Raw genomic sequence first — 61,439 nt, forward strand, 5'->3', positions numbered from 1 at the left:
AGAGTCGGCATGCCGTGAGCCCAGAGATTTTTGCTTCTCATTGATTCTTATTTATTTATTTGCTTGTATTTTTGTTGAGAAAGATAGATGATAAAGTGAATTTCTTAATACTCCCTCAGAAGCTTGAGCTTTGAATGTGAAAGAAAAGCACTGTGGAAAAACCTTGTTCAATAACCTTTACATTTGTGGTGCGACTTTCTACTGTGATCTTGCCTTCCGAAGATTACATATTGATTTTTCATCATTAAAAAATTGATTCACAATCAGTTCCGAATCGACTGGGAATGCCTCGGATTGAATAGAGCTGGCTTGATGTTGCCCTGTACGAGACTCATTATCATAAATGCAATCTGTTTTACAGGCAACATGCGTCAACTGGCGTCAACCGGTCACCTTGAGGATGGAAAGAAAGAGCGAAAGAACGGAGGTGGATTAATTGATGGAACTGGAGAAATAGGCGGGTGATGATGGTGTCGATACTCCTCTGCTTGAATGTTAAATCTAGAAATATAAGCAGCCTGGGGCATAAAGCTCTCTATTAGTTCTCGGTGATAGCTGCCTTACAAAGTCACGCAGTGAAAAACCTGCGGGTTAAGCAGATCTGTCCGATAACGGTTATCGTCTCCCATCGTTTTCATTCCAAGGTTGAAAACTTCATGCAGAACCCTTGGGGCCAAGTAAGCTGGATGTGATAAACCACAATGATAAATAAGTCTCCAACAAATTATTTTAGAAACAGCTTATCGTTTATCTAGAAATTTATGCAGCCCATAAATTTAATCTCTATAGGGCTATGATAACAAGGCGAGCTCGGATTGTGAAACTTAAACCAATTTTTTTTCCTAAAAACGTATCACCCAAATATGATAATTTTGTCCTTACCAACCAGTTTCAAACCTGTATGCTGCTTTTTCCCTGTAAACACAAAAGAAGAATTTTTACAGCTCTTTTTAAGACAACTATGAAGGATTTTTTTCACAGCTTCTGCAGAGCTATCAAATCACTTTAGCATTGATGGGAAAGTTCACTTTCTACATGAACTAGTTCAGTTCATAGTTCATATTTCAAAATTTTGAACTAGTTAGTTCATAGTTCCAAAAATAAACGAATTTATAGTTATTTTTTCCCATATTATTAAAAAAAAAAGATTTTGCCATTATAAAGACAGAGCGCAGCGCGTCATAACCTGAAAACCAAAGCAATCCAACCGTCTCCATTGACTTTGTATTGCGAGAAGCCGCCTCCTTGTCATTTCTGGCTTATAACAAAAAACTGAATAATGCCTAAAAGCTGCTGTGTGACATACAGCTAACAAGCCAAAGAACCCAGAAATACGTTTTTATAAGCTGTCGAGCCGTAAACCCAGTCTTTAAGGATAATAAAGTGGATCGCCGACTACGTTTCCCCCTAGTGGACGCAGTTTTGCTAATAGTAGTACTATGAAAAGTTGCCTGTTTCCATTTCTGTGTCTTTAAACGCTCGTTTTTTGAAGTCGACAGCTTATAAAAACATATTTTATTTTATTTTGGCGTGTTAGATGTAGACATTGTCACACAGCAGCTTTTAGGTATTAATCTGATTTTAAGTTTAATCTGTAAATAAGTTTTTATAAGCTGTCGACCTCAAAAAACGAGCGTTTAAAGACACAAAAATGGATACAGGCAACCCCTCACAGCACTTCCACTAGCAGAACCGCGTCCACTAGGGGGAAACGCAGTCGGCGATCTACTTCTCCTTAAAGACTGGGTTTTATGGCTCGACAGCTTATAAAAACTTATTTCTGGGTTCTTTGGCTTGTTAGCTGTACATATTGTAACACAGCACCTTTTAGGCATTATTCAGTTTTTTGTTATAAGCCAGAAATGACAAGGAGGCGGCTTCTCGCAATACAAAGTCAATGGAGACGGTTGGATTGCGTTCCCCCCCGGTGGGCGTGGTTTTCAAATTTGCATAACTGCGCTCTGTCTCTATAGCCCATATAGAACCACAGACAGCAATTATTTTAAGTTTTAACTCTGAAGCTAAATGCTTCAGATTTCATCTTCATATCCAACTTTAAATCTTATCCAACCAGGGTTTACATTAGCATTGACTGTCTTTTAATTTTTATTTTTGCTTGCATATACCTTGAAAAGCTAGCCGGGTGCTTCAAGGGGTCGCACACCGGACGAGAAGCCCTGCTAGGCATTGTGTGTAGGAGGACAACTCACAGGTATTGCACACCGCACGTGCACGTTAAATAGCGTGAGCTTAGTCAGAGTATATTTCAAGATCCAGAATATGCGTTAGCAGCCTATGTTAATCGTTAATTATTAAGGACAAATATGATGTTATTTAATGTTAAACTATGTGAGTGGCGCGGCAGGGATTTCAGCAGCAGTGTTGTTTTGATGACGCATGCAGCCGTAAAACACTGACTATGGCGGTGTTGCCAGATTGGGTGTTTTTTCCGCTACACATTAAGGCCTGTTTACAGTGTGTTTTAGCCGGGTTTTCATCTGGAAGACTCTATAGAAATCTGGCACCCTATTGAACGACATTAAACTGAGAGAGCGTGCCGTTCACAAGCCCCAGAATGAAAGAGTTCACACAATAACGTTCATCAGGCAGTAATACAGTACGTTCAGATCACGTTCGCCAAAAATATGAATGAGTTCATGAACTTTCGTTCAATGAACTCGTTCAGGCACAACACTGCACTTTAGTCCTTGTAATTAAAGAATTCAAATCATAAATACTACATTTATGGTGTTTTTGTCATCTTTTGCTAACTATAATCTGTCCTCGTTTCCAAAAATTGATTTTACAAATATTCCCTCTGTGTGTTTCACTGATTGACAGCATACAAGTCTAAACTGACATGTGAATAATGAAAATTAATTTTGGTGATTTATTTCTTAAGTGCACATTGCCTTGTCTTGCTACGTCTCACTTGTTTTCTATGTGTGTGTGTGTGTGTGTGCATGTGCGCGCGCGCGTGTGTGTGTGTGTGTGTTTGTTCTTTTCCCTGCCTGACTCATTTAGGATTGTAATGTTTTTCTCTCTAATAGACTGTACCATTGTTCAGCCAAGTCAAAGCCACCTTTTAGGTAAAGTGTGTAATTTCTGTGCCACTAAGGTAACCAGACAAAACTGCGGTCTGTTTTAGCATGCAGACCCAAAATTTTTTCAAAACCAGTGTTGTGAGGCTGGAGTAGGACTATCTGTTTTTCTAACCAATGGCAGTTGGAGGGAGTCTTCTGTTTTTAAAGTCCAAAATCAGTGTCTCTATGGAGAAAGAAAAATCGATATGTTCCTTATATCGTAACTGTTGCACACTATTGAGTGTATTGCACAGGTTTTGTCTATATAGCAATCTGTCATGTTTGAAGTTTTATGAAGCAGAAGATGTATGTGGTCAGGTTAAAGTCTTTCAATCCAGTTTCCTTTAAAAAATAAGTCATGATCATAAGATCATTATTTTGATGTATTCCTGTTTAGTTAATGCTCTGTAAATAAACTGCTGATGGGCTCTCATTTACATAATGTCCTCCGAGCTGTGCTATGTTACACAAACACTTTGTTTTTTTATACCTTACCATCTTTCTGAGTAGAGTTCATTCATTCAATTATTCTCATTTACTGTACTATTCTGTTTGTTGCGTTCTCTTATCCACTTAGGTAAGTGCATGCAGGACAGAGAGCCAATACAAGGTAAGTGCTTTACTCTGGGTTCGGTCATTATTGTTCCTTTGGTCCTTTAGCTGCCTGTCATATGGGGCTGTTGATGGATGGAGGTTGGGGCTCCTATTCTTGACAGTTATTGATGATCCAGTCTCTAACTAAGCTGCTCTCGTTTTTGAATGTCCCACATTTGAAAGTACCCTGAATGAACATTAGAGGGAGATCAAAGAAAATTCAGTTTTCCCCAATGGCGCCATTAAACGAAGGCTTTTCAGATGGACCAGTCCAAATTAATCTGCCGGTTCTGTTCTGAGGAGGGCAAGCTTCATGCAACATCATCACTTGTGTCTATATTTTATGAGTTGAGCCTACTGTCTGTTCAATAATGTAAATGCTTATTTTTAATTATATTCATGATAGCATCAAATTAAACTTTTTTCCAAATTATTATTTATAGAATTAGACATTAGGGTAAAGGTGCAATAATAATGTTTGAAATATCATGTATAAAAAATGTCCTTACTGCCTGACAGATATCACTAAAATTGGAGTCATGACAGCGTCTACTAACAGCGGCCTACGCTTTTTAACCAATCAGAAATCTTAACAGAGGCGGACTAATCCAGATCCTGAATTTGGCAGAAACTTTAAGCACTATGGGCCCTATTTTAACAATCTGAAACGCAAGTGCAAAGCGCAAGTGACTTTGTGGGCAGATCTTGGGCGCTGTTGCTATTTTCCCGGCGGGAAAAATAATTCTTGCGCCAGGCGCAAATCAATAAGGGGTTGGTTTGAAGTAGGTTCATTATTCATAGGTGTGGTTTGGGCGTAACGTCAAATAAACCAATCAGAACGTCATCCAACATTCCCTTTAAACGCAAGTGCGCAAGTTCCATGGCGGGTTGCTATTATTATGACGGATTTACCAGGCGTACGCCAGGAGCGGTTCACAGCCGAGGAGACCCACGTTCTTGTAAGAGCAGTCAAAGACAGAGAAGTTGTTTTTTATGGGGATATGAGAAACCCGCCCAAATCAGCGTCGGTTAAACAGGCGTGAGAGGCCACAATTGTCTCATCAGCTGGCATCCCCATCGTTGCGCCAAGCGCTACAATGATGTCAGGAGACGGGGGAATCCCAAGCTTGCCAGCATAAATCGGGCATGCCGTGTAACGGGAGTTGGATCTGCCTCTACACAGGACCTGACGCCAGCAGAGGACATCGCTGCGTCCACCCTCACCGCTGAAAGGGTTTGGGGGCTTTGAAATCGGACCCAAGAAACGCAAGCAAGGTCCAACCCCAAAGTACACTTACAAATCAAGTTCATATAAATTAAGGTTTCTTATGAAAACATTTTAATTATTATTTACATAAAATAAACGTAATACAGCCACACAACAAACTAATGAAAATACTTTAATCGTTATTTGCATGAGAAATTTTTAACGCAGCCACACAATAAATAAAAACTATCACCACAATGCTCACCACTATGATTTCCCTTATCTCATGTGTTAATATTTTTTATTGTAACAATTTATGATTTGCAAAAAAAACTGTTGCATCTGTGTAGATTAGATAAGCAAAGTGTGTGCGTGTTGTGCTCGCTATACATTATGGTCAAGCATGCGCCCTTAAAATAGCATAATGAACCATGCGCAATGCGCCACTGACTTTAGACTATTTTTTTCTGGTCAGTGGCGCAATTGTTTTTTGAAACTGCAAAATAGCATAAGGGATGGTTTGCGCCGGAACACGCCTCCATTTTTGCGCTGAACCGCCCAGGGAGCGCAAGTTCATTCCCTAGTTTGCCGACGTGCGTCTGTGGAGAGAAAAACCCGCTGTGCGCCGGTGCAAAATACGAATGATACATGCGTCACTGACAAAGTCAATTGCGCTGGGTGCAAGATAGGGCCCTATATGTTTAAACAGTGGCGGCCGGTGACTTATTTTTTCGAGGGCGCTCGATGCGAAGTTCGTCACAACATGTATGTAGCCCGTCATGTGTGTGGTTCCTTATTTCAAAATATGTGTTCTGCGGTTTGAGAGATCCTGTGTGCATTTCGTGTTTTGTCAAAATAAGTGCCTGCTGCAGATGCGTCTAAAGGGTTTATGATAAAAGAGACGCTCGCATTTGCCAGATACTCGCAAATATAATCAATGTTTACTGTTAAGGGAGTGTCTTGCGTGTATTTTGTGAATGTGAGCGCCTCTTTTATCATAAACGGTTTTGATGTGTGCAACAGACACTTATTTTGACAAAACATGTGATGCACCCATGTATTTTCACATACTTAATACGTTTTTATACAGGTGTTTTTTAGTTATTTTACAAAGATAAGCTGTATTTTTAAAATAATATTACTGTATAAATACAGAGCAATTTAATAAAATAACTAATAAAAGCCGTATATTTACAGGGATTGACCTGAAAAGTAGTTGTATTTCATGTATTTTCACATAATTTATCTGATTTACCTTTTTTACTGATTTTTTTTACAGTGCAGGATCTCTCGACACGCACAACACATATTTTGAAAAAGGGAACCACAAACATGACACTACACTTGAATTAGTGCCCCTTTGGATGAGCAGTCACGAGCCGCCACTGTGTTTAAATAAATAAATAAAAAAATCAAATAAAGCACTTGATTTGAACTAAATGTATTTCCCCTGTTCCATCAAATATATGTTTTTAAAGTTATCAATCTATTCATAAATACAGAACAATATTATTTCATGTCAAACACTTTTGTAGATTGATCAAAATCCTGTGTCACTGTGGCTTGTTTGTTTCTAAGCAAATTACAGCGTAAAAACTAAGGGACCTTAGTTAAGCATTTCATTTATTTGTTATTTTCATAGCAAGCAAGTGATGAAGTGTGTCGGTGAGGAAATGTGCTGTATAATTTATTTATTTCTCTCCAGACAGCAAAATAAAATTGGCATAACATGTTCCCTACAACCCGTTCAATTTGCCACAAAACTGCATTACAGTTTCAACACGAGGAGAACAGAATTGGTGCCCGTTCACCCAAATGGAACTTATTACTCACTACCCATAACAGACAATTATGTACAAACATAGTGCATGCTGTGATGAAAATGCTAGGACTTTTAATCGTGACTTTTATCTTTGAAAAATACATTTAACGTTTCAAATATAGAACAAGTTCTAGGTCTGGATAAAGAAAAGACTTTTGTTGTGCTATAGCTTTATAATGTAAGTCAAATAAAGTCGTTTTGGTTACTTACAGTATATTGTTTTTGATATTATTTACACACATGGTGCCACAGAGGTTAAAATGTCAAGTAAATCACATTTACTGTATCTGCCCTCTATGATTTGTTGCGCAACACGTTTTAAATCACCTTTGTGACTGCGTAGGAGAAAAGAAATGCATTTAATTTTATTATTCAACATCATTATTCAGATTTATCTGAAGTCAACTGCTTTCTGAAGTATTAAGGTGACAAAATGAAATGCAAAACACACATTTGCATTAGCATTTGTTAGGAAAAGAATGTTAATGTGGCAAGGTTTAAGAGCTTGTGCAGTTACTTAATTTGGATTTCTTGCCCAGACATTAAAAAATGTTAGAGAAGGGGAAAGTGAAGAGCTTTTACCACTCTGTACCCTCTGAAAAGATGACAAAACAAATACAAGATGAGAGACAGTGCTTAGAATAAGAGTAGTGTTTCAACATGTAGTGTATACTCTAAATCTGGCTGGGTTATTTTTTATCCATAATGGGTAAATATTCGACAAGAGCACATGCCGGGTTAAAAATTACCCAATGTTGGGTTGTTGTTGTGCAACCATGGGGTATAATAACCCAGCAGTTGGGATAAAAGAACCCAGCATTGGGTCTATTCGAACCCAGCATGTGTTTTTGTCCAATATTTATCCATTATGGGTCAAAAATAACCCAGGCGTTTTAGTGGAGTTTAGAATAGGGTTCTGTGTCTGTTCAAAGGAACGGTTTATCTGAAATTTATAATTCAGTCATTATTCATTCACTCTGTGACTATTTAGGACACCATTTTTTTTCTGTATAATTAAAGTGAATAGGGACTTGAATTGACAGGCTGAAAAATGACACAATATTGTACTACAGTATATATTATAAGTCTTCTAAAGCCATAGTAATGTGTGAGGCTTTGTATAGCTATTGTAAAGCTGTTGTGATTATGATTTCACTTTTTTAACTTCAGAAAGCATATAAGGTTGCTGTTTAATCATAATCAACTGCAAGTTACAATGCTCAAATCCAAAGGGAGATATTTTCTTTAAAGGAATAGTCCATTTTCTTAGAAGAAAAATCCAGATAATTTACTCACCACCATGTTATCCAAAATGTTGATGTCTTTCTTTGTTCAGTCGAGAAGAAATTATGTTTTTTGAGGAAAACATTTCAGGATGTTTCTCATTTTAATGGACTTTAATGGACACCAACACTTAACACTTAATTCAACACGTAACAGTTTTTTTCAACAACAGTTTCAAAGGACTTTAAACGATCCCAAACGAGGCATAAGGGTCTTATCTAGTGAAACGATTGTCATTTTTGTCAAGAAAAATTAAAAATATGCACTTTTAAACCACAACTTTTTGTCTAGGTCCGGTCCAGCGCGTCCTAACGTAAATGCGTAGTGACGTAGGGAGGTCACGTGTTACATATATAAACTGCACATTTGCGGACCATTGTAAACAATAAACTGACACAAAGATCATTCCACATACAACAACGTTGGAACGGTCCTCTTTCAACACACTTGTAAACACTGGGGTGGAGTTTCGTGTTCAACCTCTGTGACCTCTTGATGTCATGACGTATTGTGTGAGGTCACGCTGACGCTTTCAGGACCGGATCTAGACGAGAAATTGTGGTTTAAAAGTGTATATTTGTTATTTTTCTTGTCAAAAATGACAATCGTTTCGCTAGATAAGACCCTTATGCCTCATTTGGGATCGTTTATAGTCCTTTGAAACTCCATTGAAAAAAACTGTTACGTGTTGAGTTAAGTGTTAAGTGTTAAATTCCATTAAAATGAGAAAAATCCTGCAATGTTTTCCTCAAAAAACATAATTTCTTCTGGACTGAACAAAGAAAGACATCAACATTTTGGATGAGATGGTGGTGAGTAAATTATCTGGATTTTTCTTTTAAGAAAATTGACTATTCCTTTAACAGAAATCGTTTTCAAAAAGTACTACAGTGAGTTTCTTTTTGGGTTGGTGACATCATAAACCCCAAAATTACACAAACCCTGCCCCTGGGAAACACAAGCCAAGGGGCGAAGCCATGTTGGGCTGCATTTTATGTTGTAGCAAAGATGTAAGCAAAAAACAAAGCTGCTATACACGAATATCAGTCATGTGACCTTTTACATCATCGTTTTTTTTCCAGCTTACCACCGCCATCTTGAGTACCTATTGAGTACCAGTTTACGGATACAGGAATTGGCTACGAAAGACAACATTTCGCACCCCGACTGTCATGAAAAGAAACACTATTTTCAAAAAATATAGTTAGGGTGTGATCCCTACGTGATCCCTGATGCGTTCTTCCAGCCGGTGTCCACTGCTACCGAACTACCACTATTTTTACAACACTAAGAAGGCGCGACACAACATGAAACTTTGCTAAGTATCACCTGGATCTCTACACATGAACATGAGCATTAAGAACATTGTTTGTGTACACAGAGTTTACTAAAAAGAAAGGTTTTGAACAGCTGACTTTGGCTGTTTTGGTGTCCTCTCGCCATCTTTGCCAGACATAAATAATCGATCTCTGAATGCGAATGAATGAATCTTATATGAGCCTCCTTTACCAACTAGAAGATCAATATTATTTTTCACTTGCGACAAAACAACAAATTATCCATGCATTTATATGGAACTACTGTATGCTTTAGGAGCTATCCATCTTTACTCTCCTCCCTCCTTACATCGCATTCGGAGATCGATACATCTTGACTAGCAAGATGGCAGCGAGCAGACAACAAAACAGCCAAAATCAGTTGTTCAAAACCTTTCTTTTTAGTAAACTCTGTGTACATAAACAATGTTCTCAATGCTCAAATTCACGTGTAGAGACCCAGGTGGTACTTCGAGCAAAGTATCATGTTGTGTCTAGCCTTCTTAGTGTTGTAAAAATAGCGATTTTAATGCTCACAACATATTGAAGGCATAGCTTCTAGTTCTTTTGCAACCACTCAAAATGCGGAAGACAAGTTTGAGATATAAGTGACGTCAGCTGATATTCACATAGATATGTTTAATAAAGGCTAGATGTGTTACGGCAGAGTCTCTAACATCATCACCTGGTGGCCATCTTACCACAGACAGCTCGCTCACTCGTAGCATTGTGTTTATTGGTGTAGGTACATTTAAATGACCCTAACTTGCTCAACTTTCTACCGATTTTCAGACGGTTGGTCTTTTTCCAAACGTTATTAATGTGGCTATAATTCTGGATGCTTTAACATGATTCATGAAAATTATTAATTAAGTATGCAGTGTCATAGGTACATCTCTGATGTTTATAACAAACCAAACGTTTGAAAATCGGTAGAAAATGTATCAAGTTATGGTCATTTAAAAGTACAAGCTCCATTAAACGCAATGCTACGAGTGAGCGAGCGCGCTGTGGTAAGAATGCGGACGTTTCACTCAATTGACCAGCAGCGTGGGAGAGATCTAGCCTTTATTATACATATCTATGGATATTCATGAATAGGCTTTGCTAGCCAGTTAGCAAAATGCTAGTTCATACTTAACTGACAAACGCCTACAAACACCTGCAAACTCCTTTCTAATTCCACCAGCAAACGTCGAATGTTGGTTTGGAAAAATAATGTTGTTGTTTTTTAAACGACACATGAACAAATGTTAACAAATTTCATAACTTATTTCAAGTTTATTTTCCTTACTTCACATTCAGATATTTTTTCTTGTTTTATGTCTAAACATTATTTTTTTCAGTAAACAAGACTTAATACTTTAGGTCCTTTGGCTTCTTATATAAATGCATTTTGAGAATTTTTTGATATTTGTATGCATTCAATGCATACAAGTCTTAACAACATGAGGATAATTAAATGATAACTAATCATTAAAAATATATAAGCATTTTACATGACGACTTTTTGTGTGAACTACTACTCACAACTGTTTTTCAAGGCTATTGTTTCTTACCTGAATCTGAACACATTTCTATAACAAACCCAATATCCCGAGTATCATCCTGGTCAGTTAAAGGTTAAAGAGAGGGAACATGAATTTAGCCGCTTGGGATTCTCTGCACGTTTTGTGTAGGTGGAGGGGCCAAAAAACACATTATGCCGGTGTTGTGAAATTGTGCTGACTCCTGTTCTAAGTGATGTTCACTTCTTCAAAGTCTCAGACACAAAGGAATGGCATTTTAGAGAAATGACGTTTATTTTTTAGACTAAGCAGCCTGGTTCCAAACAATAAGATAAATATGTCTGATAAAGATACAAAGTAAAAGCGTTTACCTATCGACATCAGCGTTTTGTGGTAACCCATTCAAACCGTGCCGAATGCCAACGCCAAACGCAATCAGATTAAACAATCTTGCTGCGTGCGGCATTCATCTCCATCCATACCGGGCTTTAAAGACTATTTTCCATTAACTCTAATTACATCTTGCTATTTTCCTGATTGTATGCCACCGCTTTAACCCGAGAAAAACTGCTGTTGAGTTAACTTCAGTTGAAGCTCTTTTGTGGTGTGGTCTCTATAGACACTCAGATAATTGAGGTGAGTTATTAACACTGCATATCACAGGCCAGCATCAGAACACATTGTATTTATGCTTGTGCTTGTCGTATCACAAACCTCTTTGGTGAGGATTGCAAAACTGTCACTGAACTGCATAAAGCTCCACTTCAGCATCTTTGTTTAAATACATGCACAGTAATGACTTACAACAAAGAAACACAGAGAAGTGTGTTGTTGCTGTAGTGTTATGAGTGGCTCCCAGATTTTATTTAGTTAGCTTTGTATCTTTATACTGGGCCCCTGGGATACATGGCCTCTGATTTGCTGCTTTCATGGCTTTTGGCTGCCTCAAAGAACGCGGCGCAGTCTTGCAAGGCATATTTAAAGATCCCCGTCTTCAAAAAGTGCTATCCTCAGCCCTTCAGCCTACTGTGTGTGTGTTGTTTCCAGCATTCAAGGGTTTTGATCATGCCTCGCCATTATGGGAGAATGTGACAGGTATGGGCCCACAAGCTTTCAAAAAATAAAAAAAATAAAAATCATCGCATAGCATAGAGCACAACCTACAATTTTATCTTTTAGATCGGGAAGTAAATACGGATTTTCCTTGGTACATGAAATAAGAATAAATGTAATTATTGACGTGCAAAGACAGTTTGTAAATATGCATATGTCTTGTATTGTATTGTATTGTTGTTGCACTCTTTTGTCGCCTTTTTGCATCTTTTATCTGGCACTGTAAGGTTGCACACATACAGTACACTTTATGTAACTATAGGTTAAAATTGACTTTATAAGTCCTCTGTGTTGTTTTACGTAGTTTAGTCTGTATGCAGCATGGTCCTGGAGAATCGTTGTCCCATTTCACTACTACACTGTTGTATATAGATGAAATATAGTTGAAAAAAAAGCTTTAAGTGTCTTGACTTGTAAATATTAAGGCAGAAATTGTATAATACTGAACAAAAATGATATGCTCTTTTAAGAAAAACCTATGCATGAATGTTTAGAGATAATCTGCTGTGTCACTAACAGAATGATTTTTCAAGAAATACATCTAAAACTGATATTCCTAATTTTCTCTCAGCCTCGGATGTTTTCCTCTATTAAAATCCCTGTCATACTGATCTATTCGAAACCGTCATGCTCTGTAATAGCAATGATAATCTTACATAAAGCAAGGTTGCGTGTCCGCCCACTACCTCCCGAGACGATTTTCCATTGCCCGCTTGCAATGAATAAATAAAAAGTGAAGGAGATGAAATTGCTGATTAAATTTTTGGTGTGTCCAAACAGTACAATAGATGTGACAAGTCTGAAAAAAACAAAAGATTTCCTTCGACTAAATTTATATAATTACAAACAAAAGTATAACTACCTTATATTGTTCAATGTTTGTTTTGTATTTATTAAAACCTATAAATACAGGGCTTATCCTAGTCCCAGACTAAAATGCATGTTTAATCTGACTTCATTGAAAAACATCTAGTACTGACATATCTTGAAGGGACATTCCACTTTTTTGAAAAAATAATTATCCAGCTCCTCTAGAGTTAAACATTTGATTCTTACCGTTTTGAAATCCATTCAGCTGATCTCCAGGTCTGGCGCTAGCACTTTTAGCATAGCTTAGCACAAATTTATTGAATCTGATTAGACCATGAGCATCGCGCTCAAAAAAAAAACAAGAGTTTCAATATTTTTCCTATTTAAAACTTGACTCTTCTGTAGTTACATCGTGTACTAAGACCGACGGAAATTAAAAGTTGTGATTTTCTATGCCAATATGACTAAGAACTATACTGTCATTCTGGCGTAATAATCAAGGACTTGGCTGCAGCAGGCGTAGTGATATTACCCACTACCCGAAAATAGTACCCTGCCATTGAAAGTAACCAAGGGGACTATTTTCGGGCAGTGCGTAACTACAGAAAAGTCACGTTTTAAATATGAAAAATATCGAAGCTTTTTGGTTATTTTTTAGCGCGATGCTAATGGTCTAATCAGATTCAATGGATTCTGCAAAGCTATGCTAAAAGTGCTAGCGCCAGACCCGGAGATCAGCTGAATGGTTTAAAAACGGTAAGAATCGAATGTTAAACTCTAGGGGAGCTGGAAAATGAGCATATTTTCAAAAAAAAGTGGAATGTCCATTTAACATATATCAGTGTCATTGTTTTGTCTCAAGGTGCACACCAAAATTTTTTATTTTTTGTAAGGTTTGTTTGTAAAAACGAATTAAATGTCCTAATATATTCTAAACCCTGTCTAGGAAACCGCCCCATAGTGCTGCTTTCACCAACCCAACAAGCAATTTTGCATTTAAAAGATATCTAGCCATCCAAACACAGTTCATATGTCTACACTGTCAAAACATGGTCAAAATATGTACCTTAGTTGTCAATGGGTACATACTGGTCACCCAGGGATACATATTGGTCTACATAGGCCTACCTGTACCTAATACCTATTAGTACCTTTTTTAAGGGGTTTGCCCTAAAGCAACAGCTGGGGTACATATATTGACCATTTCTTCTAACATTGTAAGCCTAAACAAAGCTAAATTTGGGCTGTCTGTGAAAATGTAATAAATGTCTAACATAGCCCAAAAATAATGACACAATTAAATGAGACCAAACACCAATCACTGTTGACTTCACTAACATGATGCAGTATCATACATCTCGCAAGTTATTTTGGCACAATATCATGTAACCAAATTCAAGTTTATTTTGGCTAGTGGGTTACTCATATCGGGTCTATAGTTAAAATATCACTCTCAGAAATAAAGGTACAAAAGTTGTCACTGGGACAGTACTCTTTCAAAAAGGAACACATTTGTACCCAAAAAGTGCATATTAGTACTTTAAAGGTACATATTGGTAGTTAAAAGATACATATTTGTACCTAAATGGTACACATTAGGACCTTTTTAAAGGTTACTTCCCCAGTGACAGCTTTTGTACCTTTATTTTTGATAGGGTAGACAGTAAAATAAAGGATATTGCTTGCTGGGTACATGACCCAAATCACATCACTAATGTCCAATAATTACAGGTAAAACAGATCTTAACTAGAAATCAGCACTACACAATTCATTTTCTTGAATTGTGCTTTCATTCTTTTGGCAACCCTCTGTGAAAAGGGAAAAGGTCCTTTCCTGTTTCGGCATAACAATACTCCTGTACACAGGGGGAATTGTGCAAGGTCCATAAAGAAATGATTTACTGGATGAACTAGAAGCGTGGTGTGCATAAAGACGATTGGAAGCTGTTATAGCAGCAAATGGAGGGATTCATGCCTATTTCTTAGAAATTAAATGTTCAACAAGCACTTACATCCATATGCTTTTAGCAATATAAAGTAATTTAACCTAGTAGGGTTCTGCTCTATGAATGGTGGCTGTCTGTGGTTCACTGTGAATAATGATACTTATACAGTATCAGCTCCAAGTCTTTCTTGCTCAAATCCATGTGGTGCACCTAAACCCATATCTCATTCATCTGTATGCACCTCCAACATGCAGCCAATTCTTATGTTTCATGTATGACTAAACTTGACATTTCTACACTAATAAGGAAAACTGCATAAAGAGACAGTGATAGAAAAGGTTTCGGTATCGACGGCGCCAGTATCCGTAAGAGCTTTGGCTTCTTGCTGGCTCTGAATCTTTCTTGTTCTCACTGATCAATATTACCAAATTAACATTTCCAACCCCCATTTCAAAACCACAAACCCTTTAAATTAGTCATTAGAAACTTGTCTCAGCTGCAAACACAAACTGTGAGTAAAACCTGCACTCATTCGATATCGGTTAAAGCAATTTCACCCTTACATTCACCTCAGACACACACACAGCCATTTCTCCGTTATGCATTACATGGAAAAGAATAAGGCCAGATCAACAGAAATTTGATATTTCAGTTCCTCATGATGATCTAATGTACAGTAGCCTACTGGAGATATAGTACAACTGCTACAGTTACATTTTAACCTCTTAAATAAAAGTATATTTTGCAACAGACTGTTAAATATTGATTTCCATCCTCAGATCTTTAGAAACTCAGATTTAAGCAAACAGAAGATTGTAGATCAGAGATGTCGTATGTAGGTAGCAGGGGATTTCAGCTTCTAGCGTGCAGCATTAGTGTAATTGCTTCTCGGATCTATTGATCTTTGAGAGCATTAGCTTGAATTAGGTCACTCTTTCTCAAACCTGGAACGCTGTCTTTAAAGACGAAGCTTCGATCGGAACCAAATCTCTGATCGTTGTGTTAACATCTAAATGTAAGATCTTCAAACGCGATTCTTCGACTGATTGTTTTCATTCATCGTGAGTTAGTCAATAAGAGACTTTCTCAGGGTATGCTGATAGCTGGCTAATGCACTTGCTGGGAAATAAGATATGTGATAAAGAGAGATAAGGTGATTTTTATTTCCGCCGCTGAGGAGATTAACACTTTGATGTGCATGAGCAAAAGGATAAACAGGATTTTTTTTCTCCTCAGGTTCATGTGTTTGAATTTTTGTTTAGATAAAGGTATGATGGAGATGATGGAGATTATGTGCAGATTTAACATCTTTTCAAGGGGACATTTCACAAGACTTTTTAAAGATGTAAAATAAATCTTTGGTGTCCTGAGAGTACGTATGTGAAATTCTAGCTCAAAATACCACATAAATAATTTATTATAACATGTTAAAATTGCCACTTGGCCGTGTTGGGGAAAGTTACTTTTAAAAGTAATGCATTACAATAGTAAGTTGCTCCACAAAAAAGTAACTAATTGCATTAATTAGTTACTTTTCATGGAAAGTAATACTTACATTACTTTTAAGTTACTTTTGCGTTACTTTTTCGTACTTGGCTGAGGTTTGATCTTTTTCAGGCCTTGCTTAGCCATGCACGCATAGACTGCGTAATTCTACATGACTATGTTTATTTTAATTCAGTACATTATTATTTTTTAATTCGAATTAGTTAAACTGAAAAGTAACTGGCATTACTTTTTCAAAAAAGTAACTCAAATATTAATGTGTACATTTATAAAGTAATGGGTTCCTTTACTCGTTACTTTAGAAAAGTAATATTATTACGCAATGCACGTTACTTGTAATGCGTTACCCAACACTGTTTGTAGGTGTGAGCAAAAATGTGCAGTTTTTGGGTGTGTCCTTTTAAATGCAAATGAGCTGATCTCTACACTAAATTACAGTGCCGTGATTGGATAGTGCAGATTAAGGGTCGGTATTATCCCCTTCTGACATCACAAGGGGAGCCATATTTCAATGACCTATTTTTTCACATGCTGGCATAGAATGGTTTACCAAAACTTAGTTACTGGATTGATCTTTTACACATTGTCTAGGTTAATAGAAGCACTGGGACCCAATTATAGCACTTAAACATGGAAAAAAATCTGATTTTCATGATATGTCCCCTTTAATAAATCTTTTAGAAGATGCTTTTAAGAACAGCACTTTTCACTATGGGTTTACTGTTGGATTCATTATTTTTTTAATTGCACTATCTTATTCAGTAGCGAATTCCGAGGGGCACAAATTCAAAATATTGGAGTGTCGTGTGGCTCGTCATGTCAAAATATGTGTTTGGTGCGTCATGTTAACCTATTTGAATCATGTGTCATGTCAAAATACATGCCTGCTGCACACGCGTCGAAAAGGTTAATAAAAGAGGCGCTTAAGTATGTGGCAAACATAAGCTTCTCTTTTATCATAAACTCCTTCAAAGCGTCTGCAGCAGGCACGTATTTTGCTCCGTATGATGTGTGATGCACACAGGTTGAAATGACACACTGAACACATATTGTGACATGACAAGCCATACACATGACTGGATTATATGAACCTATGTGCATCTTGTGTCATGTCAAAATACACACCTGGTGCAAACAAGTCAAAAGGGTTTATAATAAAAGAGATGCTCAAGTATGTGGCAAACGTAAATGTTCATTTAATCATAAACCCATTCAAAGCATCTGCAGCAGGCACATATGTTGACATGATGCACTAGGTTGACATGATGCGCTAAACACATATTTGGACAAGACAAGCCACACACATGATGGGCTAAACACATGTTATGAAGAGCTTCGTACCATGTGCCCTTGAAAAAGAAGTGACCGGCCGCCACTGGTCTTATTCCTTTTTGCAAAGAAACATGCCATTAAGCAATTTTTTCTAGCATTAGGATAATTTAAAAGGACATGCAGAGAAGCAGGTGAGGACTTAAGCCCCGTTCAGACCTCTAGCGACTTTTTTTGTTGTGTGACGCTGGTCTCTTTAAATGAGGTCAGCATGCTTGATTCATTTCCAAAAGTGGCTCATCATTTGCATAAAGTTTAACTTTACCTTAACAATGCAATTTGTATAATCTGCGCCGCTAGAGGGCGCACAATCAAAACAATAACAATGACGTAGATTAATGACGCTCTGAAGCAGGGTGGAATGTTGGGATTTGTTGTCTTCAACTCAACCCCCATCAATCAAATCATGTTAACGGATGAGATAAAGTAATCAAGTTGTATAAATGTTGAGTTTGATGACATCACTTTATTTCATTATGTAAGGTTTCATGTAATGTTCAAAACGCAATTGTTAGTCATAGATGTTACAGTATTAGTCCAATTCGATGGTGTGTTTCCAGAATTAAGTGTTTAGATTAACAAATTTACATGAACAAGCGAGTGGCCCGACAGACACTATTACTTCCGCATTTATCCATGACACTGTTGTCATGTTGTTTCTACTTCAGTAAAGGCGGTAACAAAGGGTGTATTAACGTCATTGACAGGTGACTGCACTGCCCCGTGTCACTGTTTAGAATGGCAATTTTTTCATGATTTACAAGTAGTTAAAAACATTAGAGATGTTGTTAGTAATCAGCTGGAACAAATTTATAACACTGGACTAGTGTTTTTTTGGATATTTTACTGCAAATATCGGTAACGCTTTAGATTACAGCCCGGAAAGTACTTGGTAAGTACAGCGAATTTACAGCGTATGTTTCTGTAATTATAGTTTACTTTTGAAGTACATACGTGTAATTATAAGGGAACAATTTATAATATTTGGGGAATAAAGGGGTAACAACCAGGAAAAATACAAATAATATATGTAGTAAAGTACTGCGTAAATACAGCAAATTTACGGCATACATTTCTGTAACTATAGTGTACTTATAAAGTACATACGTGTAATTTTAAGGGAACAATTTATAATATTTTGGGAACAAAGGGGTAACAAGTGCCACTTTAATTTACAGCCCACATATGTTGTATTTACTCTTTAACTACGTGAAACAAGGGGGTAACAAGTGCCACTTTAATTTACAGCCCGCAGATGTTGTATTTACTCTGTAACTACCTGAAACAAGGGGGTAACAAGTGCCACTTTAATTTACAGCCCGCAGATGCTGTACTTACTCTTTAACTACGTGAAACAAGGTGGTAAAATTTTTTACTTAGACTGTAAATAAATGGTAATTTATATATTATATATTACTAATAAATATTATAAACACATTAACTGAATTTCAAGTTTTGTTGTTTAGTAATCTCCATCATCATGCATCATGAAATGATAAAATATGTACCCCACGTGGTAAAAAAAATACTTAGCCTATGCCTAAATATATTTTAATAGCCTACCTATATTATTCCAAAAATATATGTGGTGTATGACTATGATTGACTGAAGACCCACAGTTTGTAGAATCAATGTGAAAGCAGCCATGGTATGACACCAGTGCGATCACCACGAACCAGCTATATGTGGAGAGGAGTGTGATCGAGTCAATTCAGTGAATGTGTGTGTTCTAGCTAAATTACTCTCAAACATAAGATTGTTTTGCATGTAGCATACGCCATATCACGTAGGCCTAATATTTGAATCGTTAGTCCGAAGTTATGAATTACTTACTGTATAAATAATTTGTAATTTCCCCCGTTTTTAGCATATAAGTCATACTGTGTAATATTAAAATAGTTAGCCTTTAGTTATAAAATACTTACTACATATATTATTTGTATTTTTCCTGGTTGTAACCCCTTTGTTCCCCAAATATTATAAATTGTTCCCTTATAATTACACGTACGTACTGCATAAGTATACTATAATTACAGAAACATACACTGTAAATTCGCTGTACTTACGCAGGACTCTCCGGGCTGTAATCTAAAGCGTTATCTTACATTTAAGTACCTTTAAGTTTGTTGCATCACTGGACACACCCACTTCCTGGCGGTGTGCATGCAGTTGTGAAGCTAGAAACACAAAATTCAGCTTCTGTCATTTGTTCAGATGGTGTTAAAGTTTATAGTATCTATCCTGATTTCTCCTTACTACCTCACCGAGTCAGTCAAGTTTTTGTAATGTTTTGCAACTTTCAGTGCTGTTTTTGGACTAAGAAGTCTAAGTTACAATACGTGTTAATAATACAATAACCACGTTTAACTTAGCTTCATAGGAAAATTTTAATTCCTTTATCATGATATGACCTTGAGGTTTGAGGGTTATACCATTATTTCTTAATCTGCAGAAAATGCCCTGAAATGTGAGGCTTCAAGTGCTATTTCAGACGGATGGATGTTAAAGACGGCATGTTACCTATTTTATATTCAAATGAACTGCACCTCTATGACGGTGAGCAGCATGTTTCAGAATGAGAACAAAAAACGATGACAAAGTCAATCTGCTTCCTGCAGTTACACCACCAGCGTGCAAGAAAAATTACCTTGACTGACAGATTGCAATCCAATGACTTCCAAGATTCAAGGACCACATCTCTCATACGTTTTTCATGTCTGTTTTTGGCATGTGTCCAAAACTGGCTGTAAAAGAAAAATGTTTTTCCATTACTGCATGTGTACTAACAAGTGTATGTTCTTGTAATTGAGAACATGAAACATTTATCTTGTCAGCACCTACGGTGTTGCAAGAGATTTGCCCTTTAGTTTGGTCTTTTACCGGCGCTAACAAGAAGGGAAAGAAATACTGGATTCTAAATTTATCCCAAAATAAGACCTGTCTGGTGGTCTCACCTGCACTCCTGAATAGAAAAGTACTTCTTTACATACACTACTGACACTTACTGCAAGGAAAGTGGCCGTATCTAAGCAAAAAAGCATCGGCCACCTTCAGATGAATCATCGTATTGAAGCAAGGTCACCATTTCTGTGATACTTCAGATCTCATAGGTTGTGTGTTGGAGTGGCATGGAAATGGCAATAGTTGCATAGTCACATCTCTTGTATAAGAGTGCCTGGAATGTACTTGAATAAAAAACGGTGTAAAATTGGTACTATGTAATAGAGGAGGATTTTATAAAGGGCACCTTCAACATGTTGTCTGGGATTTCAAAATATCTGAGTTGCTTGAAGCGGATGCTCAAGAGGTTTTAACTGTGTCTACATTATGTATTGTAAAGGTCAATCCACACAGTATTGCTTTTGCTGGACTGCTAGAGATTTTGTACTGACAAAATACAGTCCAGTGTGCGCTTGCCAGGGATTCCTCAAAGGAAAGCAGTCTGTAGTGAAAAAGAAACTGCTGTCATAGATATTAACACTTCTATTGGAATTTGGATCAAATAAATGTTCACTAACTTAAGTCCAAATACATTGTCAAGTTTAATAAAAATCATCAATGCTGTTCACAGAAGCCATAAGATAATTTTTTAAGATGCTCTTTGAAATATAAGGTTCTATAAAGAGCAAACAATCTAGTCTAAATTGAGTAGCCTTTTTCACACAGTAATTCCGGTAAATTACCATGAATTTACCAGAATGAATTTACCAGTAAATACAAACATGTGCTGTTCACACACAGTGATGACGTTGATTCTTTTTACCAGTAAGACATCATTGACTCATCAGTATCAAAATACTGGTAAATTTGGTGAAAAAAGTGAAAGTTACCTGTGGCGTGCAGTGAGCTCAGTGTTGTATTTGTAAACTATCCACGTCTTTTTTTATATCCATATCCAGGGGTACATTTACCCAGTTGTGCACCAAACTAATGTTGAGTGTTTGCTGTTAAAAAAGCTTTTTTTTTGCTTCATCTGACCATAGAACATAGGAAAAGTAACTGACACTACTGGAACATCAAATTGGATGGGTTCTATGGTCAGATGAAAAAAAAAAAACTTTTTAGCAGCAAACACTCAAAATTAGTTTGGTGCACACAGGGTAAAATGTACCCCATGTGTACTGAAATATACTGCTGTATCTTTAATGTTGTGGGCCTATTCTTCTGCTGGAGGTCCTGGACATCTTCATCAGATACATGGCATCATGGATTCTATGAAATGCCAACAGGTAAAAAATCAAAACCTGACTGTCCCTGTTAGAAATCATATAATGGGCCATAATCTTCCTTCAGGGCAATGATCCAAAACAAACATCAAAACAAAAAATGAGTCACTGAGCAAAAACGAAGCTTCTGCCATGACAATCCCAGTCCCCTTACCTGAACCCTAAAGAAAATGAGTGGGATGAACTGAAGAAGAGAAGCACCAACATGGAGCTGGAATCTGAAGGATCTGGAGAGATTCTGCATGAAGGAATGGTCTCTAAACTCTTGTCAGGTGTTCTTCAAACTCATCAGGCATTATAGGTGAAGACTCAGAGCTGTTCTCTTGGGAAAAGGAGGTTACAAAAAGTATTGAATAAAAGGGTATGATTAATTGTGAGCAGTGTGTATTAGAGAAAAATATTTCTCTCATTATTACTCTCCAATGAAAGGTTGGATTTTTGTAGATTTGTTTTTTAATTAAAGATCAAAAGTATTAACGATGCAGATTTATTTTCACAGCCTTTTTTGGTAATATTTACAAAGGGTATGAATAATTTTGAGCTCGACTGTATAAGTTGCATTCCTCTTGAACATTTCTACAAGGCTCATTATGTGGCTAATTATGCAACTCTTTTGTTTCCTTAGCTGTCAATCACTGATTGTTCAGGAGCTTTCCCGCCTCCACGCATATGGCCTTTCCCAAGCAAAAGTGTCTTAGAAATTGTAAATCAATATATTGTTTTATGTGAATGAGTAGGCCGAATGATTTTCAGATTATTATGAAGAAAAAACTCTAGACTACTAAATCCTGTTTTGAAAAGTCGTGGGAAAACATGTTTAGTATGGGTTTTTTGGACTTATATCAGTGACTTAAATTTTTTTCTTTTTCAAAAACCATGCATAAACATTTTTCTTTAAAAAATACAAACATGTACATACATGTTGCTCATATAATATTGTAGCCCAGTTTGTGCTGAACACAGTGTTATGAGAGTTTTGCCATTAATATGTTTTTAAGCAACTGAAATAATCAGTGCATGTCAAAACTTCCCCAGGGCCCTAAAAACCCCTTAGACCCCAGGAGGTTAAAATGGTCTCCTACTGTATCTAAACTGTATGCTGGAGGCCTGGGGGCCTCAGATTGCCATAGGGAGGACCCCAAGGAAAAAAGGGAACCACTGTATTATGGCAGCGTGCACTTACATTTACATGTATGCACTTGACAGATGGTTTATATCCAAAGTGATTACAGCACATTTAAGCAAGCTATGCATTTTTTGGTGTGTGTGTGTGTGTGTGTGTGTGTGTGTGTGTGTGTGTGTGTGTGTGTGTGTGTGTGTGTGTGTGTGTGTGTGTGTGTGTGTGTGTGTGTGTGTGTGTGTGTGTGTGTGTGTGATCCCTGGTATTTGAACCGATGATCTTTGTTCTGCTAATGCAATGCTCTACCAATTGAGCAAACTATAGCACCTTATTAAGAGTGTACTGTTTTCATAATTTGTAAGAGGCATGCTGAAAATATCCATCGTAAGAACACATTGCTCTATGAACTGCCCAAACTCACATTATATATTCAGACCCAAGCTTGGTTTAGCCCTTAGCACTTAAACACTTTTTATAACCAAGCCTGCCAAAGTTAACACCAAGAATGAGATCTTGAGACCGATTTTAGATGAAAGCCTGCTGATTGACATGACAGGCTATTGATCTGCTTATACCGGGTCGTTTAGCAACCCTGCACACATCTAGGAATCTATTCAGAGGTAAACAAAAATTCCATGTAGCCTACAACCAAAGCACACAAAATTACTCACTCTATTTTTTCGCTTCACCAAGGCTGCTTACTGTCCTTCTGAGAGTTCTTACCAAAAATCTACAAACACAATATTGATCTCTGGTGGTGGGGGGTAAATGGAGGCTTTGACAAGATGCTTCTATACACATCTTCATGTTGAAGGACTGCCCTGGGAAATGTCTTTCTATTAAACTCTACTCTTTATAGACAAAACCACAATATGAGCTTACGGTAAGTTTGTTTTTTAAGATGATGCAGTTGGATAAAAGCAACACTAGAAAAGCCAGTCACGGATGATCAGAACAGAACTGCGTGTTTATTTCCATGTTCAACTACCATACACATTCATAAGTCTCTCTGCACTGTAACACATAAACAAATGCATTATACACATTCACAGTAAGCTCCATCAATGACCTCTTCATAGTAGTGCACAAAGATTAAAGTAGCTCATGTGATGGATAATTTCACAAAAAACAAATACATCAAAATTCAGTTGCATTGATATGCATGTATTTTCAGCCTGATCTCACAGGGATTTGTACGTATTTCACGAGTTGGCTAATTCATATGAAATTGAAATTGTTATGTCGCAGAGGTGAAAGTAAGGTGGCGGTCACACTAGACTTTGAGCATGCGAATATTTCTACTCTACTATAACTACGGCTCTGCAAGCCGTGTTATAGTCACAAATATTTGATTAATTTATTTGTGTTATTGATGCGATTTTTTGTTGTTTTTCGTGCCATTGAGCACATATTTCTATAAATAGTCTTCTGTGTCTGTGGCACGTCCCTCTTCATCGTGTCATTTTATATTTTGTTTTCTCATAGTTTTTTCCTATTTTTCAATCATTGTCACTTGGTTAGATTTGGGGTTTGGATGTAATTTTATGTATTGGTTTGTACATGTTTTTCCTCCGCTTTTAAAACTATTCTCGCTTGGGGTTGGAGTTAGGGGAACTGAACGCCTCGTTGGCTGGCTCAGGCACAGGTACACTTTAAAACCTCATATTTGGGATAAGAAGAGGGAAATAAAATATACAAAAAAATGTCAGATCAAGCCACAACCATAATAAAAAATCTCTAGAATCTTCAACTGGTTTAAAAGATACAGATACAGGACGAGCAAAAGTTAAAAATTAGGAACAAAGTCAGAATTAAAATAGGGAGCATTTTTGAACTGTCGTAAAATGGGTTTGATAAGAGAGGGGTGGGGGATACGGCAAAAGGAATAAAAAAATTTAATTTAAATAAAGGAAAAGATAATTAATGTTCTTTGGAGTTTGAGAACAAAAGACCTAAAAGTTGGGTTTAGGGCATAAATGGGTGGGGTGTTAAAAAATCTCAAAAATTGGGATTAGGTTAGAACTTGTGGGGGTTTAGAAAAAATAAAAATCTAACCCCAAGTGACAATGATTAAAAAATAAGAAAAACAATGAGAAAACAAAATATAAAATGACAAGACAAAGAAAGTCGTGCCACAGACACGAAAAACTATATATAGAAATTGTGACACGAAAAAGACATTCGTGCTCAATAGCACGAAAAACAGCGGAAAATCATGTCAATAACATAAAATCGTGTAAATTAATCAAATATTTTGTGACTATAACACGAATTGCCGTGAGATTGGGTTGAATATTTTTGGGCTTTCTGCGAATATGGACGGGGAGTGCTTTTTTAAGTTCATTTTTGATTTTCAGTAGAGTAATGTCACACCATGACATATCTCCATGTCACACGAAATCGCAGGTCAGAGTTCACCAGACATGAAATTTTTTCGGTCTGTTCCATTTGCACGCAAATAAATTAAAGTCAGTGGAAAGAAAAGTGTAGTGTGACCAAACCTTACATCATACAAAATGTGGTTACGAATTAATACGAATAGGCCACCTTGAAAATTACGTACGAATTGCCATAAGATTTTGTTGGTATTTAATATGTTTTAAAAGGCATATCATTTGCAGTGGAAGCTAAAGGTGTAATTAGTTTGATGGTTTCTATAATACGCCAGTACGGAGCTAACAGACTTTATTCACATGATTAATATTCTGTTGTGAAACTGGACAAAAAATATGAATTTGTCATTTTTTAACTAGTTTAAGTAGTAATTATTTATCTTCTGCTCACTGCTAATTGTCGCTAATATGTCTGCAGGGAATAAAATTACCGTTTCATAAAAACACCTTCAATGCTGGTAATTACAGCTTAAACCAGACAAAATGAAATGCATGATAACTTGTCTTTATGTGATATAATGTTAGTTGACAACATCCCATTTAGTAGCGTGAAAATGGTTTGTTGGCTGACAGCTAATTATTCTGCTAATTATCCATGAACACAACACTTACAGAGGTGTAAATGATATACGGTATACTTATGAAAATATAACCTGTTATTTCAGCTAAATTAAAGGATGTATTTAATTTTTTGTGCACTTTATAAAACCGACGTGAAAGAGAATGTAACGTTTTAAACAAATATGCCACATTTCATTAAACTCATTAGAGAACAGAAACATTTTATTATAAGATAAATATTATCCTCATTCTAAATAATATAATACAACATGAGGCAGTTCACTGTACATATCATTTCAAGGTCAAAGACTTTCCAGTGCAAACACACTTATATGTTTATGATCAAAAGTTACAATTTCGTCAATATGATTGATGCAAAGAAGCTAACGTTTCTAAAGCTAAAGATCGGAAAAATGTCTATGATGGTCTGTGCTTGGCAATTGCCTATTACTCACAAGGTAGTTTCTGTGATTCAGGGTTGTTGAATGTAACTTTGGTGTTAGTATTTTGATTGCCTTGAAATGTAATAGTGGTATTAGACTGATATTGACAGATGATGAGTTTGTTCACTATTGCTACAATATACATGTGCAAGCGTTCACTAACATGGCATAGTCATTGTAAACAGCAGATATAGCCATGGAGTGATAATATAGTATATCTATATATCATATAATTTAATTCACATTTAAATACTGTACATATAACACAAATCCAGTGCTCATAATTGTTGTCCTTATGATGTTAATAAGATAAAAGGCAACTGCAAGGCTCAGCTCCAGAAGTGGACAAGGTGGATGTGGTCATCACACGCTTGGCCCAACCTACAATTAAAGAGCTCAGATACAATACCATCTAAGTGCGTCTAATATTTTTTATCAGACTCTTGAATGGTCTGAGGATGGGATTAAGCAGATTTAAAGTGAAAGTATTTGATAAACGTATAATATGTGCCGAGAGCATTCAGTTAATATCATTATCGCACTTTTGACGTAGTGACGTTTGGATGCTTTGTACCTGAGCTCCTCAATTCTTGTCTTGTGGCCCACTTCGCATATTAGATTTGGAGTCAGACCTGGCAAACATCAATCGAAATACGATTTTCATTCGTAAACAGGTGCAGCCTTATTTAGAGCTTTTAAATTAAATATTTAATTCACATTAAGACATGGAGGAAATACAGAAGGACCTCAACAAGAGTTAGAGCTGAAAACAGAAGTCTTGTCATATCAGTTGTGTCTCAGTTTGGGTAAGCTCAGACCAGTGGAGAAAGATTTTGCAATGTAATAGAAAAAGATATTGTACGCAATGTAAAGCTATTCCAATTTCACACCGACAAGTTACTCTTGCTAGGCATAGAAGATGAGTTCTGGAATCTGTCCGCCCTGCACACCCGTGCCATTGGTACTGTCTGAAGAGCACTGAAACTGAAAGGTGACCTTTCCACACTGAACTTCTGTCATGCCCTCCTGACCAAAATAACTCAACTCATTTCCATCAAGAACCACACTGGCTGTGTAGAAAGTGTCAGGTTCGATCTGAACCGGGTAATCGAACCAAACGGGGAAAGTGTTGCTGGAACCATCCGAAAAGTACTTGCTGAGGTTGGTTCCCAGGACGACACCTTGTCGTTTCAGCTCGATCTTGGCCGTGTACTCGGCAGACCCGCAGCTCGAGCCGTAAAGGCCGAAACCGGCGATAAACACCCGTTTATCGACGGCGAACTGAATGCTGTCACAGCGTCCACGGTAGCGCCACTGGTTGCTGCGGTAGGCGCAAGACTGAAAGCGATGGCACTTCTGCGGCGTCAATCCTTTACGAGGTTGGCTGGCGAACTGCAGCTCCGGCTTCTTGGCCGCCGTATACCATAAGAAAATGTCATTAGTTTCATTAAGCGTTAAAACTCCGGACTGGGCGGCACTATTAGCGAAATCATCGAGACCCATGGTAGGGATACGGATCAGGTAGACGGCCTGACCCAGAACTTTGCGTTTATTGTCAATAGTTAAATTCAACTCCTTTCTCTGACATTCAGCCTCGGCCCAGCTCAACGCTGCTTCAAACACAACAATCTCCTTTGCGTTTAGAGTCTCTCGACCGAGGATGCTCTCCAGGGTTTGAACGTCAATGTCACAAAAGCCCTCGGATTTAAGCGCCAGTTCTGCCTGAGCGTCGATAACTTCCCAGCAGCGTTGCGTTAAGTCTGGCTCTTCGAATAAGCAGCTTTGAGATAAAAGAATGCAGGCGTTCTTAGCGCTAAGGCTCGTTTCCAAAAAGTTGACGCAGGCCCGAGCCAGGTGAGGTACTATGTACTTCTTGGCTGCGTATAATGTCGCCAGCACAGTGTCCGCACTCAAGTCAATTTCGTCACAGTAGATGTACCTGAAAAACACAAATATTCAGGGTTAACTGCGCAGTGTGCAATCGACGGTAGTAATTTAAAAACTATGCAGTACTTTAGAAGGCATTGTAACCTGCTATTACTAGCACAGCCTGAAACTAATATTTTATGATGTGCTATCAGCATGAGCCCCCATGCATTTGCTGGGAGTTTATGGTCCACACAAGACAAAGGAAAAGCATTGCCAGGTCTAAAAACTACAACAATTGGATGGAAATACTAAATTTTGAAATGACAAAGACGCTATTCAGAAAATATAAGAATAGCTATAATGTAACTAGCAGAATATAAATTATTTGGCAGGCACTTTGACTTGTGTCCTCGGGGAAAGATGTTAAGCTGAATTGATCATGCTATTAGCAAGTCTAATACAATCATTCCTATAATACATTTTGGACTGGAACAAACCACTAATACTCTATAAAACAACATAAACACTATAAAAAACTATGACATACGAAGAGCTACAAAAGCCACTTAATGCAACCTCCGTCAAAAACGAGATAATGATATTAACCAAATGCTCTCGGCGTGTGATATATGGTCATCAAATAATTTAGCTTCAAATATGCTTAATCCCAGCCTCAGGCCATTCAGAAATACAGCTTTGTTGATGGACGCCAAGCCGTTTTTTTACCGCAAAGTTCTCATTGTGCACAAAACATCGTGGATCAAATTCAAACTTGTTTCCCAACTTGGACCTGAATATAATCCGCACTGAAATGGATCACAGTGCTTGATGTGTGGTTCAGTTTCTTCATTAAATTCTGACTTTCATCATTTGCAATGTTTCTAGTTGCATCTTTACTGATTTTGCAAATTTTGATTTTTTTAAGGTGGAGGTTTTGCCAAAACGCTTGTTTGCACTTAAAGGGTTTTGCAGCAAAACAAATGAGATGTAATGACTAAAGTGACAAAATTTGTGAAATAAAGCCTTTTAATTAATGATTAGTAACATCATTGTCATCAAAGTTAAAGGTGCAGTGTGTAATTTTTTAGAAGGATCTCTTGACAGAAATGCAAATAATATACAAAACTATATTATCAGGGGTGTTTAAAGACCTTTCATAATGAACTGTTATGTGTTTATTACCTTAGAACGAGACCTTTTTATCTACATACACCGGGGGTCCCCTTACATGGAAGTCGCCATTTTGTGCCGCCATTTTTCTACAGAAGCCCTTAACGGACAAATCTTTTTACTAAGTTGTCTCTGATGATGACATGTTTGTCTGGTGGCGGCTACCGTAGCTCCTCTATGTGTTTCAAAAGCGAGGGGTGAGCAGTGGACTGAGCCGTTGGTTGCAATTTGCAACCTCACCACTAGATGCCGCTAAAATTTACACACTGCACCTTTAAATGACTGAACCTAAGCATAAGAGCCTGATAAAAAAAGGCTAATTTACAAGAAAACATGTCAGATGCATTTGAAATCTACATTTGCTGTAAAATCTTACTGTGGGTTTACACCAGATGCGAGTTCAATGATTTGCTAGAGTAGATTACATACAAAGTCAATGCAAAGACGCGATCAGAGGCGTCCTCGCGTGGGCCGATGCGAATGACACGATTGCCGTGAAAACACGCGCCATTCGCCTCAAACGTGTCTTCGCCCGAAAATATTCAACTCGAGCGAAAAATTTGCATGACACAAAGTTAAATCCTGCGAGACATCTAGCGCGAGCAACGCGATGCGATTGCACGCTTCGCGTTTGGTGTAAACCCACAGTTAGGCCACCACCACCAGACTTGGTGAACCAGTTTTAGAAGTTTTATTGTCCATCCATATTTATTTTTCAATTTATTTTATTAAAATACAAACAGAAAATACAGGAAATATGTACAAAAATAAACATTTCAGGACTAAATGTCTTCTTTAGAGATTGTCGGTGTATAGTGTGACCTCTCTTGGCACTATACACATCTTGAGCGTTTTTGAGCAGAATGAAGTAAATTAGAAATTAGGATTTAATTTTATTTAGGTTTAAGAGATCCTGCAGTTTCCTGCTATTACTCAAGTGAAAGGGGAGTTTACCCTAAAAACTTGACGCATCAGTTTACATTTTTATGGTTTTTAATTCTACATACACATTTCCTGTATTTTCTGAATGTATTCTATCAAAGAGACTGAGAAACAATTATATATGATCACTATAACATTGCAAAAACAACTCATCTAATTCTGGCATGGTGGCCTAAGACTTTTGCACAGTACTGTATGTTTTAACATCACTTAAACTTAACTTGGCAACTTATCACAGACTTAGTAACTCATCACTAGTCAACATTTAAAAATGTAAATTGAAATGACTTGTACAGTGCTTTGCATGTGTTTGTCAAAGAGAAGCAACATATATGATGCAAAAGATAACATTTGCATTTTTATTCTTTATGGCAATGGAGGGATGATGATAGAGAGGGGATGATAAATCTCTCTTGAGATAGAGAGAGAGTAAGAGATAGAGAGAGAAAGAGAGAAGAAAGACAGAGGAGAACACAGAATGTCTCTCAAGAGACGTGGATTGAAAAGCATGAGCTCAGATCTACGAGATACCTCTGTCATGGCCCGAGCCTTTGTAGAGGAGGACAAGCTAATCTTACTTCATTATTCATTTTCTCTCAGTTTAAGCTTAAATTGTATTTAACGTTTAAGATTAGTGCCACTTGCAGTCAGGGATTAAACATCTGATTGTAAAATACAAAGCAAGTCTTTCTGGAAATGCTTACATCCAGCACTGCACAAAGATTTCCAAGACCCACATAGTCCTTCCAAAGAGCTTTTAGATTTTTCAGAGTGGTACCTGAACTGAATTCTCCATTCGAAATTACTTTTAGTTAAAAAAAGCTATTTATAGTTTCTATCAATTTAAATAAACCTAACTGCTCAGATGGTTTCCCTCAGAACTTTAAATTCTTCCAAAGGCCAGATAGCCTTTAATGGTCTTGAACTGTTGGTTGTAAGGAAATTACATGTCAGTGTAGTCAATTAACCCTTCTGGATGAAGTCCAAAGAGATGGTACTTAGATCAGTGAGAACGATTTTCTCACTCCTGTGCTTAATTGACAACAATTATAGCTAAATTATCAGTACAGAAAGTTAATAATGGTTTTGAAGTGCAGATGATGAAAGGGTCAGGCAGCGTAGACCTGACGCATTAAGGTATTATTACATAAGAGTCTTACTTTAACATGGCCAGAAAGGCTGGAGGTTCCACATCAGGAATACGTATTTCATCGCTGTCTTCTGCTAGCTCACCGTAGAACATGGCGTGAAAAACAGAGCTTCCAACAGCGAGGACATACTGTTGAGAAAAATATTTGTATACATCAGTGTTTGCCAATCCTGTTTTTAAGGAAATACATTGTTAATGTCAATGAATAAGTACTTAAGCCTCAATGACGTGGCTTTGGGGGTACTTAAAGGGATAATTCACCTAAAAATTTAAATTCTGTCATCATTTGAAGAGTTTGGATCCAAAACACGGAAAACGCAATTTTTACAAATTAGTTACCACCAAAATCACTATTGTCAGTATTAAAAAGTAAATTCTTAATTTCACGCAAAATCCAATATCCGCCGTGTTATTCTATCATCTTTCTCCCTTTTTTCCCAAAACGTGATAAACGGCAGTCCTCCTTCTCTGCAGAATGCAATAAATCTGCTCAACAAATCACAGCGCACTATTCCTCGCATTGTAAACAACAATGGCGACGCGTTGAATACACACAGAATCCTAGTTTTCCTCATCTACTTTGTACTTCGTGATCAACAAACAAACAAAAACACAATGATACTTTTGATGGCATTAATAAACCTGAGGTGGTTTTATGTGACGGGGAAGAAACGTAAGCAACTCGGGGCACTCGGACGAAGGAAAATGCCGGCTGTTGCTTGTTCTCACACGACAGCATCAAGCTTCTGTCATGCTAACACATTGACCTCAGGGGATCTTATGAAAAACTCTCCATTATTTTACACAAAGTCAATGAAAATCGAGCAGGAACAAAACATTTTTCAGCTGATTGCTGTCAAAAAAAGTTCAGCGACGACATTCCAAGGATGACAGCAGCAATAAGAGTGTTCTTAATATGACAAAGTAAGTGTTTTATTAATACTATTAATGTTTATTTTTTTGAATCAGTGTATACCACTAGTCAACTAAATGAATATAAGATGGCAAAGATGAATGCACATTTACAGTATATATTGATTCAATAGATTTATAGCATTTTGAAAAAAAACACGTCATGGATTTATTGCATTTTGTGGAAAAAATCATCAGTTTTTATAATAAATCTTTGAAAATCAAATTATGGATTTGAATTTTTAATGTTATTGTAACCTAAATATGCTATGTAAAAAAATGTATAACAGAAAATAGTATAGAAAACACATTTATTTATAAACACATTAAATGGATTTATTGCGTTTTCTACCCAAACTTCATTTATTCCCCCTCATATTGTTTCAAACATGTATGAGTTTCTTTATTCTGCTAAACACAAAGAGGATATTTTAATATGCTTTTGGATTTGATATTGAAGTGATGGTAAGCACACAGTTGACGGTACCCACTGACTTCCATTTGTTCTTCCCACTATCAAAGTTAATGGGTAGAACAACATGATAGTGAGTAAATGATGAAAGATTTTTCATTTTTGTGTGAACTATCCCTTTGGTTACCCCCAGTGCCAGGCTTAATTCCTTTTCATTCACATTAACAATTAATTTGTGTTGCATAAATGTTTTGTGAATTATTATAGCCCATATATAGTCATTTTATTTTGACTCTAAGACAGAATGTTTTTAAGTAACCATTTTTAATTTGGGACTTGCAAAGAAATGTTATCTAGACAAATAAACCTAAATCATGTAATTTATCTAATGTTAATTCATCAGCAATGGTGGTTTCAAACATCATTCTGAACACAATAAATGAACTGTGTTGCAGAGTGAGACAAAAAATGTTTCTACTTTTCATTTATTGCTTTTTTTAAATCTGTCTCTATCTGACATTTCCAAAGTGTCCCATTTTTATTATCTTTATCCTTTACGCTTTAAAAAAATCCTGAGGTCTCCCCTTGGTTCCATAAGGAACCTTTAAAGGAATAGTCTACTCATTTTCAATATTAAAATATGTTATTACCTTAACTAAGAATTGTTGATACATCCCTCTATCATCTGTGTGCGTGCACGTAAGCGCTGGAGCGCGCTGCGGCGCATCGATAGCATTTAGTTCAGCCCCATTCATTCAATGGTACCATTTAGAGATAAAGTTAGAAGTGACCAAACACATCAACGTTTTTCCTATTTAAGACGAGTAGTTATACGAGCAAGTTTGGTGGTACAAAATAAAACGTAGCGCTTTTCTAAGCGGATTTAAAAGAGGAGCTACATTTTATGGCGTAATAGCACTTTTGGGAGTACTTCGACTCGGCGCAGTAACACCCTCCCTTTCCAATTATGAGAGGGAGAAGGGGAGCGGACTTTTCAGGCGAGTCGAAGTACTCCCAACAGTGCTATTACGCCATAAAATATAGTTCCTCTTTTAAATCCGCGTAGAAAAGCGCTATGTTTAATTTTGTACCACCAAACTTGCTCGTATAACTACTCGTCTTAAATAGGAAAAACGTTGATGTGTTTGGTCACTTCTAACTTTATCTCTAAATGGTACCATTGAATGAATGGGGCTAAGCTAAATGCTATCGAAGCGTCGCAGCGCGCTCCAGCGCTTACGTGCACGCACACAGATGATAGAGGGATGTTTCAACAATTCTTAGTTAAGGTAATAACATATTTTAATATTGAAAATGAGTAGACTATTCCTTTAACATTCAAAGAACCTTTTGTGAAATAGTGGAAAAATTATCTTTAGACTATTAAAAGTTAATAAAGAAGTTTATTTTACAAATCTTTGACTAAATGGTTTTTTGAAGAGCCAACAATGGTTCTTCTATGTCAATGATGTGAAGAACCTTTAATAGCCACTTTATTTTTAAGAGTGTAGACTTATCAAGAGACCCTTCCACATGAGAGGTGAAAAACAATATCTATTATAAACCCTAATTCATAGAAAACCACAGATATTATATAGGAATGTTTCATTTCTTACAACTTCCCAATTGATGCATTGTATGTTTAACGCTTGGCTCTTTTAAATTTCAGCTCCCTGGAGTCATTTGAGTGGAAAGTAAACACGAAATTTCACCAACAAAGAGCAATGTTTAATTACGGTTGTAATTTCCCTCTGGGCTTACAAAACCTGTGCTACTCGTGTAAATGGCAATTGGTTTTCCTGCCCAAGCAAAGAGTGTTTGACACTGGTGTGGAAGTGGCTGCTGAAGTTAAAAGTTATCCGGCTGATGCTAATGGGTGAATGTACTGTAGCTAATGATGAAATCAGAGGCCAACACAGTGATGCGGAGGCATTATATAACATGGGCACAATTCAATGTAACCTCACGCAGGCGTATCTTTATCACGCAGGCTTTTTTAATGCTGCGTCAGTGAAGTTGTGTTTTTTCACCCTTTCGATGTCTCTCATGTGGAAAGCCCATAAAAAAGATGTTGTTACTAAGAAGACCCTCAAAAAATGCTGAGGGTAATTTTGCACTCAAATGCAATCGAGACTTTGCTAGAAGCAAACACACTCTTCCCATATAAAATGATAATGCATAATTGAACCCCGGCCAAATGGACATCATAAAAAGGTCTCGGTAATAACTCTTCATGGCTCATTGCAATATTGGCTGTGACCATGCAAGAAAGAAATACAATGCCCTTGCCTAAATGGGCTTTATAACGCATTACATATCAGCCAATCATAGCTTTTCATTCTGCCCTCCTAAATGGATAAAAGATGAGTCGTGCCAGAATTCTTTAAAAGATAAATCAGCCCTGACTGTTTCAATAAAATATAAGAGTAAAACACAAAACAATGGGTTTCAATGGGTTTTTGGTGGAGTCAAAACTGGCCTGAGGCCAAACAATAATGCCACATATAATAATACAGATCCCAGAGCAGCACTAAATATTAGAAATAAAGCAACGGAAGACAGCTTGTAAACACATTGAGATACGAGTGGAAGAGTAAAGGGGTTTTACTCGTTAAGTGGAGGTCAGTTAAATGGGAAAAGATGTAAACCAGAATTATAATAGATTTAAATAGACTTATATTTACAACTGCAGTTCTTCTCAGATTACCCTCAACAGAGAGATTTTAACCTTAAAGGGGCGGTTTCCCAGAAAGGGCTTAAGCCTAGTTCCAGACTAACTTAAATGTCGATGTTGTCTTGATTGAAAACAACTTACTCAGACATATCTTAAAATATATCAGTGGATGTGCTGTCTCAAGATGCACACCAGCAGTGTTTATTCATAAATTATGATATCCTAATTTAACTAAGACCTAATCTTGGTTTAAGCTAATCCCTGTCCGAAAAACCACCCCAAAAAGTTTTACAGGATGATGTGATTTGTCCGTTTTACATTTTCATGAGATGATGTACAGGGTTATTTGGATTAGTGTTGTAGTACTCGAGACCCGTCTTGAGACCATTTTTTAAAGGTCTTGTCTTGGTCTCGAAAGTCTTTGGTCTCGGCCCTGTCTTGGTCTCGGACTTAGTTGTCTCTGGATTTTATTTCAAAGCCGGTCTAGACCACAACTTTGGGAATTACACTACATTGCAAGTGCATTGTCTGATTTACGTGGTAACGTAATTAACACATCATCACATAATTAATGTGACTGCATATAAAACGTCTGGCTTTAAAAGCAATCATTGACCCTTTTCTTATTTGGTTTCTTTAGTTACTGTTGCCGGTAAGAGATGAATGGGAGATTGTCCAAAAAGAAATCTGTCAACAAATTAATAAAAAGGCCCACAAAATCCAAGATGTAAATTTATCCATTTTTTGTCTTGTTCTCAGTTTAGGTGGTCTTTCCTACAACACTGCTTTGGATTAAATACAATTTCAAAATAATATTTATGGCACATTTGTTAAACCAGTGAGAGTGATCAGATATATTTGGGCAAAGATTAATCGCGATTAATCGTATACAAAATTAAAGTTTTTTTTATACAAACACACACACACACGCACACACACACACACACACACATTCTGGTTTCCATGTTTTGTGGGGACATTGAATAGACGTAATGCATTTTATACCATACAAACTGTATATTCTATTCCCCTTGCCTACCCCATTCCCTAACCCTAACCATCACAGAAACCCTTTTACTACTACACATTTTCAAGAAACATCATTTTGTTTGATTTATAAGCTTGTTTCCTCATGGGGACATCAAAATGTCCCCAGAAGGTCACAAAAATACTGGTATTCCTATCTTTGTGGGGACAATTGGTCCCCACAACATGACAATTACCAGGTACACACACACACACACACACACACACACACCATGTATTTAAGAAACATTTACATGTGATATATATATATATATATATATATATATATATATATATATATATATATATATATATGTATATTTATGTATTCAATATTATTATGTATATAATTTTTTTTAAATGAATATATGTGTGTGGGTAAATATACATAATAATTACACACAGTACACACACATATTATGCAAAAAAAAAATCACTTTTATTTTGTATGCGATTAATCGTGATTAATATTTGCCCAGCATTAATATTATCTCTAAATATATGATAGCTAATAAACTAACTACCAGAATAACTACTTCAATCTCTGATGCATCAATTAGTGAATCACAAAAAATATTTGAATGTTATTACTGTATGTACCCACTACTGTTTTGTTTTTTAAAGCTATGTATTTACTCAGTAAGACTGTTTTTTCCCATTGCAACAGCTGATAATGATATATATTCCAAACTTTTAGCACATTGAAATTATGTACATCTACAAAGAGGACAAACATTTACAAAGAGGAGAGACACCTTCCATAAAAAAAGAAAAATCGCAGATAAATCTCCTTATATTTTAGTTATTTTTCCTAATGAGATTAAAATAAAAGCAAGTGGGAACGTTTGCATACATCACCTGCATCTTATATTTCTCCTGAGAAAAAAACACAAAAATTTCACAAATCTCTCCAATACAGTTTAAAGTCGCCATGAAAATAAAATGAAAAACTGTAATTTGTTTTGGAATATTGTGGTTTTTTTTTTTACAAATGACTTGTTTGTAAACTTTTTTATTATTATTATTTAATTTATGTGCCTTCAAAATTATGTACTTTTACTTTTCTTGAGTGAAAGTACAAAAGTAAGTTTTACTTAAATAAAAGTAAAAAAAATACTAGATGTTTAATGTACTTAAATATTAAATATAAACCAAAAACATAAAATTATGAAATGTAGTGGAGTAAAAATTATGATAATATGCTTTGGAATGTATGTTTTCCAAAGAAAAACAATGATAAAATATTACAAAAATACTTTTACGTAGTAAGTAAAAATACTTAAGTAGTGTCAACCTCTGCCGATTAGCAATTAGCAATATGACCCAACTTCAAACAATCCAATCAGATCTCAATACACAAATTCAAATCCAGCCCTGCCTTATTTCCTTTCAGAAGCAGTTTTTACTCGGATATACGTCACCACAGGGAAAATAAGGCAATCGCTACACCTGTTTTATGGCGACTTTAAGAAGACATCTTAAGAATGTGTCAAACTGAGCTCAGATTTGCCAAGTCTGCAATCAAAAGTCAATATTATTTAAGATCTCAGTGTGAACTTGAACATTTTACCCACATCCAGATTTTTTACCTATACAATTTACAATAATTGTATAGCTCCATACTCACATTTCAAGTTTATTTTGAGACCTCAACTGAGAACTGCTATCAGATTTCCTGAGCAAAATTTGAGCAATCAAATTTCCACATTAACAGACACCATGCATCAGAGACTTAAGCAATTAATTCAGAAACAACTTCACCGTGTGTTTCATTTAAGTTTAAAAAACCCTAAATTTAATTTGCATTGTTTTGTATTGAAGTTTATCACAAGCTCTGCTTAATTACACGCAGCACAAACCCAGCATAAAAAATGAGTCTGGACCAAAACCAGACGCTCTTCCCCTGATTTACACTGATAATTAAAGAGCGTCTTAAAAGAGTCAGGGCTGGCCAGCCACAATACAACAGAACGAACTCAAATACCATTAGCACCAGCAGTGAAGCACATCACAAACTCTAAATCCTGCTAGTGCTGCAGTGTCTGTCTGCTGCAGGTCAAGAGGACTCACCTTGTGTCCCGGCAGCCTCTCCGTTTCTCCAGACTGACCCACAACAAAATGAACATCAGCCATCAGTTCATTGTTGAACATCACAGAGTTTCTGCAAGGAGAAATATGGGTAATGAGATCACTTTAAGTTGAAAACACACAGCATATCACTATTGATTTTATACAAGAGCTCCATATATCTCCAGACCTCCTATTTGGAATTGCAGCACAAGTGGCACATAAATTAAAATCAAGAGCAACTATCAAAAAAAGTGCTTGATAGATAGGAATGGTCATGTGACTCAGTTATGAGTTTATTGGTTAGATTCTGAGAGAACGCACATACGGATTTTAAAAGGTAAAATGGCTTGAATATACTATAATTTGCTTTGGATAAAAGTGAAAATCTACCTATTCGGGTCCAAATCAAAACTTCAGACAAAATGCTATACAACCATTTACGTATTAAATAGTTAATTTGAGGGAAAAAGGACAATCCCTGAACCCTGACAAACACAATGACATTTTCCATGTGTATTTTTGGGCCACATAGGAGCAATAGGTAAACAAGAAACAATGTTCCAGAGTGATTACAAAGCCAGGTCTGAGAGATCACATTTGTTTTTCCGGCACGAGGCTTTCCCCTGACGACAAAATAAATATTGTCATTTGACAGAAAGCAGAAGTGTGGATGCAAAAAACCTTTCCTTTCAACTCCTCTGGGACACAATATCTCACGAAATGCAGAATTACAATTTAAAAACTTCATGTCCTCAAATTATCTCAGTAACTAACAAGTTAAACTAAAACACCAAAATCTACTAAATACGAAATAAAAAATCAAGAGTAGTATCTTAATAAATATGCAAATATTTCAACGTTCCAGTAGATCAATTTGTAGACCATCGCACACAAACTGGTACAAACCTTGTATGCACTATAATACATTTTTCTTTCTGTTTGCAACTGAGTGAAGTTTTGAGTAGATCAAAAGTTTACATACCTCTCTCTGATGGTGGAGTAGAGACCCTGCCAATTGCAGCACTGGATGGTGTTGTTGTTATTCAAGTTCTGCTGCTGATACTGCTGAACGGTGGTGGTCGATGCCGGCTTCTTGGTGGGGAAGATCTCCGCTGCCATCTTCTTCTTCTTCTTGGTTTTTAAGGTGATGATCTCATAGCAAACCGGTGGCAGCTTAGAAGAGCTGCTGGGACTCCCCTTTTTGGAGCCTTTGGACTTGCTCTTAACTGATTCTGGAAGCATTAACAAGAACGTCAAACATTTCATGTTCCTTCCCTTGGCATCCACCATGAGTGTGTTCACCTGCAGAGCAGTGGAAATGCATGCAGAGAAGATGTTCGGAAGGAAAGCAAGGATCTAAGAGAGTCGCAAAGACAGCGCGAGGAGCGAGGAACCCAAAGCACAGCTATGAATTGATTGAAAAGAAGAGAAGGAAAAGAAACAAGGGGAAAAAATCCACTCCAAGTCTTCACCTTCTGAGAGCAAACAGACAGAAATTCAATCTCCTGCTTCCAACGGAAGATTAAAGTGAATACGGCGACTGACTTTTCTGTCCTTTGCTTCGAGTTTGACCCGCGGGTGTACAGCAGCGGTGAGTCCCCATAACTGTGGTGTTAGATAAACGCATGCACTGCTCCTCTCTCTCTCTTTCCTTCAGCATATGTGACAGCCCTAGATTTAGTGCTTCTGCAGTGGTTCACAAATACTCTCTCTCTCTCTCTCTCTCTCTCTCTCTCTCTCTCTCTCTCTCACTCTCTCTCCCCTCCTGTAGCACATACACTGAGCTCTGCGGGATTCGTTGCCGTGGACCTGCGCTCTAACGTGTCTTTTGCTGACTGTGGGGGCTGAATGGACGGATGGAGCGGAGAGTAACCCCCTATCGATGGAAGGCAGACATCCCTCACAGCCCGACCAATGAGCACTCTCATAAACCGTGATTGGCTGCAAGCCACATGCGCAGCCCCTACTAGAATATGCAAAGACATCTGAAATGACATCCTCTTTCTCTGTAAACAATGTATTGTATCTGCATTTCTCTAAGCTGCATATGGTTGATTAAAATGTGAAATAATACAACTCACAATATTTGGAGTGTAAAAGAATACGAGGGATTCCCCATGAAATCAAAACTGACAATTCTTATTTTTAATAGAATATTGTGGTGTTTGTTATAAACACTCAATCTATACATGTGGGACAGTATTATTATTTTAATTCATGTACCCTCAGAAACTTAAAGGGGACATATCATGACTTTTTCTATGTTTAAGTGCAATAATTGCTTTGAAAAAGATCAACCCAGTAACTTAATTTTAGTAAACCATTCTCTATAAGCATGTGAAAAATAGGTCTTTAAATCTGGCTCCACTTGTGATGTCAGAAGGGATAATACCGCCCCCTCAATCTGCACTATCCAACCACGGCACTGCCATTAAGTGCAGAGATCAGCTCATTTGCATTTAAAAGGACACCCCAAAACGGCACATTTTTGCTCACACCCACAAAGTGGCAATTTTAACATGCTATTATAAATTATCTATATATGGTATTTTGAGTTAAAACATCACATATGTACTCTGGAGACACAAAAGATTTATTTGACATCTTGAAAAAGTTTTGTGAAATGTCGCCTTTAATCAAATCATAATCAAAATCTGCAAATGTACTTCTGCCCTCTTGGCAATCCCTATCTGATGATGTCAGATAGACGTATTGGACGGGAACATCCATTAACCCCGCCCCCTACAACTGTCAGTTTGCTGCAAGTTCTACTTTTGAATGAAATGCCTACTTTTCTATATCCAATCCATTTACAGTGGAAAACAAGCTCCTCCAGTTTGACTCGGAAATACATCACAATACATAAGTAAAGTTGATCGCAACTTCCTCAAAGGGACCTTACATTTTAAAATTGAATGCTTTGGGCTTATATTTATTTTTAACAACATGTACTATGGGATAGATGCATGTAATTATATAATTTACTGCTATTACCATAAGAATCACATGTAACAAATGTGAAAGGCCAATGTGACATAAAACCTGTGTCCCAATTCGAAGGCTGCGACCTTCTAAGGACGTATTCTAAGACCGATTGTGTCACAGCAGCGCGACTTAAGGCTAGTAAGGCCGTTCCAATTCGAAGACTGCTTAAAATGAAGCCTCAAAATGCATCCTTATTTCTATGCACTGTTAAGGATAGAACGAATGGATCCTTCACAGCCTAGGCTGTAACGACTGAATATAATGGCTGGATATTTTAAAATAAATAATTAAAAACTTTATTAAATAAAAGTGTGTATTTATCAGAAGAAAGTTCACTGCTTTAGTATTATAAGTTATGTTTTGTAATATTATTCTGTTTATGTTGCGTATATTTCTAAGATTGATTAATTTGATATACTGGTGGTTAGTTTACTCTGCATTAACATGTCATATTTTCTAAAATAAATTAATATTTTTCTGGTTCCATATTTATTTTAATAAGTCAGAAACGTCTACTGTGTCCTGCTGACAGGCGCGGGCAGGAGGTGACGCAAATTATGGGTCCTTCAAAGGCTAGACAGTCTCATTTCAGTTCTCTTCGTGGACTTTATAGGCTGCCACCTTCAAAGACAGAGTGCCGAGACTTTTGAGGTAGCGTCTAGTGTTGTAGTTCTCGAGACCGGTCTCAAGACCACTTTTTAAAGGTCTTGTCTCGTCTCGGAATCGACCACATTTTAACTCGGTCTCGTCTCGTTCTCAGACAAAGAGGACTCAGAATTTTATTTCAAGACCTGTCAAGACCACAACTGATGGCACATCACGAATTTATTTATCATTAATTTTATGCAATTTATTCAGGTTTGGCATATGATGTTGGCATTGTTTAAGCATTGTTTAAGTTCCTCCCAATGACAATTTTTCTAATTTTATTACTAAAAATACCTGCATTGTGTTAAGTGGATGGCAAGCCATGGAAAGACTAAATTGATTTCAGCTCTTTAGTGTTTGTTCAATTTTATTTGCTTATAGACAAAGATAAATTCCCACATATCTGCAATGCCTTTGATTATTTTATCAACTTCTCTGATGGCATACACGCATACACACACGCACGCACACAGACAAGAAGTGCCTAATCATATGCATACTCCACATTTTATCATAAGTGTTTTAATGCAGTCACTTGCACTGGTCTTGGTCTTGACTTGGTCTCGGCCTGTCTTGGTCTTGGTCTTGACTTGGTCTCGATCCTTTAAAGTCTTGGTCTTGTCTCGGTCTCGGTTTAGGTGGTCTTGACTACAACACTAGTAGCGTCCTTAGAAGGTCACAGCCTTTGAATTAGGACACAGCTAAAACCAAAATCAAATCAAAATTCCATTTAATTTTCTTCTTTATAGTGTATTGGGTCTTTTAGTCTCTTTTCATTACAAGGTATGTCTTTTTACCCTAAAATACACTATTCTACCTGTCAATTATTCAATTATTAAAGATAAATCTCTTTAGCAATGTGCAGTTAAGTATAAAATACAAAACTAGTACTCATCTGGTACTGTAAGACCATATTCGTAAGAATACACATAAACCTACAGTACATGTAATGTTTCATTTATCTAGCACAGAGATTGGCTGTATAGACACTCACTAAATTACACAGCTATCTTTTGTTCTCTTACACAACCTAAGGAATCAAACATTATTTCTAAAAGCACTGATTTCCAAAAGTCTGATGAAATTTCTTGGATATGAATCTTCACATTCAAACTATTTTATTTTATTTGACCATCATATTTCTGATGTGATAAGCAGTAGAGCATACAGTATTCAAAAGTGTAATGTATAAATGTGTTGCACTGATAAAAATACTGATTAAATATTAAGACAGTGGTTGCCTGACATTCCAGATATTGAAGAGGTTCCTCTGTCCCCTCTGCTTTGGACAATCATTCTTCTCTGCATCCGCTGGCCACCAGGGATGTTGCCCTGGAAACGCTGTTCACAGGATGATCGGGGACAAGCAGTAAGAAGGTGAGATTTAAGAGAAACTGCTAGAACACATATTTTCCTGATATCTCTATGACAATGGAAGATCTGAAACTGCATTGATCTTATTTGACTCCGTATTGTGCCGATTCTATAAAATAATATTGTTTTGAATTAAGAAACCTTGTTTCTTGTTTCGAATTGCAGAAACATAAATATGATTTGAAAAATAAAAATTACATTGACAAAAAATACATTTAAATTAGGAATAACTTGGCAGTTAGTAGTATAAGTGATATGTGAAGTTATATACAATCCTAAAAGTGAAAATCCTCTCATTATATTCTCACTATCATGTAGCAACCTGTGTGAATGTGTCTCTCTTTATGTTAATTTCCCTGCCACTATTTTCCATATAATGAAAGTAAATGGAAAGCACCATGAGTGTCATAAAAGCAGTACATTTAAGTCATGCATTATATTAAGTTTTATAAGCTATCCCATATCAATTATGTAAAACATTCCTGTAACGCAAGACAATGCTGGCATACTTACAACATTGACTCTAATTCTGTTTATGTTTAAGGCTACTAGCAGTGATCATTAGTGTAATAGTTTAGCACTTCATTATCTTTCTTCAAGGCATCAGCCAAACAGAATTTAAACTGTTACACTAACGTTTAAGGCTAATACTTGTTAGCGAGCGTGGTAATTACGCCATCTAATAATGATATACAGGCGCCTGTTATTCTCGAAAGCTTTGCTGTTTTTGTAATTCTGCAGTCTCTTGATGGTTTCGTGCAGCGGAGCGGCTGCACATTTTGCCAAAAGCTTGCTAGCCTCATTTACACTTCGCAAGCACAACAAATTGCCTTTCCTATTTTACACAACACATGGCAAAATGTGGAAAATGATAATCTTATTACCATGATTACATAAAGTTGTTTTGACTGAAATGTCAATGTGTGCAAATAAAAAACTCTTTTGAGTTCGGTCTGTGTGTGAATGTGCACGCAAATGTGTGACCTCTCTGTCTCTCACAACAGAAGAGAAGAGATGAGGCTGGACCTCCGCGGAGGCACGGACAGATCCCCATTCTGCGGGGACACCTGCTGGGAGTCTTGGCTTAGAGGAAGTGGAGCGGAGCAGTGAGACAGCCGTAAAGTTTGGCACTGAGAGGCAGGCAGACATTGAATACGCAGCCTGGCTGACGGCCCCCTCCTCTCCGTCTCTTTCCCATTAAAACGACCAAGAGCACCTGACAGGTGGGAAGAGGGGAGGAAGCCGTGGCTCTGGACCAGGGACAGGGCTCACGCTGCTGTCCAAACGGGAGACTTGGTGGGTAGAGTGATCTGAAAGGATTTGAGGGAGGAGGGGTCGGTGGACGGAGGAAGCTGACAGTCTGTCTGTGTGTCGTAGCGCTGATCCAGTCTTAGCAGATAACAACCGAATCTCCCTTTGCTGTAGAGATACACATGTACATTTGTTTTGATTACTGGTGATGTATGTGATGGGGCACCTCTCGACTTCTTCATGTGCTGCGTTTGGCACCAAGACTCTAATTTACAGAGTAACAATAAAGTGGAACAAGGTGACCCACTGAAAATATCTTTTAGACCAAAGAAAATTGCAAATCATTTTCTTAAATAACAGACTGCCTGTCCTTAGAGAGAAAGAGAGAGACCAAGTGTGTGCTGGAGCAGTGGAGTGTACATGTTCTGTCAATCTGCACCATACGTGTCCGGTGTTCAAAAACAGAGTCTGATCTTATATGTGGAGAGATGCTAGTAAATCTATATATATATAAAACATCACTTCCTTCCTAAACTGATAATTATATAATACTATTTTAAACCCAGTACACAAAAGCTCAGTGATAGCACAAAGAAAGTATAATAACATTTAGTGCTATATTTGTTTAATTTAACATGCACACCAGGGCCATTATCGGCAGAATGACCCCTAAATCATCAATACAACAGGGGTCTCATGAATCGTAAGCAACTAGAAAATGTGAAATAACAACAAATTGCAATAACAAGCACTCAATTAAAAATATGCCCTTCAGTAAATATTACTGAAACATCTGCTATAAACACAAACTAATAACAATTAACAGACTGCAGTGCATCATGGGAAGCTGACTGCCTGCAGCTGCTGCCACACTGTGTACTATTAACACTGTGATACATATTCAAAAAATATTTATTTGATCTTTGAGTTTTATATGACACAAAGCCAGATTATGATGTTAAAAAATAGACGTTGCTGTCAAACATATGCCAAAATTTGGAGATACAAGTAATTAAAGGGACACTCCACTTTTTTGAAGGATGCTCGTTTTCCGGCTCCCCTGGAGTTAAACATTTGATTCTTACCGATTTGGAATCCATTCAGCTGATCTCCGGGTCTGGCACTAGCAATTCTAGCATAGCTTAGCACAAGCCATTGAATCTGATTAGACCATTAGCATCGTGCTTAAAATAACCAAAGAGTTTCAATATTTTTCCTATTTAAAACTTGACTCTTCTGTAGTTATTGTCGTATTATAATATCGTTATATATATATATATATATATATATATATATATATATATATATATATATATATATATATATATAAAATACTGTGTATTAAGACCGACAGACAATTAAAAGTTGCGATTTTTTTAGGCCGATATTGCTAGGAACTATACTCTCAAACTGGCGTAATAATCAAGGACTTTGCTGATGTAACATGGCTGCAGCAGGTGTAGTGATATTACGCACTGCCCGAAAATAGTCCTCTGCCATTGAAAGTAACCAATGGGACTATTTTAGGGCAGTGCGTAATATCACTACGCCTGCTGCATTCCATGTTACGGCAGTAAAGTCCTTGATTATTATGCCAGTTTGAGAGTATAGTTCCTAGCCATATCTGCCTAGAAAATAGCAGCTTTTAATTTTCTGTCAGTTTAAGTACACAATTTAACTACAGAAGAGTCAAGTTTTAAATAGGAAAAATATCGAAACTCTTTAGTTATTTTTATGTGCGATGCTAATGGCCTAATCAGATTCAATGAACTATGCTAAGCTATGCTAAAAGTGGTACTGCAAGACCTGGAGATCAGCTGAATGGATTTCAAAACGGTAAGAATCAAATGTTTAACTCTAGGGGAGCTGGAAAATGAGCATATTTCAAAAAAGTGGAACGTCAATTCTTTGCACCTCAATCAAAAATGAGCATATTTTCAAAAAAGTGGAATGTCAATTCTTTGCACCTCAATCAAAAATTAGCATATTTTCAAAAAAGTGTAACGTCCCCTCTTTGCACCTCAATCAAAACACATTATTGAATCCATTTCTATTAAATCCTGGGAATATTGCATTCTCTAAATGCACAAGATCTTTAAAATATTGATCAAACTCAACCAAACATCACTTAAAGGGATGGTTCACCAAAAAAAAGAATATTCTGTCATCATTTACTCATCCTCATGTTGTTGTAAACCTGTATGAATTTCTTTTTTCTGATGAACACAAAAGTAGATATTTTGAAAATGATGGTAAACACACAGCATATGGGTGATTCTCACGAAAACTTGGTTTTAAAAATGTCAAGCATGAAAATGTAAAAATTGCTTAAATTTACTTGTTTTCCCACCAGACATTGAAAAACGAAGTCTGGAGTAAATGGGAACATTAATTTAAAAACTTTTACTTATCATTTAACACTTTTTGTAACATAATTAAAAAAATTAGTCCTAAAAAAAACTCATTACCGCAACAGTCAGAAAACATCAACACGACAACATGACAAACCTGAAAGAACATAATTTGGAGATTCTGCACATGCATTTAAAATCAAAGTATTATGCTTCTATTAATTAAATTAACATTTAATAAGCATCTGTTGCGGTAATGATAATCAAAATGTCGTGTAAGCCTTCTGACAAGACAATATTTCAAATAACTGTAAAAAAAATTCTTACCTGGTAGCCATCTTGAAGTAACTGGTCCATGTGCTTGGTCACTCAAAATCAAACTTTATTAAAATTCTGTATTTGTGCTTAAACTGTTCTCAAAAAGTGTTGCGGAGGATGAGAACATCAGGCATGGACACATCATTTTCCTAATTTTTCTTCATTATTATTATACATTAATATTCAGTAAATAGTTTTTTCTGTTATCTAAAGTAGTCTAGGAAAACATCCATTTATTTTTTTTCTTAATATTTTTGTGTTAATTTGATTAAATTACAACATAACGCATGTTCAAACACAGCCGGACACATTGCGGTAATGAGAATTTCAGCAGAAAATGAGATAAAATTTACAATTATAAATTCTTATGTTGAAATCACACATTGTGCAAGGTAGAACACAGTATTGTGTTAATTCTGATGCTTTTTAATGTTACTATATTAAACATTTTACAGCTAAAATCATTAGTGCCGTGGTGTTTCAATGGTTTCGTGAGAATCACCCATATAGTGTCCATTGACTTCTATAGTAGGAAAAAATATTTTGGAAGTATTGTGATAAATGATGAAGAAAATATTTTTGATAAAAGATGGAAAGCGCACATTTGACGGTACCCATTAAATTCCATCATATTTTCCTACTATAGAAGTTAATAGACACTATATGTTGTGTGTTTACCATCATTTTTCAAAATATCTTCTTTTGTGCTCATCAGAAAAAAGAAATTCATACAGGTTTAAAACAACATGAGGATGAGTAAATGATGACAGAATTTTCATATCCTTTTAAACTGATCTCAGTTCGTTCTTATTGTAACATCACCAATATAACTTGAAGAGCAAGTGACCTTATATTTAAAAATAAATTTAACTCCCAATCAAATCAAAGTATTTTATCTGACCTTTAAAATACCCTTTTAGTAGCAGTGATATTTAAAATCTGTTTAACTGTTTGAAGCCCTCAGATACAGCCATGTATTTGCCATAGTTAAAAATTAACTCAATTGGGTTGCTTGGGCAACTCTATATTTAAGTAATCAATTTAATTAGCTTCAATGATGTTTGCACTTTGAGGGAGTGGCAATGACAATATGTGAAAGACCTCTGATCCGAATCTGAGCTAAATTGTGCCTTCCTACCAATACATGCTTTGGGCCAGTACATTATACATTCATACCACCAATTATGTTGTATGAGAGGCGGGTGTGTAGGTGTGTGTGAGCGAGCATCTCTATAGAGGGTGTGTATGTGTGTGTATGTGGGAGGAGGTGAGGTAACTCTACCATCTGCTTGGGGGCAGCAATAAAAAATTCTCACTCTCAGATAATCATGCATTTATTTAAAGTAAAAAAAACTACATATTAAAAACAACAATTATTTAATTAAAAACTAGCGTTCGCCCATTCTGCTACATTGCCATTACACTCTGTAAAAGGGTTTAAATCAACCTATACTGGCTTGTTTTTCAACCCATACAGTATGTGACCCTTGAACCATAAAACCAGTCATAAGAAGTACAGTATATGTATATTATATATATATTATATATTTGTAGCAGTAGTATGGGTTAAAAATGTTGTTTTATAATCTCAAAAATCATTAGAATATTAAGTAAAGATCATGCAATATGAAGATATTTTGTATATTCCGCAAATATGTAAAAAAAAGTATTTATCATGTGAGTTGCTAAGGACTTAAGTTGGACAACTTTTAAAGCGATTTTCTTAATATTTAGATTTTTTGCATTCTCAGATTCCAGCAACAATAGTCTAAAACAATGTATGAATATAGCTACCAGCTTACATTTCCAGCCTAAGTGATGTCAACCAAAAAATAAATACAAGCAACAACACTTTAATTAAAGGGGCAATAAGCAGGATTTACCCCCATCTAGTGGTGAAATTGTATTTTGCATTCAAACGAACAGTGCTTTCTAGCGCCTCCCCTTATCAAATTGTGTGTTGCAACTACAGTAGCCGTTATGTAATCGCTGATCTCCTTGGCCGTTGCAGCTGGTTCATGTGTTCTGAATGAAAACACATTGTGGAAACGCGTTGGTAGGCTAGTGCTTTTTGTCCCTCTCTGCTATTATAGTTGATCAGTACGGCGTAACGATATGGATGCCTCCTTGGACTTACCTGTTCAATGTATGTAAAGAGGAGAAACTCTAAGCTTACAAAGAAAAGTCAGATCACTGGCAGAGGTCATTGGACACCAGTGTGTTTATTTATGAATAAAGACATTGATTTTGATTAATAAAACACTTAAAATCCTACTTTTTGCCCTGATTAAAACATTGAATAAACTGCACTCAAAAAGGGACAAACCAGCCTGATCTCACGTGAAATCGTACACAGGGACGTCGTTAGGTCTATTTTAGGGGGGCTGAAGCTACCCCAAAATGTTCCTAAGCCCCCCTAAATGATTATAAGAACAACAATAAAATTTGATTTATTAAAAACTGTATCCTCATTAATATTTAGACTCAACAAATGTTATATATCCAGCTACAAAAAAACATCTGACAAGTCGGACAGAATACGCTAGATGTCGAACGTCCAGTGACCAAACCGGAAAACGGCGATCGCTTCCGGTTGTCTGTATGTGCTATTGTAGCTTGTTATTACAAATTGTGCTCCATACTCCAATCCAGTAGGTGGCGGAAAATGCACCTTTAGTTGGTTTGCCAACCGCCATTAAACACCAGAAGAAGAAGAAGCTTGTTATTACACAATACACACACACACAAACTGATACACTCTAGTAAAGTTACGCAAGCTAATGGTGAAATAAAGATTGGTAAGTGTCGTGATACGGAGGAGTGAAATTGTAAGTTGTTTTTAATTACCTGCTGGCTGCTTACCTTTAGCTACGTTTTCTTGAGGTAAATGAATGGGAATATTTTGGTTTGCTATGTCATGAAAAACTTTAGTCTTGCACAAGCAAAATACAAGAAATTGTTAACTTAGCAATCTAATCACAACTCTTTATTCTTTGCCAACAATATAGGCCTAATAATATTTAAAATAAAATATCTCTAAAATAAAATATCTCTAAAAGAGGCATATTCAACAGTATCAATCCCCATAGAATGTTGTTGTCACTGAAAACTAAATGTCATCATAGGGTCCCTGTTAATGCAATACTGTTGTATCCTTCAATTCATTGAGCAGATGAGATGGATATAAGAAAATATTTTAGGAGAGAGAAAGAGAAGCAGCTGCAGGAGATTGGCAGGCCAGTTGATTCTGAGGGAGCCGGACCCGGTGTGATTGAGGTCAGTAATGGTCTATAGGTCTAAGGATTGTTTTTCTTTTTTTTTCTTGAATTTCTTATAACAATAAGCATTTGTTGGCAGGTCTAGGCACTATGCATAGCATACACTACATTTTTTTTCATTATATTTAATATGCTAGCTATATTCTAACTAGGCCTGAGACTATTTTAATCACATAATGTGATAAATTAAATATTAAATACGTAGATGTTACCTAAAAGTAGGCTAAAGATTAGTAAATGCCCACACTCTCCACAGATACACATGTGAAACAAAAATGAAAGCAGTCATACAGTACATATTATACAGTAATCATTACTCCAAATCTTTTATTCCTTCCGCCATCAGGTTATTGTATTTATACAGTAGCCACTTTAAAAAGGATCCGTATCAATAGCTTACCTGGTAAAGTATGCAGTGATGCCAATTTTTTTCTATTTCTTGTACTGCTTTTTCTCATTTGTTTAACTTACCAACTTTTTATCTGTCTGACCTCTGTTTATGGACATTTTGGATGTTTCATGTGACCAATTTGCATTTCTAAAGTCATGAAATTAGCATCAGGGTTTTTTTATCTTAAATAAAGGATAAGACAGAAGGAGAGGCTGAGGAGGAAAAGGGTCAACAGGCAAGCTGCTTGAGGCAGGATGAGCAAGAGGGTACAGAGACAGAGGAAAAAGCTAACATTACAGTAACTTTTATTTAACAGAGTAGAAATGGAAGAGGAGGATATGTCTGTCATGTTTTACTTGTAAACATCTTGGTTTCTTGACTGGTTGTTGACATAATTGTAGCTCAGATGTGAGTGCAAAAATTTTGCAAACACAAGTTACAAATACTCTGTGGGCTGAGCCCCCCCTGTCTTCCAATCCTAGTGACGTCCCTGATCGTACATATTTTACAAGTTGGCTAATTCGTATCAATTCATACAAAGTTAATTGTGCAAAATCGTACGATTCTCGTGAATAAAACAACAACGAAACCGAAATCCTAACCCCGCCCCTAACCCCAACGTCACAGGGGTCGAGGCAAATCGTACCAAAACTTACAAATGTGGTCATATGAATTGATACGAATTAGCCAACCTATAAAATATGTACGAATTTTTGTGAGAGAGCATTGGACAAACCCAACCCGTTGGGTTATAATTTAACCTGTGCTGGGTTGTTTGAACCTATTGTTGAATCAAATATTAAAATTTTATTTAACACAACTGTTAGGTTTGTTCATTTCTGACCCAGTGCTGGGTTGAAAATAACCCAGCATTTTTTAGTGTGTGCAAAAGAAAGGACAGGACAACAGGGGTCTTACTTTGGTCTTGTTTTCTGTTTTTCTCCTTTCATTTTATCTTTGTGTGACATTATTGTATTTCCCGTCTCTTAACCTTGGACCATCAGGTCAAAAGTGACAGGTGCAGGGTAATGGCAGAGGAGGGGAATTGTGTCACTGTGGCATATTTGGATTCTGAGGAGAGAGTTTCCTGTTGTGACAGACAAGCACACTTTCTCTTAAAAAACAAAGTCAGTCGATGGAAAAAAATTATTTAGTGGACTTTTTTCAAATGTGCAGGGTTTGGGATATACAGTATAATAACTACTTAATAAATAATAAAGTATACATAATTGATAACATAATTATTATTAGCTTGTTGGCAACTTAATGCAGCTCACAGACCATATAGACACTGCTGGGTTATTTTCACCCCCATATTGGGTCATATTAGGTTATGATTTCCCCTTTGTGGGGTTTTTTTTACCTATTGCTGGGTCTAATTTAAACATTGTCTGGGTTAATTTATCTCTAGGCCTGGGTTTGCCTTTTGACTCAATAATAGGTTGAAAATAACACAGCACGTTTTTAGAGTATAGCTCAAATTGTATAGCATTGCATTAGCAGCACATTGTTCATGGGTTCGATTCCCACACTGGTAACAGTTGATGCTGGAGGGAAGGTGCACACAGTTTTTTGACAGTACGCAAGGCAATACTATTACTAACAAGCAAGAACTGTGAACATTTGTACTGGTGTATAAAATAAAAGGGAGAGGACGCTGGCGCTGTCTGTTCGCCGCTTCTCCACCTCCGATATTTTAGTGCATTTTAGCGTATTTTAAGTGTATTTTAAGAAATTGTCTTTAGGACTATTTCATGCCTTTTGCAAGTTTTCCTCTGTATACTGCAACAACTTTCTGGCGGGGTGCTTTACCAACGTACCTGCTGCCGCTGCTCCTTGCTGTTACGCTATCAATGTCCGGCGTGATGTTGAAATATACAATTTCCCAACTGCTGAGTCTCAATCGGAACATCGCTCCATCCTGCACCACAGTCTTAAGACAGCTTGGACTTCTGCGCCGACCCCGGTACTGCCACAGAAGTGCTCGGAAAAACTTTGTTTACCTCCTGCATGCTAGATCGACAATCCCCTCCATCTGGTCCTCAGCGGCGCGTGTCGCGCTCCAACTACGTCATCAGAACACTGCCGAGTTTGGACTATATGGCAATCCCACACCGCTTCCTAGCGGTGGGAGAAATACAAAACGTGGAGTGGACCATAGCGTACTGCGGAGCTTACAGAGACTTTCACCATCAGCTCTGTCTACTGCAACTATGGAATTATTTAACACACAATCTCTCACAAATAAATCATTGCTTATCCATGATCATATTCTGGATAGAGGATTAGACTTTATGTGCCTAGTGGAAACTTGGCACAAAACAGGGGATCACTCATCACTAAATGAAGCCTGCCCCCAGGGTTATGTCTATATGGAAAAAGCACGCAGCTCTGGACGTGGGGGTGGTTTGGTCGTCATCCATCGGGATGAATTGAAACTCTCTCCTCTGCCACTGACTGATTTTACCTCAATGGAATGCTTGGCCTTTAAATGTAAACCTCCATACTCCATGACAGTGCTTCTTATATACCGTCCCCCCAAACCACACTCCTCATTTCTCCCTGAAATACATGATTTACTCACATCACTCTGTTCCATATCAACCAGAATTGTTATTCGTGGTGATTTCAATATCCATATTGACAAACCCTTCAGACATCTTGCAACAGAGTTTATGAGTCTTCTTGATTGTCTTGGTCTTCAGCAACATGTGAAGGTTCCTCCGCACACCAAGGGCCATATCTTAGATCTTGTCATTACTGATACGGCCCCTATGAACAGCCTGGAGGTAAAAGATCTGGGTGTATCCGACCACAAGTTGATCTCTATGGCCCTTACATTTTCACTGCCCATCATCAGACCCAAGCGCCAAATATCTTTTCGGAACTGGAAACAACTAAACCCAATTTCCATCATGGGAGACCTCCAACCTCATATAAATTACCCAGTCACTGAAACGGTGGAAGGACTAGTGGAACATTACAATACATCTCTGAGTAGTGTTTTTGACCTTCATGCCCCTGTCCGGACACGGGAAGTCAACTTTGAACGCTCTGCCCCATGGTTTACACAGGAACTGCGGCAAATGAAAACTAAGGGACGTATCCTGGAACGCCGCAGTAAACAGACTGGTCTAACTGTGCATAATCTTGCTTTCCGCGACCATCAAAAGGCTTATCTTAAGTCCTTAAAGGATGCACGCTCAATATTTTACTCCAACCTCATCAATAAGAACACTGGAAATTCTAAGCATCTTTTTTCTACAGTAAACAATCTCCTGAAGCCAAAATCATCTTTACCCACTGAAACCACAGTGGAGCGATGCAACAGCTTCATTGATTATTTTAGATCTAAAGTCAATAGCATTCGTTCTTCAATATCTGGCTCCTCCTCATTGTCTCCACCGTCTTTCAACCCACTGTTCGGTGGATTGACAATTCTATCACACTTTACTGAGGTTCAACAGAACCATGTTGAGGAAATCATTAAAAAAATGAAGCCGTCCACCAGCACCTTGGATCCTATCCCGACTGCTTTGCTCAAGTCACTCATTCCCAGTGTCAGCCCTATCATTACAGAGTTTATGAATCTCTCACTCAAGATTGGCGTTGTCCCTCTGGCCCTTAAATCTGCTGTCATCCGTCCAATACTTAAAAAACCATCCCTAGACCCAGAAGTTTTGGGAAATTATAGGCCAATCTCCAACCTTACATTTCTGTCAAAGGTTCTAGAGAAGGAAGTGGCCACTCAGCTTCATAACCATCTAGAACACAATAACTTATATGAGATATTTCAATCAGGCTTTCGCTCGGCTCACAGCACCGAAACAGCACTGCTCAGGGTGACAAATGACCTTCTTATGGCAGCTGATTCCGGATCACCTTCATTGCTCATTCTACTTGACCTAACAGCTGCATTCGACACAGTTGACCATGCCATCCTTCTGGATCGTCTCCAAAATGCAGTTGGACTTACAGGAACAGCACTGCAGTGGTTTAAATCCTACCTTTATGGTAGGACTGAACGTGTTATACTGGGAGACTATGAGTCCAGGAAGCTCCCTGTTACATGTGGTGTTCCGCAGGGGTCGGTTCTAGGACCGATTCTATTTATTCTCTACCTGCTCCCTCTTGGCTCTGTCATCAGCAGACATGGACTGTCATTCCACTGTTACGCCGATGACTTACAACTTTATATTAAAACTGCCCAAAGTCCCTCCACAGTCTTGTCACGACTCGACATGTGTCTTCTGGAAAAAAAGGCATGGATGGAAAACAACTTCCTCCAACTAAATTCTGGGAAAACTGAGGCATTACTCATTGGCACCCCGCATCAGATCCACTCTTCTCTGGTATCTCAGTTCACCTTGGACGGCCAAACCATCATGTTCTCCTCCTCAGTTACAAACCTAGGGGTTAGGTTTGACCCGCAGCTGACCTTTAACGAACACATTAAATATATTTGTAAAACTTCCTTCCACCATCTTCGAAATATCTCAAAACTACGTCCTTTTCTAACTCTTCGGATGCAGAGAAACTTGTACATGCCTTCATTTCCACCAGGTTGGATTATTGTAATGGACTCTTCACTGGGATTTCCGCCAGAAACATGCAGAAGCTACAATACATCCAAAATAGCGCTGCCAGAGTCCTCTTGAGAGTCCGAAAATATGATCATATCACTCCGATCTTACATTCACTGCACTGGCTACCTGTTTCATTCCTGATTGACTACAAAATTGTACTGCTCACATATAAATGTATCACTGGGCATGCACCACCTTATTTACACGAACTCATCACCTTGAAACCCTCCCCCCGCACTCTAAGATCATCAGGCCACCTACTTCTTCATATCCCAAAGACAAATCTTCGTACTATGGGGGACCGAGCATTCTGTTCAGTTGCACCACGGCTTTGGAATCATCTACCATCTGAGTTGAGAGAAATACAGAGTTTGGACACTTTCAAGGCTGAACTAAAGACCTTTTTATTCAGAAAGGCTTATTTGTGCTGATTATTTTATTGTTTTTATGGTTTTACTTGCATATCTTTGTGTAATTATTATTGTCGCTGTCCTTGTAGCCCTTTGAGATTCTTCGGAATGAAAAGGGCGTTATAAATAAAATGTATTATTATTATTATTATTATTACTGTTAAAAATTCTTTGCTGTCTAATTTTTTTTTAATTAACTCAGATTTACAAGTCATTTCAATTTACTATTATTTATCTTGACTAGATTAGTTCTTATGATGATTCTTTCAAATATAGTTAAAAAAGTCAAGTTTATTTTATAAGTTGTAGCAACTCATCTCTTGTCAAGATAAATAAAAGTTGACATGACTTGAAAAAAATTTAATGCAGTAAAGATTTTTTCAGAGTGATCTCACGGAAAGTCGCGTCACGCAAAATTTTATCAATTTATTTGTTGTCCATGGCACGAAATTCTGCTTTTTTGTTACAATTTCTATAAATCGTTTTTCGTGAGCATTGCACGACTTTCTTTTTCGTTTCATTTAATGTACTGTATTGTTTTCTCCATTTTCCCCTAATTTCTTACCATTGTTGCTTGGGGTCGGGGTTACAATCACTTTCTGTTACATTTTTAGACATCCTAACCCAAACCCCAACTCTAACCCCAACTCCAGGCGAGAATAACATGTAGAGACCAATACATAAAAGTACATCCTAACCCAAACCCCAAATCTAACCCCAAGCGACAATGATTTAAAAATAGGGGGGAAAAGGGAGACAACAATACATAAAATGACACGAAAAAGAAAGTCATGCTGCGGACACAAGAAACTATTTATAGAAATTCATGCAAGTGTCACAAAAAAGACATTTGTGTTCAAGGCACGATAAAAAAGCTGCATTTCTTGCCTTGTACACAAATAAATTGATCAAATTTTGCGTGACTATACAACACGACTTTCCATGAGATCATGTTGGATTTCTTACACTGCAGGGCAGACACACACTGATAAAACTGTAATGCTTGAAGCACAGATCACTTTTTTCCATAAAAGTGTCTGCCAAATGCTTAAATTATAAATAATTATATTAATTATGTTAATTAGAGATAAATTCTCTGGTCAGTACAAACAAGTTAGCAGACTACACACTGAAAAATCACTATGGGTTATTAAAACACTGGAATTATGGCATAAACAAAAAGAATGCATTCTCTCAGCTTTTGAATCCCTAAATTAGAATTGGCCCATCGGAGCGTAGGAAGATTGGAAACACATCACAGTCAAGAAGAGACGGGATTGGCCAACAGTCCTGTTTGTGGAGGAGTTTATTTGCTCCAAGCAGAGCTCATGGAGAGTCGACCCTGAACCCACCCGCACAGAGCACAGCCACCCACTCTTTCATATCTCACACACACCCACATACACTTTACCTCATTACACCAGCCTATCTCTCCTCTTCAATCTATTTACTGTAAACTATCCGTCTCCTAACATCCCCTCATCCACCCGTCCCCTGATATTTATAGAGACATATTTGTCTTTTGGTTCACTAGTGATATCTGTTCTAGTAAAGAGTATTTGGTCTGAATTCTGACCATGTCTGGTTGAGATAGCATCACAATAAGCGACGTCCTCACAAAACTACACAGAAGGGCTGTCAACATAAGTGAGAAAATTATGACAGCAGGTTGTTATTGCAGAAATAAGCCCAGACGGCATAATCAGGACCTGATGCGAAGGGTCTTGCATCACACTGAAGGGGCTTATTTACAGTGTTGGGGAAAGTTACTTTTAAAAGTAATGCACTACAATATTAAGTTACTCCCCAAAAAGTAACTATTTGCGTTAATTAGTAACTTTTCATGACGTAACTTTTGTAGTTACTTTTGCGTTACTTCTCCTTACTTGGCTGATGTTTGATCTCTTTTAAGCCTTGCAGGTGTTTTTTATGACTTCAGTCAGAAATTGCATATTTCCATCGCAAAAATATCAACTCTGGCCTGCCCTCTCCGTTACTGACTCAAATTGTTCCCGCTCAGGCATGCATGCATAGTGCATAATTCTACGTGACTACATTCAGTTTAATTCAGTACATTGTTTTTTTTTCAAATGAAATGAATTACACTGAAAAGTAACTCACATTACAGTATTTTTTAAAAAAGTAACTTAAATATTAATGTATAAATTTATAAAGTAATGCGTTACTTTACTCATTACTTCAGAAAAGTAATATTTTTACGTAATGCACGTTACTTGTAATGCGTTACCCTCAACACTGCTTATTTAACAATAACAACCTGCTGCCTTTACATTATCCCGCTTATTACATGGCTATTAACCTCATAAGTAAGGTAAGGAACATTAAATATTGATTTGAAATATTTTATTTGCTACTTTTTTATAAATGCAGACCTTCTGAGAGGAAAACTCATTTATTTTCAAGACGTTCAAATGTCACAAACATATATTTGGTTTAATCATTTGTAAATATTATGTCATTAAAGCTCACATAACACAAGCTGTTTCTTTATTTCTGATGTTAATCTGGAGTACCTATAGAGTAGTATTACATCCTTTTTATCTCCGAAGAGTCTTTAATTTAATCAGATTTATAAAAGACAGATTAGCTTTACCGATTCTTTCCGATAACGTATGAAAAAATGAAGAAGGAGGAGTTACTACCGCAGGAGGAGCGAGTACGAGTCATGAAACACCATACAACACTGTTTAATTTATGATTTACTACATGTTCGTATCATTTATATAATATGCAGGTGCCTATTTCCAACATAAGACAGAAGTCTTACTTACCGCATGAAAGTCATGTTGGGACTTTACAATGAAATCCAGCGCATCAAACACACACTGAAAAAACTCTGCTGCTACCCCGGATAATAAACTATATTAATTGTTTCCATAAGGCTGGCTTTCTTCTCCTTACATCCAAAACACACTTCTTATTACTTTTAACACAACTTGTGTTATATTGTAACACAAAATCAACACAAAATGACACATAATGTGTTAAAATTACACATAATGTGTTAAAAGCTTAACGCACAAAGATGTGTAAAAAATTAACACATCCTTTAAGAGTGTACAAACAAGAAAATGTGTATAGTCTTTGTGAATAGTATTTCTGCCTGTCTAAAGGTAATGAGTATTGATTATTTCACAGACATATCTTAGAAAACAACTCTGTTCATGTTTCTCAACTGGTACATGTAGATCATTGTGATAGCAGTACAAAAGGTCATAGGTTTGATTTCAGCGAACACACATACAAATGAATAGCTTGAATGCACTGCAAGTCATAAAAGCATCTGCCAAGTGGATAAATATAAATGTAAACAAGGAGGTCTATACAGTATAATATACAATTAGAGGCATCATGCCAATTCCCTATGTACAACACATAGTTTATGTAAAGTAAACCAGTTTACTTGTTAACTTAGGACCTTACCTTACTATAAAGAACATAATTTTGTTCAATTAAATCATCCAACACCATAATGTACTGTCTAAATTTTCCAAATACTATTGATATATTATTAATTTCATTTGATTTATAAACATGCATATTTAATCAACTATCATAAAAACTGAAATACACCCTCTTCTCCCCATACATCCTCCATCAAGCCGAAGGGATTTGATGGTGTTTGGGGTTTGTCTCCTCTGGTATAAAGGGGCTTAGATTAAGGTCTGGTTGTTCTGAGTATCACACTGGAATGAAAACAAAAAGATCATAACGAACACACTTTTGTTAGAGGAGAGGTGACGAGAGCTCTTTACAGGCCTAATGAAAGACATCAAGGATGCCTTTGGGCTGGCAATAATAATGCTGTCCCTTTCTGCAATGACATTTGTGACATTTAAAGAAAAAGACGTGAAAGGGGGAAAAATGACACTGTCTCTTTTTTCAAAGCAAGTCTTCCACCACTTTATATGGAAGGGGCGGATCATTATAAAAATGTAACTGGCTTTTTTCCTACACCGAGCAATTAAAAAGCTTTCTCTGTCATATATTTCTGATAATTCATTTATTTTTGTCCAGTGCTGGGAGCTAGACGTAGAGAAGTGTTGTGCAGATGAAAGGTTTTGCTCGTCGAAAATTGAGTTTTTTAAAAGAAGGTCTGGGCTTTATCTGACAAGCCATATCCACGGCAATTACAGAAGAACATTTTCTAAACTTTTCAAAGGAGATTAGAATGTGGAGCTATGTAAAATCCCCAAAGCTTAGTTTTGATCAAAGTTTGGAGCTTTGCCTTTATGTTCTGGTTCCTGATGTAACCAAAGTGTTCTGTGTTGGGGGAAAACAATGTAAGCAATGCATTTTCACATAATCGGATTAGTAAGTAACTTCTTGAATTTATAATCCCAAAGTTACTTTGTGCATAAGAAATAACACAATTACATTAGAAAAAAAGGTGCTTAAAATGTTCTTTAGAATAACTATTTTTGGTTCCTCATAGGAATTGTTTGGTTCTTTCTTACCTTTTTATAACCTAGAACATTTTTCAGAACAAAGAACATAAAGGTTCTTGAATTGTGACCCTGGACCAGAGTCATAAGGATAGATTCATCTTAAAGGTGAATAAATAAGCTTTCCATTGATGTATGGTTTGTTAATATTTGGCTGAGACAAAGCTAGCCTATTTGAAAATCTGGAATCTCAGGGTGAATTTTTTTTTTTAGAAAATCGCCTTTAAAGTTGTTCAAATTATGTCCTAAACCCCACATACTAATGATAAATAAAGTTTTGATATACAGTATTTACGATAGGAAATTTACTAAATATCTTCATGGATCATCTCTACTTGAAGGTGCATTGTGTAACTTATAAAAGGATCTCTTGACAGAAATGCAATATTATATTATATACAATATTATAAATGATCAGTGATGTATAAGACCTTACATAATGATCTGTATTGTTTTTATTACCTTAGAATGAGGCATTTTTATCTAGCCTACATACACCGCAAGTCACCTTACATGGAAGCAGCCGCCATGTTTCTACAATAGCCCTAAACGGATAATTTGCTCTAGAGTGTTTTGTCTCTAGATCGTCTCAGACAACAACATGTTTGTCCTGTGGTGGCACCATATGCGTTTTAAAACATCATAATGTTACAGAAAGTCATGTTATATTCATGCAAAATTTGATTAATTTATTTGTGTCCATGACATGAAATTCAGCTTTTTTTTGTGCTTTGAGCACGAATGTCTTTTTCATGACACTTGTACGAATTTCGATAAATAGTTTCTTGTGTCCATGGCACGACTTTCTTTTTCGTGTCATTTTATGTATTGTTTTTTTCTATTTTTAAATCATTGTCACTTGGGGTTAGATTTGGGGTTTGGGTTAGGATGTCT

The 61,439-nt window shown here is 36.8% G+C and overlaps 1 protein-coding gene across 2 annotated transcripts; it reads right to left on the minus strand.

Annotated features, from left to right (window-relative positions):
• Positions 1–23,813: 23,813 nt before the first annotated feature.
• Positions 23,814–40,375, minus strand: btbd3b (BTB (POZ) domain containing 3b). 2 transcript variants are annotated; one of them, XM_073873430.1, is made up of 5 exons: positions 39,960–40,368; positions 39,470–39,719; positions 38,488–38,578; positions 31,404–31,522; positions 23,814–28,201 (listed from the first exon to the last, which is right to left on the minus strand). In XM_073873430.1, exons 2-5 carry the CDS (start codon positions 39,604–39,606, stop codon positions 27,169–27,171), a joined length of 1,380 nt encoding a protein of 459 aa, XP_073729531.1. In that variant the 5' UTR covers positions 39,607–39,719; positions 39,960–40,368; the 3' UTR covers positions 23,814–27,168. The 2 variants fall into 2 exon arrangements, with proteins under 2 accessions (XP_073729531.1, XP_055026851.2); XM_055170876.2 differs by having other exon boundaries at positions 39,470–40,375.
• Positions 40,376–61,439: the final 21,064 nt, after the last annotated feature.

The sequence above is a fragment of the Misgurnus anguillicaudatus genome, chromosome 11 (genome assembly GCF_027580225.2).
Source record: "Misgurnus anguillicaudatus chromosome 11, ASM2758022v2, whole genome shotgun sequence".
NCBI classification, from domain to species: Eukaryota; Metazoa; Chordata; class Actinopteri; order Cypriniformes; family Cobitidae; genus Misgurnus; species Misgurnus anguillicaudatus.

Coding starts and splice junctions, on each gene's coding strand:
- btbd3b (XM_055170876.2), bottom strand. CDS start 39,777: ATGGTGGATGCCAAGGGAAGGAACATGAAATGTTTGACGTTCTTGTTA. Junction 38,579..39,469: donor TACTCCACCATCAGAGAGAG/GTATGTAAACTT, acceptor TTCTCCTTGCAG/AAACTCTGTGATGTTCAACA. Junction 31,523..38,487: donor AGAGGCTGCCGGGACACAAG/GTGAGTCCTCTT, acceptor TTTTCTCAACAG/TATGTCCTCGCTGTTGGAAG.